General features: G+C 45.2%; 1 protein-coding gene across 2 annotated transcripts; it reads left to right on the top strand.

The window, feature by feature from the left end:
- The first annotated feature begins 12,324 nt into the window (after window positions 1-12,324).
- LOC101539110 (zinc finger protein 585A) lies at window positions 12,325-59,383 on the top strand. 2 transcript variants are annotated; one of them, XM_055145114.1, is made up of 5 exons: window positions 12,325-13,228; window positions 16,580-16,793; window positions 23,265-23,391; window positions 23,826-23,918; window positions 26,686-35,014. In XM_055145114.1, the coding sequence occupies exons 2-5, from the start codon at window positions 16,716-16,718 to the stop codon at window positions 29,013-29,015; spliced, it is 2,628 nt and encodes an 875-aa protein (XP_055001089.1). In that variant the 5' UTR covers window positions 12,325-13,228; window positions 16,580-16,715; the 3' UTR covers window positions 29,016-35,014. The 2 variants fall into 2 exon arrangements, with proteins under 2 accessions (XP_055001089.1, XP_055001090.1); XM_055145115.1 differs by lacking the exons at window positions 12,325-13,228; window positions 16,580-16,793; window positions 23,265-23,391; window positions 23,826-23,918 and adding exons at window positions 43,613-43,623; window positions 55,115-59,383 and having other exon boundaries at window positions 27,612-28,982.
- The last annotated feature ends 511 nt before the right edge of the window (window positions 59,384-59,894 follow it).

Below are 59,894 nucleotides of genomic sequence, written 5' to 3'. Positions count from 1 at the left end.
TCCTCCTGTACTTTAAAAAAAAAATATATATATATATAACATATATATATACATATATATCCGGTTAGTCCTGGCTCTGCACTCAGGAATTACTCCTGGCGGTGCTCAGGGGACCATATGGGATGCTGGGATTCAAACCAGGGTTGGCCACGTGCAAGGCAAACGCCCTACCCACTGTGCTATCGCTTCAGCCCCTAAAATATTTCTTTAAATATAAGTTACTTTCTGTTTCCGTCCCCCGGGTTGGAGCAGCACAGTGGGTAGGGGGTTCGCCTTGCATGCAGTCGACCCAGGTTCAGTTCCTCCGCCCCTCTCTTGAGAGCCTGGCAAGGCTCAAAAAAAACAAAACAAAAAAACAAACAAAACAAAAAACAAAAAAAAAATTTTTTGCATATTCAATATGCAAAAAAACAGTAACAAGTCTCACAATGGAGGTGTTTGGTGCCCATTCAAGCAAATCAATGAACAATGGGATGACAGTGACAATGATACAGTGATACTTTCTGCTTAAAAAATAAATGTATCCGAATACATTGGAGGGTTTTGTTTGGTTTTTGGTTTGATCCGCACACCTGGCTCTGCACTCAGAGATCTACTCCTGGCAGGTTTGGTGGACATTTGTGGTGCCTAGGATTGAGTCCAGATAAGCAAATGCCTTTCAAGCTGTACTACTGCACTCACACACACCCCACCTCCACACCCAATCATGAATTGTTGATCTAAATTTCCCCTTAATTCAGGGGGAAAGTTGGGAGCATAAATATGTTGCTATGCAGGTAAGGAGGCAGCAGGAACTCTACAGATTGGGCAGACTGAATGGGCCATAAATCATGTTATGATTTAGAACAGAAGAATCTAAATTAACCTGTCCTATAGGCGGGAAGGGCAGAGGAGCCACAGAAAAATTAGTAGATTATTAAATGTTAATATGGAATATAAAACAATGTATCCACCACAGAGATTCTCAGCAATAAGAGCTTCCTTCCAAGACCCCAGTCATGCCACTCCTGCCTCAATATGCCTTACTGTATTATTACTAAGTAACCAGTTGAACCCCACTCTTTGGCTCTTCTCTTTGTTCCACAAGTGTGCTATATTACTAGGAATCGCCCTATTTAAACTGCTCTGTTCCCCTGCTCAGAGCAGCAATTTCAGGTGATTGCCTAGTTGCCATTGGTCTAGAAGTTAAATGATTAAATATTTCTTTTCAGAGTGATTGATGAAGCTAATTTTGTTACAATCACTGTATCACTGTCATCCTATTGTTCATAGATTTGCTTGAGCGGGCGCCAGTAACATCTCCCTTCGTCCTAGCCCTGAGATTTTAGCAGCCTCTCTTTACTCGTCTTTCCCAACGGTGCCCCATTGGAGGCTCTTTCAGGGTCAGGGGAATGAGACCCATCATTGTTACTGTTTTTGGCGTATTGAATACGCCACAGGGAGCTTACTAGGCTCTGCCGTGCAGGCAGGATACTCTTGGTAGCTTTCCGGGTTCTCAGAGAAGGAGAACTAGACAGAGGGAGATTTGTGGTGCCTGGGATTATATCCAGGTAGGCAAATGCCTTACAAGCTGTACTATTGCACACATAGCCCACCACCACCCCAATCATGAATTGTTGAACTAGACAGGGAGAACTAGACAGAGTCTCCGGAGAACTTATCAGCTCAAAACCAACCCGGTCAGCCTCCCCTTGGCTCTAGCTATGGGCGGTGGCTTTGGTGACTCTAGATAACCTTGGGCCCATCGCAGCCCTCACCCCCCACCCCCGTGGCGGCAACAAACCATTCGAACGTCTGCTCTTCATTACAATAGAATGAGTAATATCACTTCATCTGGAAAATCATTATAGTCAGAGCCCGTGTTCTGGTACCATCAGTTTTACTTGATTTTTGAAGAAGCAAGAAGGAAACCAATTCCCATGACATGTAATTTCAAGCTTTTTGTTTGGTTGGTTTGGAGGCCACGCCCAGTGATGCTCAGGACTTACTCCTGGCTTTGTGCTCAGGGATCACTCGAGGCAGGACTCAGGACCATATGAGGCGCTTGGGTCAGCAACATGAAGGCAAATTCCCGACCTGCTGTAGTATCTCTTCAGCTCCTCCCCCTCCTTCCTATTTGTTTCTTTTTGGATAACACCCAGTGATACTCAGGAGTTACTCCTCATCCTGCACTCAAAAATTACTCTTGATGATCCTCTGGGGACCATATGGGATGCTGGGAATCAAACCTGGGTTGGCTGCATGCAAGGCAAGCGTCCTACCCACTGTAATATCTCTCTGGCTCGCCCCTAACTTTTAAAAACATAAAATCATATCTCTGTTTTATCTCTGTTTTTTTACATATAACTGTGGATCCCACACCCTCCACCTTAGGCAATCTTTTGTTTATATCTGAAATTTCATTTCAAAATTTTTGATATCTTCCTCTGTAATAGAGTTGTTTGCTATTCCTAAATGTCTTTCACAGTTTTATCCCTAATTCCCTCAACTGGGGAAATGTAGGGGCTTGGGGTGTGAGCATGTGGAGACAGGATTATAGCTTTGATATTAATCCTATCCTCTTTCATCTCTTAAAAAGAATCTTTCTCGGGCTGGAGAGATAGCACAGCAGGTAAGGCGTTTGCCTTGCACGTGGCCAACCTGGGTTTGATTCCCAGCATCCCATATGGTCCCCCGAGCACCACCAGGAGTAATTCCTGAGTGCATGAGCCAGGAGTAACTCCTGTGCATTGCAGGGTGTGACCTGAAAGAGAAAAAAAAAATCTTTCTGAATTTCTCGAGATTTCTTCCAATTTTAATGAGGCACTGTGGTTTGAAATGCTACTAATAGGAATGATTCAGGCATACATACTCTAGTACCACATCCAGCATCAGAGGGCCAGTGTCCTCCACCAAGATTCCAGGTCCTTTCCCTTTGCCCTCATCCCTTCTTTTGGCACTTTCAGTTCTGCCATCGTACTCTCAGAGGCTGTTATCATTGGCCCTTCCTCTGTTTCTCTATGCTCTGTGTGTGACAGCAGTCATACTGTATTTGCCCCTCTCCTTCCTGCTGACTTTATTCTGAAGAATGCCCTCTTATGCCACCCACAGAGCAGCAACTTGCAGGATTTCATTTCTTTCTAACTCCAGGCTTCACTTGGTTTTGCTTTGTTTCTGGTTCCTTTGGTAAAAGTTTGCTTGTTTGAGATCCACCATGTCCCTTCCCTTCCCTTCCCTTCCCTTCCCTTCCCTTCCCTTCCCTTCCCTTCCCTTCCCTTCCCTTCCCTTCCCTTCCCTTCCCTTCCCTTCCCTTCCCTTCCCTTCCCTTCCCTTCCCTTCCCTTCCCTTCCCTTCCCTTCCCTTCCCTTCCCTTCCCTTCCCTTCCCTTCCCTTCCCTTCCCTTCCCTTCCCTTCCCTTCCCTTCCCTTCCCTTCCCTTCCCTTCCCTTCCCTTCCCTTCCCTTCCCTTCCCTTCCCTTCCCTTCCCTTCCCTTCCCTTCCCTTCCCTTCCCTTCCCTTCCCTTCCCTTCCCTTCCCTTCCCTTCCCTTCCCTTCCCTTCCCTTCCCTTCCCTTCCCTTCCCTTCCCTTCCCTTCCCTTCCCTTCCCTTCCCTTCCCTTCCCTTCCCTTCCCTTCCCTTCCCTTCCCTTCCCTTCCCTTCCCTTCCCTTCCCTTCCCTTCCCTTCCCTTCCCTTCCCTTCCCTTCCCTTCCCTTCCCTTCCCTTCCCTTCCCTTCCCTTCCCTTCCCTTCCCTTCCCTTCCCTTCCCTTCCCTTCCCTTCCCTTCCCTTCCCTTCCCTTCCCTTCCCTTCCCTTCCCTTCCCTTCCCTTCCCTTCCCTTCCCTTCCCTTCCCTTCCCTTCCCTTCCCTTCCCTTCCCTTCCCTTCCCTTCCCTTCCCTTCCCTTCCCTTCCCTTCCCTTCCCTTCCCTTCCCTTCCCTTCCCTTCCCTTCCCTTCCCTTCCCTTCCCTTCCCTTCCCTTCCCTTCCCTTCCCTTCCCTTCCCTTCCCTTCCCTTCCCTTCCCTTCCCTTCCCTTCCCTTCCCTTCCCTTCCCTTCCCTTCCCTTCCCTTCCCTTCCCTTCCCTTCCCTTCCCTTCCCTTCCCTTCCCTTCCCTTCCCTTCCCTTCCCTTCCCTTCCCTTCCCTTCCCTTCCCTTCCCTTCCCTTCCCTTCCCTTCCCTTCCCTTCCCTTCCCTTCCCTTCCCTTCCCTTCCCTTCCCTTCCCTTCCCTTCCCTTCCCTTCCCTTCCCTTCCCTTCCCTTCCCTTCCCTTCCCTTCCCTTCCCTTCCCTTCCCTTCCCTTCCCTTCCCTTCCCTTCCCTTCCCTTCCCTTCCCTTCCCTTCCCTTCCCTTCCCTTCCCTTCCCTTCCCTTCCCTTCCCTTCCCTTCCCTTCCCTTCCCTTCCCTTCCCTTCCCTTCCCTTCCCTTCCCTTCCCTTCCCTTCCCTTCCCTTCCCTTCCCTTCCCTTCCCTTCCCTTCCCTTCCCTTCCCTTCCCTTCCCTTCCCTTCCCTTCCCTTCCCTTCCCTTCCCTTCCCTTCCCTTCCCTTCCCTTCCCTTCCCTTCCCTTCCCTTCCCTTCCCTTCCCTTCCCTTCCCTTCCCTTCCCTTCCCTTCCCTTCCCTTCCCTTCCCTTCCCTTCCCTTCCCTTCCCTTCCCTTCCCTTCCCTTCCCTTCCCTTCCCTTCCCTTCCCTTCCCTTCCCTTCCCTTCCCTTCCCTTCCCTTCCCTTCCCTTCCCTTCCCTTCCCTTCCCTTCCCTTCCCTTCCCTTCCCTTCCCTTCCCTTCCCTTCCCTTCCCTTCCCTTCCCTTCCCTTCCCTTCCCTTCCCTTCCCTTCCCTTCCCTTCCCTTCCCTTCCCTTCCCTTCCCTTCCCTTCCCTGCTCTTTGGGTCACACCCGGCGATGCACAGGGGTTACTCCTGGCTCATGCACTCAGGAATTACTCCTGGAGGTGCTTGGGAGACCATATGGGATGCTGGGAATCGAACCCAGGTTGACCACGTGCAAGTCAAACATCCTACCCGCTGTGCTATCGCTCCAGCCCCTGCAACATCATGTTTCTTTATGTAAGTATTTATCAAGTAACACTTGATGCTTAAGGGTTACTCCTAGAGGTGCTTAGGGGACCATATGGGATGCCAGAGATCAAACCTGAGATGGCTGCATGTAGGCAAATGCCCTACCCACTGTACTATCACTTCGGCCCCACATTAGGGAAAATTATGTCAAGAATATTATCTCATACCAATGATAATGGGCACTATTAAAAATAGTGGGTAAAATCTGCATTGGTGTGGATATGATGAAAAATCAGTCTTCACCTACTGCTGGTGAGAATGTTGTCTGGTTCAACTCTTCCGGAAAACAATATGGAGAGTTCTAGAATTGAACTGCCATTGGACCTAGCAATTCCACTACTGGTCCACCATAATTCTTTACAGCACTTAGTACAACAATCTAAGATATAGAATTTAAGATACAGAAGATACAACAAAGCTAAGATACAGACTCAACTTCAGTGTCCAATGAAAGATGAATGGATTATGAAGATATTGTATATATGTATAAAGGAATACTATGCAGTTTCCAAGGAAAGATGAAATATTGTAATTTACTGCAACCTGGTTGCTACAGGAGAGATTGGTTTGAGTGAAGTAAGCTGTCGCGCGCCGCTTCGTCCAGCGAAGAAACACGCAACTCGGAGATTCTTTTGGCTGCGATTTATTCAGGAACTTTCTCATGCGTTAGAGAAAAAATCAGGAAAGGGGACGTGGAGTAAAGAGGAAAAGGGACGCATGAGGGAGAACCGACCAGCCAGGTGACTTCCCCCCTTATATACTTCTCCCTGCCTGTTTGCCCTCAAGTGTCTGCAGCTGATAAACCAGCCATAACTTGTGAGCGTGACAAGACATCCTGATTCCCCATCAGGTGTTGTTCACGAAGCACGGTGCAACCAACAAGAAACAGGTGTTCACGAAGCACGGTTCCATGGAGGCTCTCCACAGTTCCCCCTTATTGTTTTAGAACAGCAAGTCTGTGTAGCGACCTCGGCCCCCTTGGCCTTACCCGTCATTGGGAGCCCTCTCGCTTGTAGGTCCCTGTCTTAGGTTGGTCCAAGGGTCAGGTGGGTATAATGCACCCTTTCAAACTCCTCAACTACAGGAGGTCCCCTGCAGTTAAGGGTTCTCAGCTGCACAATACCTTTGCTACATCCAACTAGACTTAATTGTTCTCAGCGAGATTATTGATTCAAAGTTGCAAGCCAAAGCTTGGGGGATTGCTGTGCCTCCAGGGCCGGGATACCTGCAAATATCACGCCCTTGTAAATAGTTGTACTTGCTGCATATTATATAGACACCAGGCAAAAACCAAAGCAGTGAGAAGCAATAAGGATAGTACTACTCCCACCTCCACCCACTCTTTGATAAAATAGAGGGGACTTCTACTCAGGTCTATATTAAGGTGGGAACGGAAGGGATTAGAGCAGGCCAAGTTGTAGCAATGGCCCAAAAAGCTGCTTCTTCAGCTCGTATCATCACAGGAATCAGGCTGAGCAGGAGCACCAGTTTCCACCTCTTGGTCTACTGGAGGTGCGGTCTTTCGTGTCAGACGTTCAGGAATCCACACTGGTTCTGCCCTGTCCTGTGGAAAAACACAAACAGAACCTCTGGCCCAGGTTAACACGGGGTCCGGGCCGTGCCATTCACCAGAAAGGATATCTTTCCATTTAACATATCCTTGGCACACAGGAATCTTTGAAGAATGCCTGTCTGCAGAGGAGGTGCCCTTATCATCAATGATCAAAAAATTTAGAGTAAAAAGTGCAATAGAGATTCTTTCTCGAGGGGGCCGTCCCAGGCCAACTCCCCCTTTTTGTTTTATTAGGCATGCTTTAAGGGTGGAATGAGCACGCTCAACGATGCCCTGTCCTTGTGGGTTATATGGGAGGCCATGAGATAAAGAGACTCCCATCTGGGCACAAAATGCGGTGAATTTAGCAGAGGTGTATGCCGGACCATTATCTGTTTTCAGTTGGGCTGGAATGCCCCAGGCTGCCCATGCTTCAAGGCAATGAGAGATAACATTTGTGGACCGCTCCCCAGAAAGGGGAGTGGCATGAATGATACCGGAGCACGTGTCCACAGATACATGGAGATATTTGAGCCTGCCAAATTCCGAGAAATGTGTAACATCCATTTGCCAAATGCGTAAAGGCACAAGACCACGAGGGTTTATGCCCATGGAGGGGGCAGGAAGAAAAGGGACACAGTGTGGACAATGTAAAACAATTGCCCGAGCTTCGGCTCGAGGGATTTGAAATCTATGTTGAAGGGTCCGAGAAGAAACATGGAAACGGTCATGAAAATTTTTTGCTAATTGTAAAGGAGACTGAATAACAAAACAAGATGGTCTAGTGAGTGCATCAACACAAGCATTGCCTTCTGCTAAGGGACCCGGAAGGCCTGTATGAGAGCGGATATGTGTGACAAAAAATGGTTTTTCACGAGTCCAAAGAATTTGCTGTAAAGCAGATAACAAGGAGGCTATCGAGCTGGAGGCCTTTATGGGTCCTGCCACCTCGAGTGAGCAAAGAGCATTTACAACGTATCGTGAATCAGAGATCAAATTGAAAGCAAAGGGGCAATGCTCAAACACTGTCAAGACAATGCGAAGTTCCACAACTTGAGGAGACGTAGTTGGAAATTGCATACGAATAGGATCTTGACCCTCTATCATATAAGCCCCCCAGCCTGTACTTGAACCATCAGTATAAATGTTTGGAACATCCCGAAGGGGTACATAAGAGGTGACTTTGGGGAAAATTACCGGATGGGTTTTAAAGAAGGTCATTAGTGGATGATTGGGATAATGATTATCAATAACATTGGGAAAAGAAAATCGGAGAATTGCCCAATCATCATGTAAGTTACACAAAGAAACTATTTGATTGGAATTATAGGGGGTTATAAGAGTATCTGGAAGTTTCCCAAAGTATTGCAAGCAGTCCTGAATACCAATCATAGCCAAACAGGCTACAGCTGCAGGGTATAACTCCACGGCTTTCGCTGGAGAGACCCTAGGATGAATCCACAGAAGGGGTCCCTCCTGCCATAGGACTGCAGTAGGTTGCCCATATGTTGGAAGCACACAAAGTAAAATAGGAAACTCAGGCTGCACGCGTGTATTGCCAGCAGCAGTAAGAGCTTGCTCAATTTTGCAAATTCCATTAGGAAAGTGCGCCAGTCTAAGTATTGTCCAGGCATCAACACCGCTCTAGCCACCTGTTGCCAATCATTTGGGGTCATACAATATCTGAATAAGCCTTCTACTTGAGTTAAGGTAAATGCGGCGTTGGCTCCATAAGTCTTTACTGATTCTGCCAAGGACTTAATTATTTTAAAATCTAGGGGCTCATGATATCGCTGTTGATTATTATCTTCAAAAACTGGATAAGTTAACTGTAGCTCTCGCCTAACTTCTGCCCAGAGCCCGGGTTTTGCGAAGGAAAGTCCACCTCCCGCTTTGTTATAAAGGGACGGATCATCCTCAGACCTCTTTAGCGGCAAGTATCGGTCACTATCATATGTCGCAGCTTCCTCTTCAATAGGGGGGTCAGAATCCCCGTTAGCCCGTCCCTGCTGAAATTGACGTAGCGAGGGATAAAGAGACGGACGGGTCATGGATGGTTCTTGGGGCCTTCCTTTCTTTTTTGGGGCGCGTCCCTCCATCAGCGGGGTTCCCCTAGAGGCCTCGCTTTCCACGTCCGAACCCTCCTCTGGCTCAGAGGCTACAATGCCATGACGGCTGCCTCTGTCCTGCTTTGTCACTTCTAACACTACTTGTTCCAATTGTACGGCCTCACCGCACTTCTGATCCTCCAACCAACTTCTAACGAACTTACCGAACGCGAAAGGGAGGCGCAACTCCTCAATACAACCACAGAAAACAAAAACGAAAAAACAAAGGGAAAGACAAACAAACATCCAACCAACAAACGAAACATACACATCCATGGATACCATTGTCCTGACTCACCACAGGAACTTGATCGTCATGACTTTTCGTAAACCTTAGTCCTGACTTACCACAGGAACCTCATCGTCGCGACTTCTCGTCCTGACTTACCACAGGAACCGGATCGTCACGATTTCTCGTGAACCTTAGTCCTGAATAAATCGCAGCAAGTTCTGAATCCACCGGGGGGGTACTGGAGGTCGGGTTCCCCGTACGGGCCACCAGCTGTCGCGCGCCGCTTCGTCCAGCGAAGAAACACGCAACTCGGAGATTCTTTTGGCTGCGATTTATTCAGGAACTTTCTCATGCGTTAGAGAAAAAATCAGGAAAGGGGACGTGGAGTAAAGAGGAAAAGGGACGCATGAGGGAGAACCGACCAGCCAGGTGACTTCCCCCCTTATATACTTCTCCCTGCCTGTTTGCCCTCAAGTGTCTGCAGCTGATAAACCAGCCATAACTTGTGAGCGTGACAAGACATCCTGATTCCCCATCAGGTGTTGTTCACGAAGCACGGTGCAACCAACAAGAAACAGGTGTTCACGAAGCACGGTTCCATGGAGGCTCTCCACAGTAAACCAAAAGAAGGACAAACATAGGATGATCTCGTTTATCTCTTATGTATAGGATAACTGGATGAGGAAATGTAGTCTAAGGGGGATGCCTAAATCAGCCTTGACCCCAGAGTATAGGGAGTAGAAGGACAGAGAAGGAAACAAGGGGAAAGGAAGAAGAGAAATGGGAGCAGGGGTCAGAGGCCCCAGTTATACCAGTAATGTGGGAGAGTGGCATAGCTATATACCCCAAACACAGACTCAATGACTCTAAAAACATGAGTACTGAACTATAAGCACAGAACTTGAACCTGCCCTGAACACTGAAAACACACAATATAAACTACAGCTACAGAACTTAAAACTACAACCACAGATAGGGGTGGGGCATGAAATGGAGGGTGGGAACACTGGTGAAGGAAATTGACATTGGTGGTGGGATTGGTGTCAAAATATTGTATGCCTACAACCAGTTATTAATAACTGTGTAAATCATGATTCTTTAAATAAAATTTTTAAATAAAAAAGTTAAGTACTAGACCATGTTTTAATTTCATTCGAAATTCCCTTTTCAAGAATCTAGTGGAAATATAATATGAACTACAGATGCTATCGAAATGTTTGTGTTTGCCCTGCGTGTGTACAAAGCAAATATTTTAAATCTATTTTTTTCAGCAGTCAGAGACATACAAGGGTTAAGGTGCTTACCTTGGACCCCAACTACTCTGGTTCAAATCCCAACACCTCATTTGGTCACCCGTATACTGTCAGGGTCTCTCCTGAGCACAGAACCAAGACTAGCTCCTGAGCACTGATGCTCATGGCCATAAAACAAAAACTTTCAGTAGTGACATTTGAGAAGCCCAAAGAAACAGGTGAAATTAACTTTTTAGTGGGGAAGTAGTGGAAGTAAGGAAGATGCTGAAAGAAGTGACACAAGAACAGTGGTGGGTAACAGTGATCCTGGATACTTTGTTGGTGGCAAAAGTGTAGCATCTGGGACTGAGCGAGAATACAGCAGATAGAGCGTTTGTCTTGCATGCAGCTAATCCTGCTTCGATGCATGGCAGCCCATATGGCCCCCAAGCACTGTCACTATCACTGTCATCCCGTTGCTCATCTATTTGTTCAAGCAGGCACCAGTAACGTCTCTCATTGAGAGACTTATTGTTACTGTTTTTGGCATATCCAATACGCATGGGTAGCTTGCCAGGCTCTGCCATGCAGGCTCGATACTCTCAGTAGCTTGCCGGGCTCTCTGAGAGGGGCGGAGGAATCAAACACAGGTCGGCCACGTGAAAGGCGAACGCCCAACCCCTGTGCTATCGCTCCAGTCCACCAAGAGTAATTTCTGAGTGCAGAGCCAGGAGTAACCTTTAGCATCACCGGTGTGACCCAAATTCTCCCTCCCCAACCCCGTCCCCCCTACCCGTTAAAACAAAAGTATAGCAACTTTGCACATGTTGCCAGGGACCTGCCCTGGGTGAAAAGGCCTAAAGCAGGGGCGCCAAGATGAATTAAGAAAAAAGAAAAGGGCTGGAGTGATAGCACAGCGGGTAGGGTATTTGCCTTGCATGCGGCCAACCCGGGTTCGATTCCCAGCATCCCATATGGTCCCCTGAGCACCGCCAGGAGTAAATCCTGAGTGCAGAACCAGGAGTAACCCCTGTGTATTGCCAGGAGTGACCCAAAAGGAAAAAAAAAGAAAGAGAAAAGCATGGGGTCAGGGGACTAACAGCATCACAGAGTGGAACCCCGATTCTCCGGCACATTCCTTACTTATTGCCTTCAATATATAATCATAGGAAGAGCAAGGGTAATGGTTTTCACAGATCTGTTTATCTAAATTAACCTAACTAAACAGCATAAACTAATACAAGTCAGCAGTAACTACGTGACAGGCGGGGCAAAGAAGATACCTGAAGACAGGGCAAAGGGGCTTGACTGAAGGAGCACAGGAGATATGTGACTCTAGAGTGGCTTTAATAAGGATTCTTCTCTGGGAGCGGTTAGCAAAAATAAGAGTCTTTACTGGACCCCCATCCTACAAGCTTTCTCTTCAAGGATGTTGGCTTTCCCTATGGAGTAAAAGGCCCAAAAATCTACCCAGCTCTTCTTTTCAGTTTATCTAAGTTTACTCCTGACATAACCATAAATTTTAAAATTTTAACAGAATTGCAACTATTTTACATTATTCTTGGTTCGGTTTGGGGGCCACACCCAGCAATGCACAGGCTTTCCTCCTGGCTCTGTGCTCAAGGATCACTCCTGGTGGGGCTTGGGGAGACATCTGGGGTGCTGGGGATTGAACCAGGTTGGCCTTGTGCAAAGCAATCACCCTGCCCACTGTGCTATTGCTCTGGTCCTGATAACTGTGTTACTTTAAAATAAAATTTTTGTTTGTTTTTTGGGCCACTGCCCATGATGCTCAGGGGTTACTCTTGGCTCTCCACTCAGGAATCACTCCTGGCAGTGTTTGGTAGACCATATAGGAGGTTGGGGTAGAACCTGGGTCAGCCAGGTGCAAGGCAAACACCCTACCTGCTGTACTATCGCTCTGTCCTTTAAAATCAAAATTTTAAGATTATTTTATAAAGACTTCTGTTATTAAGAATGTTATTACTTAATTTTAATTTTTAAATAAACTTTCCTGGACTGTTTCTTCTAATCCCACATTTGCTATATTAAAGGTCGTTAATGAAAAAATAAAAGGTCGTTATTGATTTATTTTCTTTCTTTCTTTTTTCCTTTTCTTTTTTTCCCTGCCTATTGTTCTTTTACTCTTAGGTATTCCGGGATGCTGAGGGCTGGGGTGTCTTCCACCAGCCCTCAGAAGGCGACAGCTCCCTCTGCTGGTAGCTACCGGGCGAAACTTCGTGGCTATTTGCACGCGTTAAAGGCTCTACAGCCGTCGCTGCAGCGGATGCCAGCTCTTAAACCTGTCTTGCCAAGAGAGGACTCTCATCCTGACTTCTTTATCCTCTCCTTTAGCGGTTTCTCCAAACTAAAGATTGTACTATCCTCATCTCTGTCCTCCTCCGCGATTTCTCCCTGTGGGCACTCGGTGTCAGCTTTGCGCTGTATTCCGCGAAGGACCAATTAGGATGCTCAGATACAACAGCAGAGAGTGCCGGAACTCGTCTCTAATAACTTCCTTTTCCAGGAAGCCACAGCTTTAAGAAATGTCGGTGGCTGGAAAAAAATCTTACTAAAATGCTTGCCTCGCCCACAGTTGTCCCAGGTGTGATCCCCGACATCGCAACCCCTGTCTGGAGTGATCACTGAACTTAGAGCCAGAAGTAAGCCCCGAGCACAGCGCGGTGTGGGAAGAAAGAAAGAAAGAAAAAGAAAATCGGCGGGAGGCTTTTTCCTCCGTTATATACGGAATGGGTATCTTTCCAAGATGGCGTCCCGCAGACAGAAACACTGAAAGAGCGCAGCCATGTTAGTGGGCGTGGCTATGTTCTCCGCCCGACAGCGGCTGTAACAGAGACAGTACAATGGCCTAAGAACGTAACGGCCATGTTGATAGTGGGCGGAATGCGGCTTCCTACTCTGTAAAGAGCATGCGCGACGCAGCACTCTTGCTGGAACGCCAAACGGTCGGCCGGAAGTGGAAATAATCCTCGAAAGCTTTCTCGCCGCAGCTGTTAAGAGCGTCTGGACAATTTGATCCCCAGAGGTCTCTGAGGTGATTTCACTGATCGTTGATTCCGTGTCCTCCGTGCTGAAGGGTTGTGTTGTTTGGACTCGGGGTGCGGTGACCGTTGTCTGTGTGGTCAGTGTTGTCTGAGGTCATGATGGAGATTTTCTTGAGATGAGGAATGGGGACTTGGGGGCTGAGTGATAGAAGTTTATGGTCAGTGACAGGGCTGTGGAGGTCCAAGGGATCTGCAAGGAGCTTGATGCTGTACTTCCACGGATTTAAGGTTGTAGCATTTTCTTTATCGTTCAAATCCCAGTGATTGGATTTCAACTTTAAAAAAAAACAAAAATCCAAAAGTCATTCAGAAATGCGTTTTCTATTTCCAGAAGGCCCCTGAGGCAATTCTCAATATAAAAATTATTTTCTGGGTCTGTGGCGTAGCGTGTATGCCTCGCAAATGTGAGGTCTGGGTTCATCCCCAGCACCAAATATAAAAAAATAAAATTTCCTTTGTGGTCTAATCGAAGCCAATGTGTTTTCTATTGTATTATGTTGTCTAATACATATATTGTATGTATTCTAATTACACTGGGAGTTAAATTCACACTGGAAGGTGTCTGTCTTTTTTTTTTTTGTCACTTTCTGCTTTATATGTTTCAGACTTTTTTTTTAGCTCATGTTTTTTTTCAATCATTGTACTCCCCAAAAGAAAAGTATCAAGGTCTTCTTATTTGCTTGTATTAAAAACAGAGTAGAGTGTCTGAGGGATAGCTCAGTAGGCTTGAATGCATGTTTTCTATGCCAGATGCCTTGGTTCCTTCTGGGGTACCACATGTTGTCCCCAACCCCAGCACCTGGGAAATAGCCCTTAAGTACATCCAGGTCAGACTCCAAACAGACAACATTATATCTTTTGTTTTGCAAAAAATTCCCCAAGAGGATGAATTGAACCCTTGCCAGTGAAATATTGACATATTTGAACTATTGTTCAGAAATTGCGTGTATATTTTTAATACTTACAACTAAATTATTAAAAAAACATAGCAATTCTAGAGGCTGGAGCAGTATACAGCAGGTAGGACTTTTGCCTTGCATGTGGCAGACCTGGGTTTGATTCCCCAGTACACTACATGGTTTCCTCTCCCTCCTCTTAAACCCTCCCTCCCACCAGCCTGCCAGAAGTAAGCTCTGAGCACTGCCAGGTGTGAACCAAAAACAACAAAAAAAAAATAGCAATTCAGACAGCCACCAGTTGGTCATACAAGAACTCATTTCCACAAAGGCACTCCAGTAATACTTATTTTGTTTCATTTTGTTTTGACTTGGGGGGGTACATAGAAAGCATATGGCTCAACCCTTGAACTATCCCTCTGGTTCCTGATTGTGTGTAAAAGTGTGGGTGCATTTGGTGATCGAGAACTGCCTTTCCAGGCTGCCTATGGAGCTACAGGCCAGTTGGTGATGAGTGACCCTTTATTCAAGGCTCACAGTATTATATAGAAATTGAGAAGAATGGGGGTACACATAGGTGTAGGTGAACACTATAACAATAAATAGATATAAGGGCATTTTTCAGGGGAAATTCTAGGACATTTAACTTGAGGACAAAAATCTCATTGGGGGGTTCAGCACTCTAGATAACTAGGAGGTCTGCTCAAGATTTCATCTAAGTGCGTGTTGCTTCCTCCTTTCCTTAGCTAGTAATTCATTTAGATGATGATATTAAATTTACTTTTTATTAATCTTTCTAGTCATTTTGTATGAACACGGTAAAAGCTATATTAAGCTTAAAGGATGGCTCTTCCTGGAGACATCTCCCTATATATCCAATACTACAGTCCTCAGGCCAGGTTAATCTTTCCTAATCCCAGCAGGGTTCTTTTTCAGTCACTCCTTTTTGCGTCATTACAAAGTTTGTTCCATGACCATATTCTTAACTTATTATTCTTCTTATGGGGCTTAGCCTGTCCTTTTCCGATGCCAGGGTAGTGAACAGCTTGCCTTGGACCTATCCAAGTTCATATCCAGGACCCTCCTTTTGGGATCAGTAGGAAGTAAGGGCAATGGAGGCTTAAGTCAATAAATATGATGGATGCCCAGCAGTAAATATTATTTGGAGTCAACTCCTGTGTCTTCCTGTGTTTGTACAAAAAGTACGTTGCTAAACCATGCGAAGGACATAAGGGAAAGAGAAAAAGCAATATTGCACTTACATATACGAAATCCAGAGCTCTCAGAAGAACTTAACTTTATAAACTACAGGTCTGATTTGGGAGTATACATGATTAACAGAGAGGCGAAGAAAGCAAAAAGGAGAGGTTAAAGATAAACACAGAGGATTAGGAGTGCCTGATGGGACTGGGTGTGTCTCAGGAGCACTGTGATGGGAGCAACTCAGTAAACCTCAGCTCCCTGCTGGAGGAGCAAGGACAAACCAGTTATCCAGAATATCCTGGTTATTTTTTTAAGTGTTTAGAAATAGATAGGGAAACTGTATCTGATTGGGGGTTTTCTGTATTTTATTTTGTTTTTTAGGCTACACCTAGGGATACTTGGAGGTTATTCCTGGCCCTGGACTCAGGATTTACTCCTGGTAGGACATGGGGGACTAGATGGGATACTGAGGATCGAACTTATATTGGCCATGTGCAAAGCAAGCTCCCAATCTGCAGTACTGTCACTTTGACCCTGTATCTGATTGTTTCAATGAATTTTTCCGATTGCTGGTGTCTTTTTGGTGTATTTTATATTAATTGCGATTTAAATTTCCTTTGCTATGACAGGAGGGATAGAACAGCACATAGGGCTCTTCCTTGTAGCAAGTGCTGGAAATCTGCAGCCTTGCTGTTTGTTTTGATATTAGGACCTACTGATGCTCAGGGGCAGTCAGGGCTAAGCCTGGCATCGTTGGAGGTGTGGGACCATGCAGTGCCAGGGAGCAAACTCAGACCTCTCACATGCTAGGCATGCACTCTACCACTTGAGCCATATCCTAAACCCAAGGCTGAAATTTTGTTTTATTTTATTTTTAGTTTTTTGCCATCCCTGGAAATGCTCAGGGATTTCTCCTGGCTCTGCACACATCGATCACTCCTGGCAGTGCTCCATGGACCATATGGGGTGCCAGGGATCTAACTTTAAGGGCCGTGTGCAAGGCAAGAACCTTACCCACTGTACTATCTCTCTAGCCCCAAGGTTGAAATTTTTCATTGTAGTTTAACAAGCCCTCAAGGAGATTTAATGCATACTTAATTGAGGACTTAAGTATATACTATACTATATATAGTATAGACTATACCTAATTCCAATATAGTTCTTGGAACTATACCTTGGTGTCCAGGTAATGTTTATGTGATGAGTGCTGAATGACTGACCCGGTAGATACTGCTTTTCCAGGTTTTTGGTGTCTCTGGAGAGGCCCTAGCCAGATACTCCTCCATACTCCTGTCATCTTCTCACAAGCAAGTCCACTTGAGTTTACACATATCCATGAAGCTCTAGTCTCCTGAGAGAATAAAGCCTGAGACCTAGCATGACTATGCCAGCCAATTGGACTTCTCTTCAGAGATCCTGGGCCCCAGTTCCAGAGGAAATTGGCAGTTTATGTGAGGTGAGGATGGGAATTTACAATGTGATATACGGGGTGAGGGTGGAAATTTGTCCGGGGCGCACATATGTGATAGTACAATAAGAGTTTTAGGGAAGAGGCAGATGGGCCCCCAGAAGATGTTTCTACTACTGCTGAAACATTTTTATTTTTCGGCTAAGAATAGTACTGGGTAGTGTCACAATTTCTGGAAGCCAGCTGTGACAGCAGGGAGATGGAATGTCAAGGAAGCTTTTGTTTTCTCCTCAACCTATGTTAATCTAAATTCCTAGTGAAAAATCATTTACAAGGGCCAGAGAGATAGTATAGCAGATAAGGTGCTTGCCTAGCATGCAGCTGACCTGGGTTTGATTCCCAGCACCACATATAGTCCCCTGGAGTGACCCCTGAGTACAGAACCAGGAGCAAGCCTGAAGAACAGCTGGGTGTGGCCCTAGGACCCTCCACCCCCAACTCAATACACACACTGTAGTATTTTGAAAATAATTCTCCTGTGTTATTTCTTTTCTGCTTTGAATTTGGGTCACATCTTAGAGTTCTTGGGGGTTACTCTTTTTGCTTTTTGGGTCACACCCGGCGATGCACAGGGGTTACTCCTGGCTGTACACTCAGGAATTACTCCTGGGGGAGTAATATGGGACCATATGGGATGCTGGGAATCGAAACCGGGTTGGCCGCATGCAAGGCAAATGCCCTACCCACTGTGCTATTGCTCCAGCCCTTGGGAGTTACTCTTGACAGTGTTTGGGAATCATAGAGTATCAAAGTTTGAACCCAGGGCTCCCAGTTCCAAACTTGTGCTCTAGAATGTCAAAGGCCCTCTGATTCTTATTAAACTGTTTCTTTCTGCACAAATAGTAGCTCTAAACTCTTTCTTTTTACACAAATAGTATCTTTATTCTCTTTCTGAAATTTTTATTTGCAGATAAAAATCTGCATTTTTATTTTCCCCCTTCATTTTCTTAATTTTCCCCTCTGTTATGATTTTCTATTTCTTTGGTACTCCTTTGGTAAACTTTGTCAGTATTGTCTTCTAGTCCTTCTATTGATTTTCTCATTATTGCATCAACATTTAATTTTTTTGTTGTTGTTGGGGGAGCAGTGGTTGGGGTTTATTGGGTTGGATTTGGGTTTTGTACCACAGCCAGCAGAGCTCAGGGTTTATTCCTAGCCCTATGCTCACTGTCACTTCTGGCAATGCTTGAGGGACCATAATTGGTGCCAGGGATCAAACTAGAGCCCTCCATGTGCAGGCATCTTAATCCCAGGACTGTCACTTTGGCTCCTTGGTTTTGGATTGGGGGGACCATATACGTATGCTGAGGGTTGTACCTTTTCCACCATGCAAAATCTTACCCCAGCCTGTTGAACTATCTGAAACCCCTGCATTAACATTTTAGTTCAAGTTTTAATTTTTAAATACCTTGGCTTATCTTACAATATTTCTTTTTATTAGCACCCTGTTCTTATTTTATGGATGTAATGTTATTCTTAGGCTGGAATAATAGCACAGTGGGTAGGGCGCTTGCCTTGCATACAGCCAACCCGGGTTTGATTCCTCCACCCCTCTCAGAGAGCCTGGCAAACCACCAAGAATATCTAGCCCACACAGCAGAGCCTGGCAAGCTCCCTGTGGTGTATTTGATATGCCAAAAACAGTAACAGGTCTCACAATAGAGACGTCACAGGTGCCTGCTCGAGCAAATCGATGAGCAACGGGATGACAGTGACAATATTATCTTTATCTCCTTAATGATATTATGATAGTTGATTAGGGATAGTCGAGTCTAATTTGGTTATCCCTGGATTATTCCTGGCTCTGCACTTAGGCATCACTCCTGGCAGTGCTTTAGAGACCATATAGGGTACTGGGAATCGAACTCAGGTTGGTCACTTGCACAGGAAGTACCCTGACCACTGTACTATCTCTTAGACCGCCAAATAGACTAATTTTTAAATACATACTACTATACTTAAGTTCAGCAATTTTAAAAAATTCAAAAACATATAAAGAAAAGCACAAAAGTGGAAGAAATTGAAGGGATGAATGAGACTGAGATTGGTTTACTTACCTTCGTTCCTTTCTTGTCCATGATGCCCCAATACAGATGACAAACTTTTTTATGTGTGGCGTCAGGTATCGAACCCAGAGTCTCACACATGCAAGACAAGTGCTCTACCATTGAGTTATATCCCTATTTCCAGATGACCAGTTTTATTGGTGTTACTGCTCAGTTTTTTTTAAATTAAAATAAGTATGTGTTTTTCTTATTTCATAAAAAGTTGCATACTTTGGACTAGAGAGATAGCACAGTGGGTCAAGCACTTGCAAGGCGTCACTGACCCTGCACCCAGGGATCACTCCTGGCAGTGCTCAAGGGACAGTATGGGGGGCTGGAGCTATAGCACAGCGGGTAGGGCATTTGCCTTGCATGTGGACGAACCCGGGTTCAACCCCCAGCATCCCATATGGTCCCCTGAGCACTGTCAGAAGTAATTCCTGAGTGTATGAGCTAGGAGTAACCCCTGTGCATCTCCAGGTGTGACCCAAAAAGAAAAAAAAAAGGGATTGTATGGGATACTGGAAATCGAATCCAGGTCAGTTGCAAGCAAGGCAAGCCCCTTACCCACTGTGCTCTCATTCCTGCTCCACGTTGCTTTTTTATCTTTAATATTACAGTACACGTTATTATTATTATTTTGGTGCTTGGGCCACAGTCAGCTGTGCTCAGGCCTACTCCCAGCTCTACACTCAGGGATCACTTCTGCAGGGCAAGCACACAACCTGCATTACTATCTCTCGGGCCCCATACTTTAAAACAGTCCAGCAGGGGCCAGAAATAGCTTTCCCGGAGCTATTTGGGGAACCATGTGGTGCCAGGAATCAAACCCTGCCGTACTGCATGCAAAACATGACCTCCAATCTTTTGAGCCTCTAATGTACGTTTTTATTTTTTTTTTTAGAGGGGAGGGGAGTTATTCTCCGCAATGCTCAGGGCTCACTTCTGACTCTGTGCTAAGACTTTTTATTCATTTGAAATCATCAATTCACATAACATTGCAAACTACAAGACAGAGATTTTCCCTGTAAATTCCAGTGTATTGGGCAGAGCTATATAATACAGCGGGTAGGACATTTACTGTGCATGTGGTCAACCTGAGTTTAATCCCTAGTACCTATATGGTTTCCTGATTCCTCCAAGAGTGATCCCTGAGCTCAGAGCCAAGAGTAAGCCCTGCGTACTGCTGGATGTGGTTCAAAAATAAAAATAAAATTAAAAATAGGTGAGATAACAAGATATGTTCTTTAATTTTACTTTTAATTGGTTTTTTAAAAAAAGAACTGGGTTGTGTTATTGGTTCTTTTTCACCTGTTGATTTTCCTACATTTTGCTTATTTCATTAATTTTCTTCTTTCAGTTTACTTTGGGTTTATTTTTCTATTTTAGGATCTTTTGTGAGGGCGGGAGGAGGGACCACGCAGGCAGTGCTCAGGGGTTACTCCTGCTTCTAAACCCAGGGATCACTCTTGGCTGGGCTCAGGGGACCATATGGGATACTGGGAATCAATCTGGGTAGGTTGTGCAAGGCAAGTGCCCTATGCGCTATGTTTATATTTTAGATTCTTTTTGTTTGGTTGGTGTTTGGACTACATTACTGATGCTCTGGCTACTCCTGGCTCCACCCTCGGGAATTACTCCTGACTATGCTTGGAGGATCATATGGAATTCTAGGGATCAAACTTGGTGGGCCATATGCAAGGCAAAGGCCTTACCCACTGTATTGTCACTCTGGCCAGTTTTAGATTCTTGACATGTGAACTTAAATTACATTATTTAATGAGTTCATTCCCCTTTTTTGATGTAGTGCTATGAATTTCTTTCTTAGCATTGCTTCCTGTCCCATTCTTCAGATTTTTGTGTTCCCCTTTCTTTTGGTTCAGTATCTTTTCTAAAATTTTAGTTGAGAATTACAGAAATAGTTTTCAGTATGACCAGCTTGATTTGTAGGTTATAGAAGTGTGTTGTTTGATTTCCAGTTATTTTGTAACTTTCCAGATGACTTGTTTTTATTTTCTACAGTTGATTTTTCTGTTCTGCTATTGTTGTTTAGCTTCATCCCGTTATGGTCAGAGAATATTATTTCAATTATTTTTAATTTATTGATGTTTGTACAGCCTAGGATATGATCTTTCTGGGTGAGGGGTGGGTGTTTGTTTCCATTTTGGCTTTTTTGGGATATACCCTGTGTTACTCAATGTTTACAGAGCTCAGGGCCCTTTTCTAAGGGATCACTCAGGTTCAGGGGACCATACGGGATCAAATCCAGGTCGGCCATGTGAAAGGCAAGCCCCCTACCTGCTGTACTATCTCTAGCCCCTGTCTTGGTTATTTTTCTGAGTACTTGAAAAAAAAAGTGTGTCCTTCTATTATTTGCTGTGGTAGTCTATATAAGTCTATACATAGCAATTAGATGCTGTTTGTTCTTCTAGTTTAGTAACTACTTCCCAATGTGTGCTATACTGCTCGCTGGGAACACTGGAAAATGGTGGAGAGAGAATGATATACTGGGTACAATTTGGGGAGCCACTTTGTTCACTTGCTGAAAATAAATTTCCAGGGGTGATTATTTTTAAGTGATTTTTTTTTTCTGAAAAGGAGGAAGTAGAACAAATAAGTTATAAGTTTGAGGACTTTTTTTTTTTTTACTTTGGGGACTTCTTAAAAATATACTTTGAAAGAGTCAGGTTATTTTCTCCATCTGGACTTCACTGATGGTCTTGATTTTTGTTCCATGTGTTCCTCTCCTTCACATTGCCTGTGAATAAATTGCTCAATGTGGAGGCTTGATGAGATTCAGGCTGGGATTTTTCCCCCCATTGGCAAGAGAACCTAATGGGTGGTGAAATAAAATTAATTACTGTATCTTGTCAGAAAGTACCTAATACCTGGTTATCTCCCTTTTTTGCGATGCTGTGTTGAAATGTAGATGTAGTTGGTTAAGCTGACGTGATCATTATAAATAGCACTTCAACCTTTCACCTGAAACAGTTGAGCAACTATTACAGAGAATCATCTAAATAGCATATTTTATTAGGAGTTGCATAATGATGCTATTTTAATTCTATCCAAACTTAATGTATAGAATCATTCTGTGTGGAATTTTTATAATTTATTAGGTGATCTTGCAATAGAAATCTTAGAGGAAAAAAGCTTAATTACTTTAATTCTTTTTTTGGCTTTTTTTGGATCACACCCAGCGATGCTCAAAGATTTCTCCTGGTGGTGCTCAGAGAACCATATGGGATGCCAGGGATTAAACCTAGGTCGGCCATGTGCAAGGCACACGCCTTCCCTGCAGTACTATGGCTCCAGCCCTATTTACCTTAACTTAAAAATAGAAAAAAATCAGAGATTGAAAAGATAGCAGAGCAGGTAAGGCACTTACTTGACTTGCATGCATCTGACCTGGGTTCATTCTCCAGCATCACCAGGAGTGAACCCTGAGCACTACCAGGTGTGAATCAAAGACAGTTGAAAAAATAAAAAGTTTAAAAAAAAAAGGTAGAAAAACCCATCTTTACTCTGATCAAACTGTTTTTCTCTCAGAACTCTGAGTGATGGGGCCTGGAGCAATAGCACAGCGGGTAGGGTGTTTGCCTTGCACATGGCCGACTCGGGTTCGATTCCCAGCATCCCATATGGTCACCTGAGCACCACCAGGAGTGATTCCTGAGTGTAAAACTAGGAGGAACCCTTGAGCATTGCCCATTGTGACCCAAAAAGAAAAAAAAAGAAAAGCCCTGAGTGGGTATCACATGTATGATGTCCTGGGTTAATCCCTGACACCAGAAACAAAATCAAAACCCATTTTACCCATAATCTTCTCATTGATGTTATGCAGACTTAAAATAATACAGAGGTATTTGCTATTCTCCAAACTTGTTTATTTTCATATCATCATGCCTTTCTTTCCTTTTTTCTTTTTTTAGGGGTGGGGAATTGCCTCCACCACCCCTAATTCTATATTACATTTTTTTCCAACTTAAATGCCTCAACTAAAATAAGTTCACCTTCCATATATAATATATAGTTACCTTGTGCTCCTAAGTGTGTTCACTTGTGTTCCTAAGTTTGTTTCCAAGAAAAGGATCTTTTTAAGACCTCTGAATCTGTGTCTTCTCTCTTTTTGTGGGAGTGGAGGGTTGTCATCCCAGCTGTGTTTGGGAACCTGGAGGTCACTCACAGTGAAAATCAGCCCAGTGGTGCAAGTCCGAGTTGGAGCTACCAGAACCACATTTGGTGGTGTTAGGACAGGAGGCATTTGAGTATCGACCCGGGTCTCACACATGCAAGGCTTGTACTGCAGCCCTTTGCGCTGTTGCTTTTATTTTAGTTCATTTTGGGGGATGGGGGATCACATCCAGCTGGGCTCAGCAAATTATTCACATTGAACAGGAATGTGCCCTTACAGGAATCAGTATCCTTCAGGGATGTGACTGTAGATTTCAGCAGAGAGGAGTGGCAGCATCTAGACCTTGCTCAGAAAAACTTGTACCGGGATGTGATGCTGGAGACCTACAGCCACCTGCTCTCAGTAGGTAAGTGCAGTCACCTGCTTAGCTGAGAGGACGCCCTGCTGAGAGCGTCTCTTTCTAGTTCCCAAGTGTGCTGAGTATCTCAAATATGGTAGCTTTGTCCTTCATTTTTTTTAGGTACTTTTTTTCCTTTGGGACACTGAATATTACCATTCCCAGAGATACAGTTAGTCCTTGCTAATACACTCAAGTTCTTGGAAATTACGACTTTCAGCAAAAGAGGACAGCAGGGCAGCAGGATTCTCAGTGCTGTTTTGTTCAGCAGTGGCCAGAATGCTTTTGCTCATTGATGCTATAACAGGACTGTTACTCAAGGACCCTCTGTGGTCGTTTACTCCCTTGGAAAACAAAGCCCTGCTGAGTAACAAGACTTTACTGATTGAGCTCTGAAACAGAATTTGCTCAACCTGGTCTTGTTTATTCTTCCTCATGGACAGGGTATCAAGTTCCCAAGCCAGAGGTTTTCTTGTTGGAGCAAGGAAAAGAGCCCTGGACAGCGCAGGGTGAGAGCCCAGGTCAGGGCTGCCCAGGTAAGTGTGATCCATATGGGAGGAGGACTGGAGTGGTAGTACAGTGGTTAGAGCATTTGTCTTGCACACAATTGACCCGGGTTTGATTTCCAGCACCTGCTATGGTCCCCCAAACCTGCTGAGACAGACTCCTGAGTGCAAAGGCAGAACTAAACCCTGAGCACTGCCAGGTGTGACCCCCCAAAAAACCAAACAAAAAAGATGGAAGATGGGAATAATTTTCAGCTATTATGGCAAAGAAGGACATCTGTGAAATGCTACTAAGATGACACTTCTGGACGATTCTAATTTTTTTTTTTTGCTTTTTGGGTCACACCTGGTGATGCACAGGGGTTACTCCTGGCTTTGCACTCAGGAACCACCCCTGGCGGTGCTCAGGGAACCATATGGGATGCTGGGAATTGAACCTGGGTCGGCCGTGTCCAAGGCAAACGCCCTACCTGCTGTGCTATCACTCCAGCCTCAGGACGATTCTAAATTTTTGTATTGCTGAAAGACCTTTGACATTGCCTTCTCAGTAACTGCACATGTTCTGCATAATTGTTTCTGTTGATTCTGTCTTCTTTCTTGACTTTTAGACTGTATTATGTGCATTATGCTTCATTGAATATTTCTTTTATCCTTGATTAGGCTTTTTCTCTAGCATTTTCTTCCTCTTTGTCCAGTTTTTTAAAAATGTATTTAGCATTTATAAATTCCTTTTCAAAATTAGTCACACTCTTCCATAACTTCCATCCCCTTTCTATTTTTTTGTGGAGGTTTATTTTTTTGAGCCACACCTGGCTGTGCTCAGGGCTGACTCCTGGCTCTACATTCAGTGATCACTCCTGGCTGGCTCCAGGGACCATATAAGGTTCCAGGGATCAAACCTGAGTTGGACATGTTGTGCAAAGCAAGCTATTTAACTGCTGTACTGTCGCTCTGGCCCCTCTCCCATTTCTAATTTTTTTCCTTTTGTTTCTTTATCGTGTGTGTGGGGGGGAGGGGGCATACCCGGCAGTGCTTAGGGCTTACTTCTGGTTGTGCTCAGAGATAATTTCTGAAGGCTCTTGGTGGTGGAGAGATCAAACCTGGATTGGCTGTGTGCAGTGCAAACCCCCTACTCGTTGTACTCTTGCTCTGGCCCCTCTTCTGTTTCTTTTTCACCTTGAGTTGTATCAGAATTTTATCTTTAAGCACACTCTCCAGTTTTGTCCGTAGGCACCAACCTGATATCTCTAATTTCCCTCCAGGCCTTTCCTCCAAATGATGGCTTATGGCTCAATGTCACTTACACTTTAGATAAACAGTTTTATAATATTTCCTTCTGATGTTGCTTGAGAGACTTTACAACAACTGCAGTCTCTGACTAGTTGACTGATTTTTGTAATTGCTTTTCTAACATAGTGTTTGAGTTCAATCATGATCCTTATTCAGGACCACTGTAATCATAAGTCTGGATAATTTTAATTTTTAAATTTACTCCCTTTCTTTTCCCCACACCAATTTATATAGCCTCCATGTTTTATAAAACTCTGTTTTATAACAGGGTTTTTTGTGTAGTGCCAGAGATTGAGCCCTACACATGCAAAACAAGTGCTATAGCGCTGAGCTAAATCTTTCACCCAGATACATTTTAAATTTAAATAGAATTTACAAATAATACTATATTAGCTTTAAGTATATGTTATAATAATTTTGTGATAGTATTTACTGTAAAATGATCAAAGTTAAGTCTGGTTAACATCCCATCACCACACATAGTTCCAAAAGAAACATGTTTAATTAATTTTAGTTATTTTGTGGGGGTCCACACTCAGTGGCTCTCAGGCTTTGTGCTCAGGCATCACTCCAGGCAGTCCTCAGTGGATCATAAGGGTGCCAAGGATCAAACCCAGGTCAGTCATGTGCAAGGCAAGCACCCTACCCACTATGCTATCACTTTGGCTCCAAAAAAACATTTTTTAAGTTCATGTATTTTCTTTTAAAATGTTATGACTTGGAGGGGTGAGAGATATATTAGCAGCAGAGTATTTAATTTGCATACATTAGGCCCAGGTTTTTAATTTGTGACATGGGTGAGCTGCCCTGTGGAAGGACTTAGCAACATTAGTATCATTAGTATCATTTATGTATGTGTTACTGTGTTAAATTATTTTTTTGCCTTATTCTACTTTTGTAGACTGTTAGCTGGCTTATCATCAAATGATTTGCCTTCACCCTTTTCTCTGTGTTCTACCTGGATGAGCCATAAGATTTTTCTTTTCTAACTCAGCTACTAACTGCTCTTTCGTCACTCCCACACTGCTTTTTGGTGTCACACTAAGTAGTTCAGGGCTTATTCCTGGCTCTGCACTCAGGAATCACCCCTGACCATATGAGATGCCAAGGACCAAACCCGGGTCAGCTGCCTTCAAGGCAAGCACTTTACCCACTGTATTACCACTTTGACCCCACTGCTCTTTTTTTTGTTTTCTTTCTTTTTGTTTTTAGTTTTGGGGGCCACATCTGGCACATTACCCTTGCCTATGTACTCAGTAATGTCTCTTGGTGGTACTTGGGGACCATATGGAATGCTGGGGATCGAACCTGAGTGCCCTGCCAATTGTTCTTTCTCTCTCTCTGGCCCCTAGCTAACTACTCTTTGAGCTAAAATCTTATTTTCCTTTGAAAAGGGGAGACTGGGTTTCACATCTCATGGCAGAGAATTTCTAAAATAGCTGTTTTCTACATGGAGTGATGTAGCAAAGTGATGCTAATGGTGATGTTTTGTTGTATTTCATTCTAGAAGTATGGCAGATCAGTGACCAGATAAGAAGTTACCAACAAAGAGAAAACATATCTTTAAGAAATGTTGCTTTCTTCAAGAAAATGTTGACTACCAAGAGGGATTATGATAAGGACCTTAGAAAAATAATTCATCTGAGTCCAGACTTTTCTTACTCAAAAAAACCCCACCATTGTGATTCATTTGCTAATGCTTTGAAGCATAATTTAGACTTGTACAGACATAATAGGAATGTTGCATCAAAGAATATGAATAAGATTACTGAATACAGTAAAATTCTTTCTCCCAATGACCGTGAGCATACTTCAACAGGAGAGAATTTATGGGACTTTAGTCAATGTGGAAAATTCTATAGCTGTGAACAAGCACCCTCTCAACATCACAAAATTAATACTAGGAGGAAAGCTTTTGAATGTGTAGACTTTGGAAAGATCTTTGCCCAGAAGTCACAAATCAAAGTACATCTGAAAGTTCATACAGGAGAAAGACTATATGTCTGTATTGACTGTGGGAAGGCTTTTGTGCAGAAGTCAGAGTTTGTTACACATCAAAGAACCCACACTAGAGAGAAACCTTACAAGTGCAGTGAATGTGGAAAAGCCTTTTTCCAAGTATCTTCTCTCTTCAGGCATCAGAGAATTCATACTGGAGAAAAACTGTATGAATGTAGTGAATGTGGAAAAGGTTTCTCTTATAACTCAGATCTCAGTATACATCAGAAAATTCATACTGGAGAAAGACACCATGAATGCAGTGATTGTGGCAAAGCATTCACACAAAAGTCCACACTCAAGATGCATCAGAAAATTCATACAGGTGAAAGATCCTATATTTGTATTGAATGTGGTCAGGCCTTCATCCAGAAAACACACTTGATTGCACACCGAAGAATTCACACAGGAGAAAGACCATATGCATGTAATAACTGCGGGAAATCCTTCATCTCCAAGTCTCAACTCCAGGTCCATCAACGAATTCACACAAGAACAAAACCTTTTATAAGTACTGAATTTGGGAAGACCTTCAATAATAACTCCAACCTCATTACTCAGAAAAAAACTCAAATGAGAGAGAAATCTTCCATATGTACTGAATGTGGTAAGGCCTTTACCTATAGGTCAGAGTTGGTTATACATCAAAGAATTCACACTGGGGAAAAACCATATGGGTGTAGCGATTGTGGAAAAGCCTTTACTCAGAAGTCAGCACTCACTGTGCATCAGAGGATCCATACAGGAGAAAAATCATATGTATGTGTGAAATGTGGGCTAGCCTTCATCCAGAAGGCACACTTGATTGCACATCAGATCATTCATACAGGAGAAAAACCTTATAAATGTGGACATTGTGGGAAATCTTTTACTTCCAAGTCACAACTCCATGTTCATAAACGAATTCACACAGGAGAGAAACCTTACATGTGTACCAAATGTGGGAAGGCGTTCACTAACCGGTCAAATCTTATTACACATCAGAAAACTCACACAGGAGAAAAATCTTACATATGTGCTAAATGTGGAAAGGCCTTCACTCAAAGGTCAGACTTGATTACACATCAAAGAATTCATACCGGAGAGAAACCTTATGAATGTAATACCTGTGGGAAAGCCTTCACACAAAAGTCACACCTCAACATACACCAGAAAATTCACACCGGAGAAAGACAGTATGAATGCCATGAATGTGGAAAAGCCTTCAACCAGAAATCAATACTCATTGTGCATCAGAAAATTCATACAGGAGAGAAACCCTATGTGTGCGCTGAGTGTGGACGGGCCTTTATCCGGAAGTCAAACTTCATTACTCATCAGAGGATTCATACCGGAGAGAAACCTTATGAATGTGGTGATTGTGGGAAATCCTTCACCTCGAAATCTCAGCTGTTGGTGCACCAACCAATTCACACAGGAGAAAAACCTTATGTGTGTGCTGTGTGTGGTAAAGCCTTTAGTGGTAGGTCAAACCTCAGTAAGCACCAGAAAACACATACTGGAGAGAAACCCTACATCTGTTCTGAATGTGGAAAGAGCTTCAGGCAGAAGTCAGAGTTAATCATACATCATAGAATTCACACCGGCGAGAAACCTTATGAATGCAGCGATTGTGGCAAATCTTTCACTAAGAAATCACAACTTCAAGTACATCAAAGAATTCACACAGGAGAGAAGCCGTATGTGTGTTGTGAGTGCGGGAAGGCCTTCACTGATAGGTCAAATTTGAATAAACACCAGACAACGCACACTGGAGACAAACCCTACAAATGTGTAGTGTGTGGGAAAGGCTTTGTTCAGAAATCAGTGCTGAATGTTCATCAGAGTATTCACACTTGAGAGAGATGAGAAAGCACGAACAGGAGTCATAGTACATTTTCTAATCCATGAAGAAAAATAATGGCATATTGTCATATAAGAAATCCCCAACAGATTGTCACATATTAGAGATGAGGACCTCTAAGAAGGTCCTGATTGATAGGGGCCCTCACATATTGTCACCAGTCTGATTTAAGCTATGGGGCATATTTACTGAGAAAGAACATTGAAATTTTGATGTATTAGAAGCCTCTTAGTGGGAAAGAGTGATGTAACAATGAATCTTGCAGAGATGAGATTTTGTTCAATGGTCTTGTCAGTGATAATCCCTGTTTTCTGTGGAATAGCTATTGTGCCAACAAATTGAGTGGTAGTATTATATATACCTTAGAAACAGATCCTCAATTCTGTCAGATGTTTGTTGCAGAACACATTGTTTTAATAGAGTTTGGAATATTTTTTTTAATTCTTGTATTGAATCTATGATCTGTCATGTCTGTCTGCATTACCCTGTTATTTCTATGAAGAGAGAAACCACAATTTTGAAAGTGTATTGTAGACATACAAACTTAAGTGTACGTGGACACCCAATTACTCTCTAGCATCAAGACTTGTAACACCCCTATTAGGCACCAGTAGAATCAAACTCTCATGAGTCCTTTGCATATTGCTCCTTTAGATCAGTGACTGCACCAGTCATTGCTATAGAACTGTCCCTTAGTACCAAATATCCTATCAGCTGACTTCCATTATCTCTCAGTGGTACTTATTGGTCCTCTTTTAGAACCCTGAAGAGTCTTATAACCTAAGTCTTCAAAAAAACTAAGGTAAAATATTTCAGGTCTCCTGGTTAGCTCTTCATCCCAGTCTGTCTTTTGCTAACATAGTTTAGTTCATTTGCCCTAATAACCTGACCTTCACAGTAACACCAGCTACCTATTTATTTAAAAAAATATTTGCCATCCAGTGATGCTCGTGGGTTATTTCGGCTCTGTACTTAGGAACTAATCCTGGCAGTGCTCTGGGGACCATATGGGATGCTGGGGAGTGAACCTGGCACAGCTGTGTGCAAGGCAAACACCTACTATACTATTGCTCTGGCCCCAACAAAATCTTTTAAACAAAACCCAAATTTCAGTCTATATCCATTATCTGCTATGTACATCTTCATGATTTTACATTGATCCCACAAGGATCTTCACTCCCATGATGCAACACATAAACACATAAACTCAGGCCCTCAGGGACTTCATATTCACAGTGGCCGCTTCAAAGAGAAGTTTCTCACATCTGTAGATAATTTCTGTTTTCCAATGGCACTTCTTAGCAGAGGCTTTTCTTTCCTAGTTTAAAGCCACACACACACCTATATTCTCCCAGCACTTCAACGTAGTGCCCTGTACAAACTATCTTTGGATTCAGCAGTAGCATATTTGCCCTTTATATTCACTGCTGTGAGCCTAGACTCGTCTGACCTAGACATTCCATAAAAAATGAGTCTGCATTCCATAGAGACACATTGTGGAGAGTTGGTTCTTCTTATTCCACAAAATTGAGGCTAATTTTTTAAATATTCTTTCGTTTTTGAGCCACACCCAGTGATGCTCAGGGGTTACTTGTGACTCTGCACTCGGAAATTACTCCTAGTGTTACTCAGGAAACCATATAGGATGCTGGGAATCTAACCTGGGTTAGCTGTGTGCAGGGCAAGCATCCTACCCACTGTACTATTGTTCTGGCACCAGTAGTTTAAATATTTTGCTGCTCTGTTTAAAGAAGGCAAAACTGAGATAGAACACCATGTAGAATCTTGGTGTTTTAGCATTCCTGGGGTGATCCCAGAATACTCAGCTCCAAAGTGACTGCATAAGGGGGCCAGAGATAGTACAGTGGGCAGGGTCCTTGCCTTGTACAGGGCTGACCCAGGTTCGATTCCCAGCACCCCATATGGGCTCCCAACCCTTGTCAGGAGTGATCCATGAGTACAGAGCCAGGTGTGGCCCCAAAACAACAAAAGTGACTCCAAAATATCCTGATCACTCTGCCCAATATTCAGCCCTGCTCCCCCCAGTTAGGAGCCCACCTCAGTACCTAACTTCTAAACCTTACAGTACTTTGATATATTTCCAAGTTAAGAGTATGGAGGGATGGATGGGGCTAGAGCGATAGCACAGTGGATAGGGCGTTTGCCTTGCACTGGCCAACCCAGGTTCGATTCCCAGCATCCCATATGGTTCCCTGAGCACCGCCAGGAGTAATTTCTGAGTGTAGAGCCAGGAATAACCCCTGTGCATCACCAGGTGTGACCCAAAAATCAAAAAAGAAAAGAGTACGGAGGGATGGAAAGTAGACCACTTGGACTTGTCTACAGGTTGGATATCTCAGAAAGTGACGTGTCTGACCCTAATGAACAGCAACATCTTCAGATATGGGCAGGAGGGTCTGACTTCTCAGCCTTCAGGCCGCAAATGTAACAAGAATGACTCTTCCATGTTGGTTCACTGAGAATTCAGGGTGAGGATATAATTGTGCAGAGATGCTCTTTTAACTGCAAGGTGGGGGAGGCAAACGGGGGCATTGCTGGTGGAGGGGGCAGGACTGCAGATACCCCTTTAACTCGACTCCAATTGAGGAGTATTTACCCACTTTTCTTCACCTCGGATCAATATCTGATCTATCATTTGCTCATTTATTTCCAATCATCACAGTAACTCCTTCCCAGCCCTAAGTCCTTCCCCATCTTACAGTCTCTGATGACTTGTCCTCCTTTACTCCTTCCTGCATCATATCTGGGCCCTAATGCAACAGCTTCTGACCCACCATTGTCCTTCCATTTTAGGACATTGCACACACATCAGGAGAGCGTCTAAATATCCTCTCATTACGCCCCTTTTTGGTGTGGCGGAAGAGGGGCACACCGGCGATGCTCCTGGCACTGCATTCACTCACTGCTATGGGTCTCTGGAACACACATGGTGCTTACGATCAAACCCTGTTGAGCACATGCAAGGCAAATGCCCTACCTGCTGTACTCCAACATGATGTCTGCATACTCTTCATTACCTCCCCCTTTCACCTTACTGTAGTACTGTTTATCATCTGTCTTTAACTCTAGGAAATAGTGTTGTGATCCATTAACTCTCCCACAGTTTCTTCCAGCCTAATGTCTGTTTTCATTACTCTCATAAGATCTGGTAACCGGGGCTGGAACAATAGCACAGTGGATAGGGCGTTTGCCTTGCACACAGCCGACCCAGGTTCTATTCCCAGCATCCCATTTGGTCCTCTGAGCACCGCCAGGGGTGATTCTTGAGTGCAGAGCCAGGAGTAACCCCTGTGCATCGCCATGTGTGACCCAAAAAGAAAAAAAAAACATTTGGTAACCTTCATACTCCCCTTATTTCACTTTCATTAAAGTGGTGAGAATTCAGTACAATTTTTAGATTAATAAATAAATTGACAACTTCCTTTTTTTTCTAGTCCACCCATTCATCTTACATCCTGATGCCTTCGTGATGCCCCTGGCAAGATCGGCCATGGGGCCTCCATTATTGTCCATCATGACAGACAACAAGTATCTCCAACCTAGCAGTGTCTGTGACCATCCCCAACAGAGCCCCTGGTGATGTCCCCAGTACTCTGTCTAAATGTTGGTGTGCTTTTAATCTACCAGAAGGACAGTGACTGACAATGTACCATAAACTGCACATTACCTATCTACATCTGGGAGTTCACTTCTCACCTCCCTGTAGGGCCTCCCCCACCTCACTCCCCAACTAAGAACCAGTAATTACCCAATCACAGTATCTGACCCCTGCATTAAATTCTGATTGTATGGTGGGGGAGGAGCTTTCCTTGCACGTGACCAGCCTACACCACCTATGGTCCCTCAAACACCTCCAGGAGTGACTCCTGAGCACAGAGCAGGAATAAGCTCTGAGCACCGCCGAGTATGGCCAAAAGCCCAAGAAAATATCCTGATAGTATCTGCTGGTTCTCTCATGACTCCCACTAACAAAACCTCCTCTGATTTCTGCAATGCCTACGTCACTTCACAACACACATTGGTTGATACATGCTTTTTTGAATACAATATTTGGTTTGGGGGTTACACCTGACAGTTCTAAGGGCTACTCCCATTTGCTTAGGGTGACTCCTGGTTGTGCTCAGGGGCGAGATGATGCAATGGAGCAACTCAGGTCTCCCACACATGCAAAGCATGTGCAGTATCCTTTTGAGCTATCTCAGACCCAATGCAAGCTTTTGAGCAAACTCGGCATGACTGTGCTTGAACAACACAAAAGGAAGTATTGTAAATTATTTCTATTATATGTTTATTATAACTGTGCTCATGGCTTTTGTTTTTGGTTTGTTTTAGGTTTTGGGTCATACCAAGCAGTACTCAAATATCCTCCCCTCTTTATTATCTCTCCAGCCCCACTGATATATTTTTAAAAGAGTTAATGGACAGAGAGATGGTATGGCAGGTAAGGTTTGTGTGTTCAGTTCCCAGCTCTTTAATTGGGTCCCCCAGGGCACACTAGGGGTCTGAACAATAGTTCTGTGTTATGTATGAGCAGAAATAAAACCTGAGCAACACTGGGTGTGACCTCCAAACAAAACGAAATCAGAGTTAATGTTGTATAATTTACATACAGCAATATTGACCCTTTTTAATGTATGGTACTGTTTTCACAAATGTATACAATCACGTAATTGGCATCAGAATCAAGACAAATCCCATCTTTTTATTTACTCCCTTCCCCAATTTCCACCACCTTGCAATTGCTGATCTGATCTGTGTCCTGTGTGTAGTTTTGCTATTTCCACAATAAATTTGTACGTATATATGTATTGCCTTTTCTGTATGACTTCTTTCATTTCATGCTATATAGTTAATGATAATCTGGTATGAAATACAAATAAAACTATGAAAAGAGGGGGCCAGAGAAATAGTATAGTGGGGACGGTGCTTGCCTTGCACATGGCTGACCCAGATTCGGTCTTGATACCCTGAGCTATGCCAGTAGTCATTGCTAAATGCAGAGCCAGGAGTAAGCCCTGATCATCACTGGGGGTGGCTGCTGCTCCAAGGAAAAGATGAAAAGCTGCCTAATGTCATTAATAATCTGGAAAATGTAAAATAAAGACATAATGTGGGGGCTAGAAAAATGCCTGTACTAGGAATTAAAGTGTTTTCCTTGCCTCACATCAACTCTGGTTCAAATATCTGGCACCACATATCGTGCCCTGAGCACTCTTGAGCAAAGAGCCAGAAACAGCCCCTGAGAAAATATATGCTCCCAAACCATCCTTCCCCTGAAGAACCATAATGAGATACCACCACACATTTTAGTGACAAAAAAAAAACCCACCAAACATTGTTTAAGCTTAGTACCAAAAGTGGGCAAGGTTATTGAAATTCATGCATTGCTTGTAGAAATGTGTAGTGGTTTGCCTACTCTGAACTGGAGACAAGTTCTTTTATTTTTTCTTTTTGGGGTCACACCCAGCGATGCTCGGGGGTTGCTCCTGACTCTGCACTCAGGAATCACTCCTGGAGGTACTTGGGGGACCATATAGGATGCCAGGGATTGAACCTGGGTCAGACACATGCAAGGCAAATGCCCTTCTTGCTGTACGATTGCCTCGGCCCTGGAGATAAGTTCTAATACTCTGTCACCCATAATTCAATCTTAAGTATTTGAAATGAAATGAAATGAAAAATACGCTGAATGTTCATAGACAACATCCAAAATTGTCAAAATATTGGTAGCAACTCAAATGCCTATCAATGTGTGAATAAGCTATACATGAGATATTACTCAGCTATAAGTGGGTTATGGAACAAGAAAACATGGTTTACCCAAACTACAACATGGATGTCTTAATATGAATTTATCATTTGATTAGTCAAATAATATTTGTAAAGAGTAATTTTTTTTGCTTTTTGGGTCACACCCGGCAATACACAGGGGTTACTCCTGGTTCTACACTCAGGAATTACTCCTGGTGGTGCTCAGGGGACCATATGAGATGCTGGGATTGGAACCCGGGTTGGCCGCGTGCAAGGGAAACACCCTACCTGCTGTGCTATCGCTCCAGCCCCTATAAAGAGTAATTTTAAACTAGATTACCGGGGCTGGAGAGATAGCACAGCGGGTAGGGCGTTTGCCTTGCACTCGGCCGACCCGGGTTCGAATCCCAGCATCCCATATGGTCCCCTGAGCATGGCCAGGGGTGATTCCTGAGTGCAGAGCCAGGAGTGACCCCTGTGCATCGCCGGGTGTGACCCAAAAAAGCAAAAAAAAAAAAAACTAGATTACCTATCTACAAATTTCAAATAGCTCAGTGGATAGCACATTTGCCTTGCACGTGGACAACCTGGGTCATCCTTCGCTCCTCTCAGAGAGCCCAGCAAGCTACCCAGAGTATTCCACCTGCACAGCAGAGCCTGGAAAGCTACCTATGGCATATTCAATATGCCAGAAACAGTAACAAGTCTCACAATGGAGACATTATTAGTGCCCACTCGAGCAAATCAATGAACAACAGGATGGCAGTGCTACATATTTATTGTAATTTGATAGTGCACAACTTTATATACTGTAGTAATATTCTGTATTTACAAGAGTACATTGTATCATTGCATATTCTTATAATAAAATGGTACTACTTAATATATATCAGGTCTAGTAACTTATATTTTGTATACTCTATATAGCCTTTTAGTTATTTGCATTTATGCTTGTTTTTTATTTTGTGTGTATAGTGAAAAAGGAGACAGTTCTGGTGAGCTTAGCTGCAGCTGTGGTTGGCCAAAATTTTTTACTTTAAAAAATATATATGGGCCACACCCAGCAGTGCTCAGAGATTACTCCTGGTTTTGCCTCAGGAATCACTCCTGGAAGGTCTTGAAGGACCATATGTGGTGCCAGGGATTAAACCCAGGTGGGTTGCATTCAAGACAAGCTTCCTACCCACTGTACTATTGCTCCTTTTCACAAGCCCATTTGTGGTAATAAGAAAACTGCTCTAATTTGGAATCCCAGGGACTTAGAGCTATGATAGGGATCTCTCCTTCCAGTCTTTCAAGAAGGCAGTGGCGGCCCAGTGACATAAAACAGGTCTTGCCCCCATGGGACTCTGGATGTCATGCCCGTGAGCTGCCTCTGGTGACTATTTAAGCTCATTAACGGCCACAATCCAGAGACACACAAGAGAATCTCAGAGCTGAGCAGTTCACTGCAGAGATTTCTCTAGACCCTAATTATCTAAAATTTTAGATTTCTTGGGGCCACGCGACATCCCATGTTATTGATAGCAGGCAATACAAATAAATTATCTAGCATCTGGCTGTTTGGCAGGTTTGAGTGGAAATTCAAAATAATGGTGGTAGGAAGGTGTTACGGTGGTGGGACTGATGTAGAAACATTGAATGTAATCCATTATTGTAAACAACTTTATGAAAGTTTTTTAAATTTTTGAAAAATTAGAAAAGATAAAAACTCTAAAAAAGTAGTATAGTGCTTAAAGCTCTCACTTTGCATGCTGCTGACTGGGGCTAATCTAGGCGCTGCATGTAGTCCTCTGAGCAACACACGCAGTAACGCCTGAGTGTAGAGCCAGTAGTAGTACCTCCTGATCACTGAAGGCTGTGTTCACCCCACCCTACCCCGCAAAATTAGTAAGAGAGCCCTGATGTATACAGGTCAATCTATGTTCAATGGATGGCCACTTTGCACAATTTGGGAATGTTTGTTCCCTACTCACAGCTTTTCATCTCGTTCTCCAACACCCAAACGCAACAGATAACCCATTCCTGCCAGCGCAGTCCTCTTCAGTTGCGCCTTCTGACGTCCCTGTCCTCTCATTTAAAAGTTCAGCTATCGGGGGGCTGGAGCGATAGCACAGCGGGTAGGGCGTTTGCCTTGCACGCGGCCGACCCGGGTTCGAATCCCAGCATCCCATATGGTCCCCTGAGCACCGCCAGGGGTGATTCCTGAGTGCATGAGCCAGGAGTGACCCCTGTGCATCGCCGGATGTGACCCAAAAAGAAAAAAAAAAAAAAAGTTCAGCTATCAGCAGAGCCACAGGATGCAAGGCGACATTCTGCGCTCCAGGTGAAATGGGTCAGATCATCAGGAATGCCCATTTCCCCTGTCTTCCTCTTCCCTTTCCAGGCCTCCAGGCCGCCTTCCCCATCCCACAATCCCACAACCACCAACCAGCACTCCCCAAGCCAGGCGTCCTGCTCCCAATCAAGACCCGGACCAGAATGAGCTGCCAGCCAGGGCTTCTAAACGGTTTCTAGGGTTGCTAAGCGACGGATAACGCCAGATCTCTGGGGGCCAGGCCGCCCTCTGGCGGTGAACCTGCCAAAGTGCAGTGGTTGGGGTCCGTGTCTTCCAGTACGTATGTCCCTTAGGTTCTCTAGGAAGGAGGAAGGGAATACTAGTGGAATGGGAAATGGGAATGGAAGGAAATTTGAGGCTCCTGAGAGCCCAGGAGGGTCTGACAGGAGGAGATGATGATTAACCGAAGTTTCTCTGTGGGATCCTTTTCTCACAGATGGGACTGCCTCTGTGCTTCTTGGCCGGGTTGCTCCTGCAGGTTCTTCTGTGCTTGGAGCCAGAGGCCCCGTGGGAGAAACTATCAATCAGTGCGGGTAAAGAGATGGGTTTGCGTGCTGGGGCTCAGTCTTGCTGTGTTTCTGAACAAAAAACGTTCACCACTTTGGGGGTCTATGGCCAAAGATAAGTCAAATGGGGTGGGGGTGGGGAGTGGGGAGGATTTTATTAGCGCCAGAAAGACAGGACAGGATTAAAGACATTTGCCCTGAATGTGCCTGATGCCTGATGGATCTCTGGCACTGATGGGCCCCCAGTCACTGCTGGGTGTGGCCCAAAGGGCCCCCGCATCACACACAAAAAGGAAGTATTTGAAAAGATAGTTTGAAGGGCTGGAATACCTCCCAGGTTGATCCCCGGCACTGGCATAGTTCCCTGAGGGCCTCCCCGCCAAAACTAACAAAAACAAACAAAAAGAGTCTGTCATGAACTTAAGGGTTAAGCACAAGATGTCCATCCTCCAGGTTTGAACACTGAGGTTTAGAAAGACTAATCAGTGACCACTGTCCCACAACCTAGGTGAAGCAGGTCCCAAGACACTCACCTGATCTCAGAGCTATTCTTGAGGGGTCTCTGAGGTCTGGTCTCTGGTAGCTTCTAGAATGTTCTCTCCTGCCCTGTTCCCAGAAGTGATTGTTTCCATATCTCCTTGGTTACCTCCCTGCTGCACTGGAGACCTTGGAACTCGCCTTCTGTGACCTGGAACCCCAAGACATCTGCTGCTTGTCCCAGAGCCCATAGGCCTAGACTCTGAAAAAGTCAGACCTGAGAGACAATTGTCTTATCTGTGTGGCTGTAGGTGTATTTAGGCTCTGCCTCAGGAGACTCTGGAAACCCTGCAGGAACTAGATAGACCTCAGTGACTGTCAGCTGGGTATGTCCTCCTAGAGACATTTCTGGTCTTCTGCGTCCATTTCTAGGAACTCAACTTCTTTGGTAGAAAACATCTCAATGACCACCCTGCAGAGTCTGCTTAAGCACCTGGAGGGGCTGACGAAGCTGGAGCACATGGTCTGGAGTTCCTATCGAGTACCCTGGACACCAGGAGAATACTGCAGCTGGACAATATTCTCCCTAAGCAGCCGGACCCTATGAGTCAGGATTGAGAACATACCACTGAGCTTAGGGTAGAAGGACTTAGAGTTAACTAGCCATATCCTTTTCTCTCCTGATTCTCTCTGCGCGTTCCCCTGGAGATCTCTCCGGCCCTCGGAGAGACAACAGTGGAAAGCGCTCCTAATTAGGTGGATTCTGTGAGGGTCCCGATCTGAAATAAGACTAGTGAGGTTAGTAAACAGGGGGCCCAAGACGACACATGCCGATCAAGGGCAACTTTATTAACAGCCATGCTGGTTTTATACTTTTCTTAGCAGGGGGTTGGTACATAAGTTGTCAATCATCAGGGAAGTGTCTTCTCAGACCAAATAAGGAAAGGTTCGGGGTGTATTAGGTGGGCTTACAACATTCTTCAAGAGTAGATTGAGAAATAGTAGGGAGAGGAAGGCAAGGGTTTATCTGGCAGGAGCATTCTACTTTAGGGCTTTATGGCATCTCTTAGTTAACTGCCCTGGGCTACTTTTACCTCTTGAGTTTGGCTATTTCCTTTGTCACAAGGGCACCTTTGCCTCAGGTCATGCAAAGCTGGTAATGGAATTTTCCGGTTTGTCCAGGGTAAAGGTTTCGGGGTCCTCTTTTGTTCAGGGTCCTGAGCAGTCCCCAACATCTCTCTGTCTACTAGTCCTGATATGTAAAATTAATATATATTTACTATTTGTTTTCTTGTAATATTTCTTCAAACTACCTATAATGTTATAGTGCAACATCTAATAGCATGGTTCTCCCTCTTGGAAAACCTGATAAGCTACCGAGAGTCTATTTCCCACTTGGGAGAGCCTGGCAAGCTCCCCGTGGCATATTCATATCCAAAATATAGTAATATACCTCTCGGAGAGCTCGGCAAGCTACCGAGAGTATCCCGCCCACACGGCAGAGCCTGGCAAACTACCTGTGGCATGTTGATATGCCAAAAACAGTAATGATAGGTCTCATTCCCCTGACCCTGAAAGAGCCTCCAGTCGTTGGGAAAGACGAGTAAGGAGAGGCTACTAAAAATCTCAGGGCTGAAGGTAATAGAAATGTTACTGGTGCCCGCTCAAGTAAATCGACGAACAATAAGATGACAATGACAGTGACAGTGACCTAAAATCTTAAGATATCCTTCTTTGGGCTGGAGATAAAGTACATTGGATAGGGCACTTGCCTCATATGTGGCCTGCCCATATTCAATCCATGGGACCCCATATCCGGCCCCTAAGCCCCACCAGGAGTGATCCTTGAGCACAAATCAACCCAGGTTCAATCCCTGGCACCTCATGTGGTATCCTGGGCCCTGCCAGGAATGATTCTTGAGCATGGAGCAAGGAGGAAATCCTGAGCACTGCTGGTTGTGCCCACCCCCAACCCTAAATACAGGATATACTTCTTGGGATCAGAGAGATAGTGCGTAGCTGGTAAAACATTTGCTCTACATGCAACCAACTCACATTTTCATGAGAAGCCAGGTTCAATCCTCAGCACCACATATGGTCCCCCTAAGCTCCTCTAGGTACCTGAACACAGGGACAGGAATAAGGCATGAGCACCTCTGGGTGAGCAACCTCCCCTTCCCCACCCTTCGCCCCGTAAAGATATCCTTCCTTCCTTCCCTCCCTCCCTCCCTCCTTCCTTCCTTCCTTCCTTCCTTCCTTCCTTCCTTCCTTCCTTCCTTCCTTCCTTCCTTCTTTCCTTCCTTCCTTCCTTCCTTCCTTCCTTCCTTCCTTCCTTCCTTCCTTCCTTCCTTCCTTCCTTCTGTGCGGATCTGGCCCAGGACAGACCACAGGAATCTATTTAGCTTTCTTAAGACTCTTTTTACAGGAGCCCGCATTCTAGAATAACTTGTCTATCTGTCCCGGAGCAAGGAATTTGGATACAGGCACCCTGGGTCGGAAGAAGGGTGGTGGTCAGACTAGATAACCAGACCCATATCACACGACTCATATCACAAGACCCAGGACTGCCCCCAGAACCGGGACATTCCTGAATATTGGCGCGAATACTGATCTCTAAAACCATAGGCTAAGGAGTGATGTCCTTTTAAATGGATTGGTTAAGAAAGTTTGCAATATTACAAATCTATTGGCTATGAAATGCGCGGGCTCTGCTGTAACGGCCAGGGAAGGCCTATATAAGAACTCCTTTGGAGAAGCTCGGGGTCTTTTGCCCAACCTGCTGGACCTGTGTGTCCGTGTAGGCGGCTGGACCCTGGCTAGCCAGTCTTACAATAAACCCTGCTTGCTGTTTGCAGTCTCTGGAGTCTCTTTGTCGGTAAGGGAGATCTCAATCCGCGCCCTAACACTTCCTTCCTTCCTTTTCTGATGATGAGAGAGGGAGGGAGGGAGGGAAGAAGGGAAGAAGGGAAGGAGGGGGGGTGGAGGGAAGCTATTCTCCTCACTCTGCTCATGATGCGTCCCTCCTCTCTTACCAGTGCCAAATCAACTGCCATCCTAGTTTCAGAGGCAAAGAAAGTCGCAGGCTTCAACATTTTAAATAGCAAGCTAAGTATTGGTTACACGCTCTCTCCCATCCCCTCCACAAAGTCAAGGCCCTTCCTGAGTCTTACTCCTGGCTTTGTGCTGAGAGATCACTCCTAGCAGGGCCATGGTACTGATGTCGGTGGGCCCCACGGGTGACTTACGTGAAGCGAGGAGGAGAAAGATGGTCACTTTCTCCCCAGCCGCCTCTACCACCCGGGACCCAGAGTTACTGGGTTCTTGTCTCGCTCACGGAAAAGAATTTCAGGAGTAGACAAGCAGTGAAGTAAATAGATTTTATTTAGAGGTTTCTGAGAGAAGGAGGAAGGGATAAGTGGGAGAGAATATAGTAAGAATAACACGCTCAAGAGAGAACGCGGGCTTCTCCAAGGGTGGAGAGAGCTCTACACACATCCTAGCACTGGACACGAAAGCATGAAAGTACACATCTCAAGGGGGGAGATGCGGGCGACACATGTGCTCGGGTGACACATGTACTCGGCCACGAGGGCGCAAGCAGCACATGGGCAGAGGCAGCATATGCCCGGGCTTCCTTTGTTCAAGGTGTCTTTTATGGGGTTTCTTCAACCTGCCCCCACGTGGGGCTTCTTTCCAGGTAAAAGTTCGTTGCTAAGGAGGTGACCAGGGAGGTTGGGAGTGGTGATGGCCTTCTTTGGGGAACCTCCTGGGGAGGGGCCCATTATCCTCAGGGTCCGCTGATGGTTTCCTCCTGGTCTTTTGTTTTCTTGAATCTGCAAGTCTTAAGAGTCTCCTTCCCAGAGACTCTGTTAAATCTCAATTTTCATTGCCAAGGGCCTTTCCCTATCTACCTGCCTACATCAGTACCATATGGGATATCGGGGATCAAATCATCAAATCCGGGTCCTACGTGAACAAAGTAAGAACTTTACCAACTATGCTCTTAAACTCTTAAACTCCTGGACTTCCTGCAAGGAAACGGCTGTGTCCTATTTGCACGCAAAAAGCGGTAGACTGTTTGGTTTTTTTTTTTGTTGTTTTCTCTTTGGGTCACACCCAGCGATGCTCAGGAGTTACTCCTGCCTCTGCACTCAGAAATTACCCCTGGAGGTGCTGGGGGACCATACGGGATGCTGGAACTCGAATCCTGGTTGGCCGCATGCAAGGCAAACGCCCTCCCCGCTGTGCTATCACTCCAGCCCCACGCAGAAAACGGTAGAAATGTGCGTGGCCATCTTTTTTTACAGCCATCCTAGCTGGAGACAAAGCGCAGCTTTTTTTTTTTCTTTTACAGTTTATTATACATTTTATTTTCATAAAGAAGTTCACAGTACAAAGAGCGGCTTTGAAGTCAGGGCATTGCCACACGTTGGCCACTGAAGGTGTGAGCTTCTGAGATGCCAAAAATCGCGGCGACCATGTCTAGCGAAATAGAAACACTTACTTCTCCCTGTCCCATAATAGTCTAATGATCGGGTCTCACAAAGCCATTCGGTCGTACGGCACAGATTCCACCATGGCTGCCCCCAGTCAGAGGTTGCTCTTCGGGCGCGGCCATCATGTTTCCGGTGAGAGGTTGGAAAGCCCAGAATCCTCTGCTCTGGAAGGTTGCCAGGCAGAGGCAGCCAGCCTCAAAGTCCCGACTGAGTCTGCGCGGCGGCCTCTGGGGCTGGAAAATACTTGTATGGTGGTGAGGCGGCGTGGTACGACTATTTCGGCCCATGGGTGCAGATTCGGGATAAATGGGAAAGGTCAGTGTGAGAAACATGATAAAAACTTTAGGCGTTGTGGAGTATTGGAGCCCGTACGACTACGGTGGCCCGACCGGGTCAGTTTTAGGTGCCCGTAAGCGTCAGCGCCAAGGCAACTGAAGGGTTAAGTGCTCGAGTTTCTGCGCCGTGCGAGGGTATTAGTGGTGGCGGACCAAGGTTAGTGGGGAGGCAGTTACGGTGTCTGTGACGAAGACAGACTGAGACTGTGTGGGGATCAATAAATGAGGGGTCTTGACTGCTTCGGGGGTCGGGGGGCGGGGGCAGGGTGGGGGAAGTCGGTTTAGTGGGCTTTTGGATGACACGGATTGGAACAGTTTATGGGTCCCGTGATTGGTTCTTGAATGGAGGTTCAAAGCTCTGTGGGCAGGGGTTTGAGTATCTGCAACTGGTGACTGTGAGGACTTTGAGGTTCAGTGATGAGGGCTGGGGGCGGGGGTTCGGTGGGTATCATTGTTTCTGGAAAAACGCTTGAGGTTCTCAGTGCTTGATAACTTCTGTTGTCCGCGGAGAAGTGTGTGTGTGTGTAAGGGGAGGGACAATAGTGTCCCGTCACGTCCCCGCCCCCTGGTCCCCCTAACTTGGCTCAGGTCCTTGCTAGGGAGCCCTGCACTGAGTCCTGAGCTCCATCGAAGTAAAATTGTGTTTACAGGGAAATAATTGCAGGAGAGCACCTCAAGAGGTGGTCCAGTGGGGGGAGGCGCTTGCCTCGCCCCCATGTGTTCTCCCTAGACCAGCCAGGAGGGATCTTAAAAAGGGAGCCAGGAGAGTGCTGAGCATCCCCGGGTTTGGCCCCAAATCAAACCAAAGCAAAAAGAATATCAGGACAAGACAGTGAAGCAAAAATGGTTCAGGGGGCCAGAGAGAGAATCCAGCGGGTAGGGCACTTTCCTTGTACCCCCAGGACTCTGGAGTAAGCCCTGAGCACTATCGGTGTGGCCCCCAAACCGAAAATAACAACAATAGTATAATAATAGTTCAGGAAATCTGAGAAAGTAGAGAGGAAAAAGACTCAGGGGAGAAGGCAGACTTCCAGTTAGGAGCGCGCCCCACATCGTTTAGGGAGGGGTTGGCAGTGGGTTTGTTCCACTTGGCCCTACTTGGAGCTCTCCTTTTAGGCTGGGTGGGTGCTGGCAGTAGCAACTCCTTTCCAGAAACTCCTTTTGGTGACTTAAAAATTCATTTATCAGTGATGGTGGGGAATGGCTTCGGGTTGTGGATCAAGGGATTGGAAGAGCATCAGTAGGACTCAGTGACTTGGGACTGGCAGTAACTGAGGAGAGGAAGGTCAGGGATTGATCCCTTAATTGAAATATCACTGGCAGGGCTGGAGAGATAGCACAGCGGGTAGGGCGTTTGCCTTGCACGCGGCCGACCCGGGTTCAATTCCCAGCATACCATATGGTCCCCCGAGCACCGCCAGGAATAATTCCTGAGTGCAAAGCCAGGAGTAACCCCTGAGCATTGCTGGGTGTGACCCCCCCCAAAAAAAAAATATATATATATATCACTGGCTACGAATGTGGTCTTGTGATTAGGGAATCTATATAATTCAGACTAGATAAGCTTTACTTTTTTGGATACACCCAGCAGTGTTTACTCCAGTCTCTGTTCAGGGATCTCTCCTGGGGATGCGAGGAGAGGCAGGGGTTGGTGGGGGGACCCTATGTGATGCCAGGGATCAAACTGAGTCCAGCTTCATCTAAGGGGAGAGCCTTAACTCCTGTTCTCTCTCTCTAGATCCATAATGATCCCCCTCCCACCCGCCCGCCCCAGACATTTCAAATTGAAGATGAAACAATGGAGAATAGCCAAAGCTTTTAAAACAAGATTTTATAGTTTTGGGAGATAAAGGCCAAACCCAAGAGGAAGAGTAAGGCATTGTGGGTGACAAAGAGCAACCCCTGATCTGTCTATTTTACATTTGTTTGTTTGTTTGTTTGTTTGTTTGTTTTTTGTAACGACTTCTCTCTGTGTTCAGGGGACCATATGTGGTGCTGGGGATTGAATCTGGGTCAGCTGCATGCAAGGCAAATATCTTGCCCACTTTACTATCTCTCTGACCCCTTATGTTTATTTAATTACTTTATTTATCTTGTTTGTTTTGGGGGCCATATGTGATGATTGGGGGCTAATCCTAGCTTTTCCCAGTGTCAATTCTGGTGGTGCCAGGGATCAAACCTGGGACTCCATGGAAAGCTGGGGAGAGGGTCCTATCTGATTGTTAATTTATGACTGAGTGTATCCAGGTGATGATCTCTGCAAAGCAACATTTGGCTTTTGAGCCATAGTACCACTAGATTGTTTAAGCAAAAAATACATATTTTACATAACTTTTAAGAAAATCTATTTTAATCTCTCTTGTAGCAGAGAGAGTAATCTAAACACTATTAAGACAAACTTTGTGGGCCAGAGTGGTAGTACCAGCAGGTTGTGTTTGTCTTGCACGTGGCCAACCCAGATTTGATCCCCAGCACCTCATATGATGCCCCAAGCCAGCAGGAGTGATTTTGTGATCCCTGAAATACAGAACCTGGAGTAAGCCCTGAACCACCACCAGCTGTAGCCCAAAATCCAAAAGCAAAACAAGACTAATTCATATTATTATCATATGTTACGATCATGATGTTCCCTAACAAAAGACATATAGGAAAGAACTTTTATTTTATCTTATTTTTAAGATAGGAAAGTTGATTGAAAAGAAGAGAAAGAAACTCCCCAGCTGGGAAGAAACTTAGTAGAGTACTGAATTCAGGAAGGATTCTTTTTTTTTTTTTTTCAATTCAGGAATGATTCTTTGGGGTGCTGAAAATGTTCTGCATCCTGATTGTGTGGTTATATGGGTGAGTGCACTTGTCAAGTGAATGAAAGTAAACAGTTAAATTAATAAAGCCATACAATAAATAAATTCCCTGTAAATTATATCTCATTAAAGAAAAAACTATCTTTTTTTTGTTTTGCTTTTGAGCTACCTGACAGTGCTCAGGGAACCATGTAGTGCCAGGGTGAAACTGAGGCCCCCGCCTGCAATGCATATGCTCAGCCCTTTGAGTTATCACTTTGTTCCTCTCACCAAAATTTTGTTCTTGTTGTTTCTTTGTTTTCTTTAGCCCTGGCTATATTCTGGGCTTACCTCTAGCTCTGTGTTCAGGGATCACTCCTAGTGGGATTCGGGGGATCATGTGGGGTGCTGGGGATTGAACCCGGGTTGGCTGTGTGCAAGTTAAGTGCCCTACCCACTGTACTATCTCTCCAGCTGTGAAAAGAATTTGTGTGGGTGGGAGGCTGTAGTGTGCTTTGCTAATCATGTGTCCACATTAAGTTAGGCATCGAAATGGTGACCCCTGGAAGTGGGGGACCACCAGGCTGCCTTCAGAAGTGTGAACCACCCCGGTCAGGAATAAAAACAGATTTTACAGCTTGGGGCTGGGGTTGTTACAGGGGTTCAGGCCTGTGTCTTGTATGCAGCTGATCTGGGTTTGGTCCCTAGCCCTTCATCATTCCCTGAGCATCATCAGGCACAGCCCTGGAGGTCCCTGAGCATTGCCGGAGTCGCCTGGGTAAACCCCAGCATCACAGGGCTTGGGCAGCACCACATCCTCGGGCCCTTGAATTCAGCTGCTAACTTGGTTTTCAGAGAATTGCCAGGAGGGGCCCCCAAACCTCCAGAGCACCACTTGGGAGGTACCCCCTCCCTTTACCGCACCCAAGAAAAGACTCCATAACTGTACCTTAATATTCGCACCAGATCCATGTATCTTGCTTGCTTGTCTGTTCTTTGCTTGCTTATTTCCATTCTAGAAAAGCCCATGTTCATTCCTGAAAACATATTTCCCCTCTATCCCTCCTCTCATGTTTTTCTAAGAAAGTTCTGTTCAATAGAAACTACCTTGCTTAAGGCCGAAGTGACAGTACTGTGGATGGGATCCTTTCCTTGTATGCAGCAAAGCCAGGTTTGATCTCCAGCACTCCCTATGGTCCCCTGAGCACGAGCAGAATCAGGAGTAAGCCCTAAGTACCACCTGGTATGTTCCCAAAACCAAACCAAACCAAAACCAAAAATGACCTTGCTTCACTCAAAATAAACAAAAAAATAAATAAAGATGATATCTTGGGAGCCAGAGAGATAATATAATGGGTAAGATGCTTATCTTGCATGCAGCCAACCAGGGTTTGATCCCCGAAACTACATATAGCTCCCCAGGTAATCCCAAAAGTGATCCCTGCTGCAGTGATTCAAAGAATGGGTTTTAGTATAAGATATACAAGTTCCAAGATAGCCGGATTCCTCATTATTCTGTTATTTTTCTCCATCCTCTCTCCCTCAATTTCTGTCTTCACAGGTCTCAATTCTTTTTTCCATACTTGAAAAACAACATCCAAAAATGATCGAGTACCAGGTAAGTGTGCCATTCATAGCCTACTTTTGTTTCTACATTAGTTTTATGGGGGGTTGTTGTTTGGGGGGGATCACACCCAGCAGTGCTCAAGGATCAGGCAGTGCCAGGGATCAAACCTAGGGCTCCAGATGCAAAGCATGTACTTCATCCCTTTGAGTTATTCCCCCAGCCCCAATTCTCACTGTGGAAACTGTTCTAGAAAATATTATATGCAGGACCAGTGATGTAGCTCAACAGTAAAGTACTTAACCTCCCATATATGATGTTTGATTCCTTGCACCAACAAAAAAAAAATAAAAGGAAGGGGGGAGGAAGAGAAAAAAAAGGCGGGGAGAGGGAGAGAGGAAAGGAAGGAAGGAAGGAAGGAAGGAAGGAAGGAAGGAAGGAAGGAAGGAAGGAAGGAAGGAAGGAAGGAAGGAAGGCAGGAAGGCAGGCATTTCAAGCATGTGTTTTTTGTCATTTGCTGATTGGGTTCTTAGGAGAACAGGCTTGGATATTTGCACAGAGGAAGTTTTTCTTTGGGAGCTTCTTGGAATACTAGTAAAGCAGAGACGGAATTGGAATTGGGTGGAAGAAATTATTGAGCAGAGGTATTAGCTGATCTTATAAAATGACCTGGAGTTGAGCTGGTATTTTTGATATTGTTTGCTTGTTTGTCTGTCTGTCTTGGCTACATCTGGCAGTGCTCAGGACTTAATCCTGGCAGGACTCGGGGACCATATGTCATGCTGGACTTGAACCCCAGCCAGGCATGTGCAAGATAAGCATCCTGGCCTGTTGTACTCAGTTTGGATGTGTGACCCAGGTTTTATTCCCAGCACTGAATATCCCCTGAGTACATTCAGGGAACTGAAAGTTCTAGCCCTCTGATCACAGAATTGCTTCCTCTAATTTCTTTCCACCCTCCAAGAGTTACATAGTTAGTATGAACTCCAGGGCTTGCTATAAAAAACAAGACACTCCTCAATACTGCAGCAACCAAGTGTCTTGACAGGAGCCACGAAGAACCGAATACGTATTCTTTTTTTTTCTTTTTTGTGTCACACCTGGCGATGCTCAGGGGTTACTCTTGGCTCTGCACTCAGGAATTACTCCTGGCGGTGCTTGAGGGACCATATGGGATGCTGGGGTTCAAACCTGGGTCGACCACGTGCAAGGCAAATGCCCTACCCACTGTGCTATCACTTTGGCCCTATACATTCTTTTATTATAATGTCATATCTTTTCACATTAGTAGCTGGGAGCAGCAGGCTGGTCCTAAGGTAATGGTCTCTTTAGAATTCAGGGTTTGGAAGTTTGGTTTTGACAAGAGACCATACCTGGCAGTCCTTGGGCACCACTCTCAGATCCTTCTTGGGGGCCTTTCCCAGGAGTGCTCAGGGGACCGTGCAGTACAAGTAATCGAACCCAGCCCTCCTACCTGCACGTAGGCGCCCAGCCTTTGAGCTCTCCTGGGGCAGGCAGTGGGCTCTTTGGAGCACTTTTGTGCTCTGAACAAAACAGGGTCACCTGGGGACTGCCAGGCTCAAGCCTGGGTGCCAGACTAGACTGCTGCTCTCGGGCCCTCGGTTGAGATCATCTGCTACATCGCAGCACTCCTTAACTGCTGAGACCTTGGAGGACCCTGGCCTGCCTCTCTGCCCCTCTGGACCCCAGGCAGGGAGAGCCCAAAGTTTCACAGTCACCCCCATTTCTGTTCTGATGGCACACATGACTATTCCTTCCTCACCTTCCTCCAGACCCAGTATTCTGTGCCCACCCTACTGCCCGCCAAGAGTCCTCCAAAAATGCCCATCCCAAACACGTTCACCACACACATCTTCTCTTCTGTGTCTTGGATTTAGCACCACCATCACCTCCTTGCGATGCACAGGGGTTACTCCTGGCTCTGTACTCAGGAATTACTCCTGGTGGTGCTCAGGGGACCATATGGGATGCTGGGAATCAAACCTGGGTCAGCCGCATGCAAGGTAAACGCCCTACTCGCAGTGCTGTTGCTCCAGCCCCCCACCATCACCTCCTTGCATGAGTCTTTGCCTTCCTTACTTCTTCCTAGCACCTCTTCTCCCCCACCCCCATGAGTTTTAGGGTGCAGGTTCAGCTCTGTTTAGCACAGTCTTTCCTCCTACTGTCCTCCAGGTGAAATGGCCTCAGGAATCTGATTCGTTTCACTTCTCTCTAGGCCACCAACCATGTTTCTCTTCATCCATTTACTTTCTCACCACCCGTCTCTGAGTTCTACCAGTTTGTCCATTTCTGCCCTTTTGAGAGAGCGTAGTCATATATTATTATTTAAGGGGCTAGAGAGATAATACAGGGGTTAAGGTGCTTGCCTTAACATATTCCCAACCCTGGTTCTATCCCCAACACCATATGTAGTCCCCCACTCATCGCCAGGATGAACCCTGAGTACAGAGCCAGAAATAAACCCTAAACATCTCTGGTTTAGCTCAAAAACTAAAAAAAAAAAAAAAAAAAAAAAGGGACCAGAGATTATACAGGGGTTCAGGTACTTGCCTGTATGTGCCAACCCCAGTCCCATTTGGGTGGAGCATTGATTTTTCTTATAGTCTCAGTATCCTGCCATTACAGCTTGTAGAACCTGCAGCTGCCTGTGAGAAACTCAGAGCTTCCTCAGCTCAGGAACTTCTCATGTCTGTGTCCTCCGTGGTTGGCCCTGGCTCACACACACGGACATCAGTTTATTGACTCAGAGTAAATGCCATTGACTTCCAGTGCCACTGGCTTCCAAATGCCATTGGCTTATCTAGCCCAGAGCCAGGAAGATTAACGGCTCTTGGATCTATGAATGCATAAGCTCTGGACTAGGCACATCAAGACATTCCTACCACAGTGCTTTGTGCCGTTTCGTCCTCAGCAGAGACCTGTGTCATTCAAGGATGTGGTTGTGGACTTCACGCAGGAAGAGTGGCACAGGCTGAGTCCCGCGCAGAGGGCGCTGTACCGGGATGTGATGCTGGAGACCTACAGCAACCTCTTGGCAGTGGGTAAGAACAGCTGTGTGGGGCAGTGTGGAACACACTCAAACGATCCCCTCTCCTTCTGCAATTGCTCAAAGTAACGGGATCACCCAGAGCCTTTGAAATTCCAAACATTTCCTATATGCCAAATAGGACATTTATTTGGGGGCACTGAGGGGTGGGAGGTGGAGGAGATTTGTTTGGGGGCCATACCCAACTGTGCTCAGGGCTTACGCCTGGTTCTGTACGCAGGGATCACTACTAGCTGAGCTCAGGGAACCATATGGGGTACTGGGGATCATTGCAAAGCAAGGGACTTGGCCCCTAATCTTGGTGTATAATCTCTCCATACTACAGATACAGTTTTAGCTATTCTTGAAAAATCATCTTATATAGGGGGCCAGAGAGATAGTACAGCAGGTAAGACACTTGCTGACCCGGGTTTGATCTCTGTCACTTCATATTCCAGAAGTGATCACTGAGCACAGCCAGGTGTGGCCCAGAAACCAAAAAGAGACCCCCAAAAATCTGCCCTAATGAAGCGGGCACTGTTAGTGCCACCTATTGCTGCAGGGCCACTAAGGCAGAGCTGCCTTGGCCAGTCAGGTGCCCCCTGCAGAGCAGAGCCAGGATGACACTTGCACTGAGGCTGGCGGTGGCATACTCTGCATCCATCCTGAGGTGCCGCAGTCAGCATGGCTTGAGAGTCAGTGGTCCCCCATTTCTGTGGGATTCAGGGCAGGCTCTTTGTTGTCAACTCCCCAAACACAGCGTCTGGTGCAGCCTGCTGCGCCACCTGCATGACCCTGGGGACCACATTGCTCAGCAGGGCCCGGGCATGTCTTGGCACAGGTTATGAAGGCACCAAACCGTACGTGATCCTCCAGCTGGAGCAGGAAGAGGCGCCGTGGATTTGTGAGGCAGCGTGCTCTGACTGCCACTGTCGCGGTGAGTGCAGTGAATGCAGCCAGAGGCACGGGGGGGGGGGGGGGTGGAATGTGTACCATGGGACCTGTGACATTTTGTTCACTACCCTGCTCTTAAAGCCTCAGGGTGAGGGGCTGGGGAAAGGGAGAAGGGTAAAGAAACTCACCTTGCATGCTGCTACTCTGGTTTGATCCCTGGCATCCCTGGCACTGCATGGTTCCTTCAGAACGGCAGGTGTGGCCCTGAGCACCTCTGGGATTGCCCTGAGCACCAAAGGACTGGAGCCACACTGAATCTTGGTGTGTAGCATTGAACTGCTGGTATCACCAGGATTGGCTCTGAGTCCCCTGAGTACCACTTGGGAGGCCCAAACTACCCACCACTGCACATAAAGTCAAATCCTCAAGGCAAGCCAGGGAGATGATTCAAAAGATTTGAGAGCAAGCTTTGCACGCTGGAGCCCCAGATCCCTGCCACCCCCTGATCCTAAGAGCACTATGAGGGAATAATTCTTGAGCACTGCCAGATTTTCACTCCCACCCCCAGTCACACACACACACACACACACACACACACTCCCAGTCACCCCCAGCCCCCCCCCACACACACACTCCCAGTCACCCCAGCCCCTCACTCACACACACACACACACACACACACACACACACACACACACACACACACACACACTCCCAGCCATCCCCAAGCTTTTGTGAACAATGGGACTGCCACAGCTTTCTTTGTATTTTTCACATTTATTTTGAGCTTCTGGGCCACACCCAGTGATATTCAGAGGCTACTCCCACCTCCATGCTTGGGGGTCACTCCTCAAAGTCACTCCTTGATGGTGCTCAGGGTCACCCCCTGTGTCCCGGATGCAGACCCAGTGAGCTGTCTCAGTACATGCTTGATGGCCTCCATGTACATGTCTTCCTTATCCGGATGTTTCTCCTCTTTTTGGTTTATATCTCATGTCTCTACACGTATTGCTCTTTTTTTTTCTCTGGAATCTCTCATCTCTCTCCAAAAAGTGTCAATATTCCTTCTCTTTCATATTCAGTCATTCTTACAATTAAGTGTCCTTGACTCTCCAGTTCTAGCTGGTTCCTTCCGGGTCTCTAAAACTTTGCAGATGAAACGTCTCAAACCTGCTTGCCAGACCCCTGACCTTAGTTCCCACATAATCCCTTACATCACCACTAATCCCTTAATTAGAGGTGACTTAGGGACAGTTTTGTGATGGACATGGTTTTGCTTAGCTGGTCTTTTAGTTGTTATTGTTTGTTTGGGGGCTACAATTGTTGGTGCTTAGGACTTATCCCTGGCTCTCTGCTAAGGGGTGACTCCTGGCAGTGCTTATGGGACCATAATGTAGTGCTGGAGACAAACAGGAGTCAGCTGCATGCAAGGCACACACCTTAAGCTTCGTATCAACTTGGTATCAACTCTCCAGCCTTAGTGGATGTTAACTCTGTCTCCCGTCAGCTCTGTAAAATCCCACCGGGCCCAGGCTACACCTGAGTGTTGGGAGCCATTTCTTAGGCTTTTGTTTCTCTACAACACTGTCAACCTTGCAAGGAAATTCTGTGCCATCTGTTCTCACACATCCTAACACCATTCATATTTTGTAGTTTTAATTAAATATTGTCTTGGTTGGGACTGGAGCAATAGCACAGCGGGTAGGGCGTTTGCCTTGCACGTGGCCGACCCGAGTTCAATTCCTAGCATCCCATATGGTCCCCTGAGCACAGCCAGGAGTAATTCCTGAGTGCATGAGCCAGGAGTAACCCCTGTGCATTGCCGGGTGTGACCGAAAAACAAAAAAAAATTGTCTTGTTGATTGAATAACATTAATTAGATATTTAAATGATTGAATTAAATATTAGGTTAACTATGTGGAGCCATTTCCCTTTTTTGTTCTTTTTGGGGTCACACCCAACGATGCACAGGGGTTACTCCTGCCTCATGCACTCAGGAATTACTCCTGGTGGTGCTCGGAGGACCATATGGGGTGCTGGGAATCGAACCCGTGTCAGCCGCGTGCAAGGCAAACACCCTACCCTCTGTGCTATTGTTCCAGCCCCTGTGGAGTCATTTTCATGCTTCTCTCCAGAATGAAGTCGTTGAATTATCACCACATTGCTCTCATTTCTGTGTTCACAGCAGCAGCTGTGGCAGCATTAGCATGTTGACTCGTTCTTGGTATTACTTACTCTGTGCCGGGTCTGGTACATCTTTCAACTCAACCTACCTTTACAGACCTGTAAGCTAGTAGTACCCATTTGCCAATGAGGAAGCTGCCACACTATTTAAGGGGCTGGGGCATGGCTCAAAGCACTAGAATATATGCTTGCATTCAGTCCCCAGCGTTGCTTGGTTCTCCCAGCACCCTGAAAGGAAGCCCCCCTCCCCAACACTATGCCAAGAGTAGTAGCTCCTAAGCCCCTAAACATTGCAGAGAGAGACACTTGTCTAAGAGCGTACAGCAAATTAAGTTACTGAACAGGGATTTGAACCCAGGCAGTCAGATTCCAGAACCGGTATTTTTATTTTGTTTCATTTTTTCAGAGTAAATATTTATTATGGACATGAAAATTGCAATATTGTTGGACTGGAGAAATAATGGAACAGCGAGTAGCATATTTACCTTGAATGTGGCCAACACAGAGAACACATGCTTTTAGGCATCACACTCCTGTGGCCTTGGGTGTATTTTAATTTGGGGGGAAGGGTACAGCGGACGGTGTGCTCTGTGCTGAGGGATCCCTCCTGGTGAGGCTCAGGGAACCATATATGTTACCGAGATAAAATCTGGGTCAGCCACATACTAGGCAGGCCAGCACTTTACCCACTATATTCTCCCAGCCCTGTTTTGATTTTTAAAAACTGCTCTTTAGCCTCAAGGAAACCATTGTAGTCTGTCTTGCATCTGCTTTTCTCTGTCCTCTTTCAAGAAGTTGTATAATGGCTACCCCAGGAAAAAGCATCTCACAGCCCTGCTCTCTGGGAGCTCCATGCCCTGTTTCCTTGGCTGACCCCAGCCTTTGCCCTCCTATTCTACTGCATGTTACCTCTTTCAAACTTTTTTTTGGGGGGCAGGGAGGGGGCTGAGGGGACACACCTCAGTGATGATCAGGGCTTACTACTCCTGGCTCTGCACTCAGGAATCACAATCACTCCTGGTGGTGCTTGGGGGACTGTATGGGATGCTGAGGATTGGACCCAGGTCAGCCATGTGCAAGGCAAACCCCCTACCCACTGTATGATCAGTCTGGCCCCATGCACCCTTTAAATTTTTAAGGCATTTTCTCAAGTAATGTTATTCCAGATCATAATGGAAAGAATCATAAAGTTTCACTTTACTTTCTCCAGAAAATATCCGGCAAGTTAATGTCCGGAGGAAAAGGCGGCCAGATGCGCCTTTGAGGCAAGAAGCATTCATCAGCAAGAAAACAGTGGCCAAGGAAAGGAGCCAGGTGTATAATAAGTTTGGCAAAGTCTCACCTCTGAGCACTGATCTTTTCCCTTCAATTCCAAACTCCACTCCCTGGGACCCCTGTGGCAAGACCATGAACTATCATTTAGATGTAATTGGTTTTAAGAGAAACTATTCCAAAAAGCAGGATGAGGGCTACAGATACGGGAAACTGTTGCAGCATACAAACCGTGAGAGAAGAGCCGCCAGAGAAAAGCTGTGGGAATGCAGTCACTGCGAGAAAGCTCTCAGCCCTACCCCAGCCCTGCTGTATAAACCAGCGGTCGCCAGTTCTCTGGTGTACAAACGGAAGAGGGTGTCACCCACCGAGAAGCCCCACCTCTGCAGTGAGTGTGGGAAGGCCTTCTGCTACAAGTCAGAATTCATCAGGCATCAGAGAAGCCACACGGGGGAGAAGCCCTACGGGTGCACGGACTGTGGGAAAGCTTTCTCACATAAGTCGACCCTCATCAAGCACCAGCGAATTCACACGGGGATCAGACCCTTTGAGTGCTTTTTCTGTGGGAAGGCCTTCACCCAGAAGTCACACCGCCGCGAGCATCAAAGAACACATACCGGAGAGAGACCCTTCATGTGCAGTGAGTGCGGGAAGTCATTTGGCGAAAAGTCATATCTCAATGTACATCGAAAAATACACACTGGGGAAAGGCCGTATCATTGCAGAGAATGCGGGAAAGCCTTCAGCCAGAAGTCATGCCTCAACAAACATTGGCGGACACACACTGGAGAGAAGCCCTACGGGTGCAGTGAATGTGGCAAGGCTTTCCACCAGAAGCCAAACCTCAGTAGACACCAGAAAATTCATGCTCGGAAGAATGCCTATGGGAATGAAAACATTATGATCATGGGAAAGCCTTGAGCAAGATCAACGGTTTTCATTGTTCCTGCTTAGAAGTGGCATGGGTTTAAGGATGTTGGCTATGATTTCCAGTCATATGCCAGTTGTGATACAGAATTGTACAAATACTGTCATTTATAATACATTATAAGATATAAACATGGTCTCACTTTGATATGTAACATTTTTAAAATGTATTCAATTGAATGAAAACAATACAAAATACACGAATAAACTACATAACCACTAAACATGTGCATTTAATATGGATTGTTATTGTCACTCACATATGTCGCATTGTCTGTGGAATACCTTTTCCCGTGCTTTTTCACTCTAAACATCACCATTGCCTTTGGGTATCATTTCAGTATGAAACAACAACGGTAAGGCTGAAGACGTAGTAGAGAGGTTTTGTGGCTAACACATTTCCCCCGGGAGTGACCCAATTCCACCACCCCACAAAAATTCCAACAATAATAATATGGCGAACAACTGAAAAGTGTTAGATTATTATACTTGTTATACTTTCTCTACCATTTTGTAATATATGTAAATAACTGTAATATTTCTTTTTTTTTTTTTTTTTTGCTTTTTGGGTCACACCTGGTGATGCACAGGGGTTACTCCTGGCTCTGCACTCTGGAATTACTCCTGGCAGTGCTCAGGGGACCATATGGGATGCTGAATTGAACCCGGGTCGGCCGCATGCAAGGCAAACGCCCTACCCACTGTGCTATCACTCCAGCCCCCACATTTCTTCTTAATCGCTTCCTAATACTAAGGCAATATTTAATTTTGGTAAGTCAGCCAAACCCTATTACATATTTTAATGTTAAAAAAGTTATTTACTGGGGCTGGAATTATAAATTATAAGGGGTAGGGTACTTGCCTTGCATACGGCCAACCCAGGTTCCATCACTGACCATATATGGCCCTCCACGCCTGTCCAGGAGTGATCCCTGAGCATAAAGTCAAGAGTAAATCCTAAGAGCCACTGGGGTGGCTCAAAATCCAAAACAAATTTATTTATGTTGCCTTTGTATAATATTATTTAAAAGTAATAAATTATTTTAATAAGTTATTTGATATTTATTAAATAAATAATAAATTAGTTATTTTGCCTTTAGTAATATTGAAAAGGCAAAGCTAAGCAAGAACTGGCTGAATAACCTATTACTAACCAAGTGCTGTAAACTTCATTACAGGGCACACGAGTTTGCAATAGTGGTCCATCCTGTTTACTGGGCACTATTCCTGTTGTCTTAGTCTAGATGAAGTGTTTTGTGTCAAGTCAGTATGTTGCAACATATGTTGCAGTAAGGTTTGGTTAGACAGTCTGAGGCATTTAAGATATGCACCCGAAAGAAATACGTTTTCTGGGAGGATCACATAACTGTCTCCGGAGTTGTGCTGTGGACTGCCGGAGAGCAGCCTGTTCAGCCCCCTTTTATTAACTAGCTTGATGTTCTAACCAATGATATTCAGCCACATAGGCAGAATATGCAAATTAACTTAGTCAACAGAAACAGCATCAAAATCAGTTACATAGCCGGAAGTATAGTCCGTTAAAGTAACAGTAACAGAAAAATAATGTTTACATCCAAGCCTAGCTAGGCCTGAGATTATTGTATGTTGTACACCAACATCAATAGAAATGAAGAAATACCCAGAGCTTTATAATTTAGAGGTGTTTTGTGCAAACTGAAAGAAAACTTGATTTTTTTCCGTTAAAAGTATTAATGCTATTTTTCCCTCTAATTTTCCCTGTGAGGGGCCAGAGTGATAGTACAATAGGGAGGGCTCTTGGTTTGCATGCGCCCAACCCGGGTTCGAGCCCTGAACTTTGCCAGGTGTGGTCCAAAAACAAAACAAAAACTTCCCCTGTGAATTCTCTGGACACTAATATCCAAGTGTTTGTTTTCATCATTCTGATCTTTGAAAAAATGACCTCTTTGATGGTCAGAAGTGTCCCTTGATGGGGCAGAAGCAGGTGGGGGTTGTTAAATGGTTTCCTTAACAAAAAAATTATCTGACATTATGTAGTTTCCTTTCTCATTCTGGATTAGGCATTCTCACAGGGAAGTGAACCTTGAACTATGGAGTCATCTTTATGGAAGATATGCCAGCTCAAGGAGACAGTTTGAAACATTGTTTTATTTTGTTTGTGGGAGTGGTGGCACTCCCAGCTTTGCTCAGGGGTTACTCCTGGCTCTGCACTCAGGAATTACTCCTGGTTGTACTTGGGAGGGAACCTTATGGGATGCCAGGGATTTGGACTATAATCCCCAGCATTTGGACTATAATTTGGACTATAATCCCCAGCATTCCAGTCCCCTCGCACTGCCAGGAGTAACTCCTGAGCATCACTGGGTGTGGTCCCAAACAAAATTACATTAAATACCAGTGACTTTTCTTTATGTGCGTCGATAATAATTTTCTAGCACTGTCACTAGCACGATCATCCCATTGTTCATCGATTTGCTCGAGCGGGCACCAGTAACATCTCCATTGTGAGACTTGTTACTGTTTTTGGCATATCGAATACGCCATGGGGAGCTTGCCAGGCTGTGCTGTGCAGGCGGGATACTCTTGGTAGCTTGCCGGGTTCTCCAAGAGGAAAAGATCAAGACTGAAGGCCAGGCTGATAGTACAGTGGGTAAGCACTAGCTTTATATGTGACACACCTTCTTTCGATCCTGGCACGTATGGTCCTCCAAGCTTGCCAGGAGTGATCTCTGAGCACAGAGCCAAAGTATGAAAAAGAACATTTCTTACCAGATATCAGAATATAACATGAAGTCAGGTAAGCAAATGGATAGTTTCAGCACAGGAATCAATAAATCATTGGAATAGAATAGAACTAGACCTGACTTTCTGAGCTATTCCATGTATAAGCATGGAATTTCAAACATAGGCAAAAGGAAGAGGTTAATTTGATCAATGCTTTTTTTTTTTTGCTTTTTTTGCATTTTGGGCCACACCCGGCAATGCACAGGGGTTACTCCTGGCTCATGCACTCAGTAATTACTCCTGGCAGTGCTGGAGGAACTACATGGGATGCTGGGAATCGAACGCATTACCTGATGTGCCATTGCTCCAACCCCTATTTGATTAATTTTTAAAGGGGTAGGTAGGCATTCAAAATAGGAATGAATCTGGGGTTGCTACGCAGAAGGTATGTTCTCTTGTACTTTGAATCACTTTACCATTCCAAGGAGAGCATTTTAAAAGAATACTGGCACAGTTGAGTTTTGGGATTTTTTTTTTTTTTTGGTCACAGCCATTAGTATAGTGTCAAAATGCATCTGGGTCTTTATGAGCAGCTAACATGTTTCCATACCCATTTGGTAATTTATATACATTGACAAAAATATAGAAGCCTACGCATGGGTTGAGAGGAGGTGAATAATGTAGTTTGGTTATGGAACATTTGTAGAACAAAATGAAAGCCAAGAAGAAAAAAGTGGCAGATTTTTTATCTCATATCATATCTCAACTGAGAGATGAAGGAATTCGAATGGAGGCTAGCACACCACTAATTTGTTAAGATATTTATGGCATAATGTTATGTGAAAATCGATAGAAAATTATGAATATATTTTGAGTACATAAATTATGGATATATGAAAAATGCAGCCCCCCTATGTACATATGCATGTGTATGTTTATATGAACAAAGAGAAAAGTGTGGAATGGTACACAAGGTATTCATTAAGTTACGATAATTGTTTCATGTATATATCTTTGTACTGTTCCAACATATGTTACTATGTAATATGAAAAAAATAAAGGGAGAAGTTTCAAAACCTATTAAATCTTGCAGATGTTTCTGTCTTCTGACAAGATGGCATACTGGGGGGCTGGAGTGATAGTACAGCAATACTATCGATAGTGGGGCTGCTTGTGTGCAGCCACCCGGGTTCGATTCCCGGCATCCCATGTGGTCCCCCGAGCACCGCCAGGAATAATTCCTGGGTGCAAAGCCAGGAGTAAACCCTGTGCATCACCGGGTGTGACCCAAAAAGAAAAATAAGATGGCACACTGTGGGCCAGAGATAGTGGACTATCTACAGCCTCCCCCTCAACTTCATCTTTGGAATTCAAAAACACTTAGGTCCAATTTTGTAATCAGTTTTATCACAACATATAAGAGAATGGTATCTGAAATGTACAGGCAGTTCCAAGAAATAATATTTTTAATTTGTGTTTGTATGGGGTAGGGGGGTGAGCCCTGGCAATAATTAGGACTTACTCTTAACTCTGTGCTCAGGATGACTCCAGGTAGGGCTTAGGGGACCATACATAACCTTG

This window comes from Sorex araneus, chromosome 8 (genome assembly GCF_027595985.1).
Source record: "Sorex araneus isolate mSorAra2 chromosome 8, mSorAra2.pri, whole genome shotgun sequence".
Lineage (NCBI taxonomy): Eukaryota > Metazoa > Chordata > Mammalia > Eulipotyphla > Soricidae > Sorex > Sorex araneus.
This window is presented reverse-complemented; position numbering and strand designations above follow the sequence as displayed.

Excerpts from the sequence above, each read along its gene's own strand:
- LOC101539110 (XM_055145114.1), top strand. The coding sequence starts at position 16,716 with ATGACTATGCCAGCCAATTGGACTTCTCTTCAGAGATCCTGGGCCCCA. Across the intron at positions 16,794-23,264 it reads AAATTGGCAGTTTATGTGAG|GAATCAGTATCCTTCAGGGA; the intron begins GTGAGGATGGGA and ends GTGCCCTTACAG. Across the intron at positions 23,392-23,825 it reads CAGCCACCTGCTCTCAGTAG|GGTATCAAGTTCCCAAGCCA; the intron begins GTAAGTGCAGTC and ends CCTCATGGACAG.